This window comes from Notolepis coatsorum, assembly GCF_963971535.1.
Source record: "Notolepis coatsorum genome assembly, chromosome: 16".
NCBI classification, from domain to species: domain Eukaryota; kingdom Metazoa; phylum Chordata; class Actinopteri; order Aulopiformes; family Paralepididae; genus Notolepis; species Notolepis coatsorum.
Genome location: NC_140180.1, coordinates 31800965 through 31873053, shown reverse-complemented (window position 1 = coordinate 31873053; position 72089 = coordinate 31800965). Strand labels below are relative to the sequence as shown.

The window sequence follows — 72089 nt, the reverse complement described above, 5'->3', positions numbered from 1 at the left end:
TCGTGGGTGGTGTCAGGGTCAGGTGTTCCGACACGGAACGCGCTCCTCGCACGGTTCCAGGTTTGGCTACGCACAGCGGGGGGACCGGGCCAACTATCTACGGTTCCTAGCGGACCTGCGCCACGTGACGGCGGGTGCGTTGGGAGTGTCGTCACATATGACTACGGCAGTATCATATGTCGAGGTGGATGGAGAGAACGCTGAGGCGGGGACTTGTGTTTACACAACCCCACCCGTTTTCAGGTTTGGTACAGACCCTATTGTCGGGGTCTCCAGCTGTGACAGCTCTGGTCAACGAGATCCAATCTCTGTGGACGAAGCAAGCCATCGTCGTGGCGTTCTCCTCCCGGTGTTCTCTGCCCGAGAAGTCGGGAGGGAGGGGTGTAAGACCCAGGCTGGACCTGTCCCATGGGAAGGTTCAGCATTTTTTGGATCGTCTCCTACCTGTTGAACACTGTCAGGTGGGGGTCTGGTTCTCCTCCATAGACCTGTAGGATGCGTACGCGCATCCCCGATCTTCCATCCTAGGGCTTACCTACGCTTCCTTTTTCAGGGTTAGCGTATGAGTACCAGAGGCTGCCGTTCGGTTTTCTCTGGCTCCCCGCATCTTCACCAAGTGCGTGGAGGCCGCACTGGGGCCTCTGCGTCGTCCGGGGTTACGGAGTGTTCTGCCCTGATGACGTTCTGGTCCTTCGCGGTCAAGGTGGATCGTCAGGTCTCGTTCCAGGCAGGTCTCTACCAGCCTGGGGTTGCTGTAGACTGGATGTAGAGTATTCCTCTTCCCAGTCAACGGTTGGAGGGCTATGGGCATCCATCTCAGAGCGTGTTGTCAACACGCTCGGGAGGTTCCGTCCTAGGACGGTTACGGCGCTGTCTCACGTCGCGTTTTCACCGACGCCTCCCTCGCTGGTGATGCGTCGGGCCAACGCAGTAGGGGGCAGCTGGCAAACCATGCTGCCCGGTCTGCGCTACGTTCAATGTGTTGGTGTTGAAAGCGGTCCTTCTGGTCCACAAATGGTGTTGATCAGGACGGACGATACGACGTCAGTGTCGTGTATCGACAGACAGGGAGGAGTACGCTCCCCCTGTCTGCACCAGGCGGCGGGCGGCTGGCTATGGGTGTCCTCCATCTGCGCGGCCTGAGGGCTCCCCACATCCCCGGCAGGAAGAATGTGGGTGCAGGTGTACTGTCGCGGGGCGGCCCTCATCCTGACGGGTGAGGATTGCGTCTGGACATGGCCAGGCGGGTCTGGGACCGATGCCGTGCCGCCAGGGATTCTTCCCCATACATCTGTTAGGTCAGTTGTTGGGACGGGTACGTTGAGGGGCGCAGGTTCTTGATCCTGATGGTGTTACCATCTGGAATGCGCATGCTCCCTCCACTGTCGCGCTTACGCGGGCAGATGACGTATGTTCCAAGTGTGGTGTAAGGCGGGGGGCCGGGACTCAGTCTCCTGCCCCCTGGATGCTGTCCTTAGTTACCTCCAGTCTCTCCTTGATAGACTGTCGGCTTCGACGGTGAGGGTATATGCAGCAGCTATATCCTCCTATCATGAGGGGTTTGAGGGGATGTCTTGTTCAGCCACCCTCTTGTGAAGCGTTTCCTGCTTGGCGCTCAACGCGTTAAGCCGGTGCAACGCTCCTTGGCTCCGACTTGGGATCTTCGATTGGTCCTTGGTCGGTTGTCCTTGGTCCCGTTTGAGCCGCTCGAGCAGGCGCCGTTGGGACAGCTGTCCTTCAAGACCGCGTTCCTTCTGGCTGTCACTTCCGCTAAACGCGTAGGTGAGCTCTGTGCTCTCTCGGTACGTCCAGAGTGCCTGTCTTTTCGGACCGATTGCGGTGTCACTCTGCGACCTAATCCTGCTTTCGTGCCTAGGAATATCCGGAGTTCCTTCCGCTCCCGGGATATTGTGGTTCAGGCGTTTCGTCCTCCTCCTCACACTAGTGAGTTAGATGCGGGCCTTCACCTGTCATGTCCAGTCCGTGCTTGGGGATTTACCTCAGCCGTACTCAGGATTTCAGGGTTACCGACCAGCTTTTTGTCTGTTACGGTGGGGCTCGTGCTGGTAAGGCACTGTCGGAGCAGCGCCTGTCCCATTGGTTGTGCGAGGGTGTTACCCTCTGCTACACGTTGGCTGGGCAGGATCCCCCTGGGGGTGTCAGGGCGCACTCCACTCGTGGGGTGGCTGCCTCTGCCGCTCTCCTGGGTGGGGCCTCGGTGGAGGCCATCTGTGCTGCAGCTTCATGGTCCTCCCCGGGCTCCTTTGTAAGGTTTTTCCTCATGGACATGACCGGGGGTTCTGTCTCCCAGGCGGTTCTGGGGTCTGTGGCCTTTCCTGCTTCCCGTCCTTTGGTCGGGTAGCAGGAGTGTATGGGTATGGGCCACAGTGTGTTGAGTCACACGTGGTTCCGCCTGTACGGTGTGTTCAAGGGGTTCTAGTTTCCCTCTTGTTCGCATTCAGGTGGAGTTGACTGCGCCCCCCTTCATTAGGGAGGATGGGGTGACAGGGCTCCCCGCACCCCTTGATGTGGGCTTACGGGTCCTCAGGGGGTACATTTGTCGGGCTTCGCGTCCGCTCTTCCCCATATCTCATACGGCTCAGAGCGGAACGCGATAGCAAATACGGCATATAACGGTAGGTTATGTAGATAACCTAGTTATATTAGTATTGGCTGAGCGTTCCGCTCTGCGCGGCCCTGAGTTCCCTCTTGAGGAATCTTTTCCTGGGACGGGTTTTTGGCGAGGAAGGGTGTGTGGTGACTACCGTCACTGCTATATGGGCGGTGCCACCATGGGGGCGGAGCCCCATACAGGTGTGGTGCATGTATTTTTTTGTTCGTAGGGAGATACAATAGGTATCCTAGGAGATAGAATATCTCATACGGCTCAGAGCGGAACGCTCAGCCAATACTAATATAACTAGGCTATCTACATAACCTACCGTTAACCAACTGTTAATGTAAAATGTATATAGCACCTTTATCTAAAGCGCTTTACAAAGTGTTTTGCTCAAGGACACTGTGACACGCTGCTCGGGAATTGAGCCGGCAACCTCCGGATTACAAGATGACTGCTCTACCTCCCTCCCCGTCGCCCCTCTAACTGTCATGGCTAGTACAGGGAACCCGCAGGTGCAGAACACAAGAGACAGGCAGAAAGTAAAAAACAATAATGGGTGAATTTATGGAGTCCAGGCTGAGGGGGGTTTGGAGTGAGGTGAGGACTGGGCTAGAGGGGAGCAGGGCAGAGCATATGGCTACAAAAAACAGAGTTTATGATCTGGCGATGAGTGGGTAGATAACCAGAGTAGATGTACTGTTGGGTTGATGGACTGATGAACTGACGGAAGGCAGCTGTGCAGACTGGGCACTGGGCAGGTGACTTGGATGAACCATGATGAGTTGGGGACAGGAGGATGACCTTAAATGGAAACAGAGAGAGAGAGAGAGAGAGAGAGAGAGAGAGAGAGAGAGAGAGAGAGAGAGAGAGAGAGAGAGAGAGAGAGAGAGAGAGAGAGAGAGAGAGAGAGAGGAGGAGGAGTTGAGGGCTAGACAGGAGGTGGGATCATGACACCAACTGGATATTGGTTACGTTGCTACATAATACATAACGTAGCGATATCTAACATTGGTAAGGTTACATAACAATTGCGATACAAGAACATTGAACTCACTACTTAAATCTGCACAACAGGACAAATCTCCTTTACCAATGAATCATCAGTGCAGATGGCTTTTAATGTTGAGACTTAGAGGCTACTTCGTCTCACCCCTCCCCTCCCCTTCCCTCGCTATGTTAAATTGTCCAATTCATGAAGGCAAAATGGAAAAAGTAATCTTGCAGTAGAGGAGCGTTTACTATTTTACCTTGAGCCAAATTTTTTTTTTTACTTTCAGACGCTTTTCTGTTTTACCGGTTTAAGATGAGAAAGTGATTGAGACGAAGGTACACATGGATTCTCTGCCCATAATAATACAACTATAATCTGTTCAATCCTTTTCGAATGAATGGATGTTTTTAAAACATTGGTTTTAATAAGGAATAAAGAGCAATTTAATTGATTTACTCGAGATTTATGAATGACATAAAATGACATCTACCCTAGCTAAAAGGCAAATCATATTAAGAATATCACCAAAAAAAGTTTTCCTTTTGCTGAGACACTGACATATCGGTAGCTAAAGATAAAAGACGATATATCTCCAGAATGATTTCAAGAAACAACAATTATAAAATGGCTAATATTGTGTTTCGTTTTCACAGAAGGAAGGCTTTCTGTAGCCTTATCCATTTTGAAAAATATCCTCCAGGAACCCTTTCAAAAAGGTTCCTCCAGGAACCCCTTTTGAGTTATTAAAAGTTCCTCCATTAACTCCAGTAGCTGTCAAAGGTTCCTTCAAGAACCTCCAAGCAAGCATGGTTCCTTGAATATCCCTAGAGTTCCTTGAGGTTCCTTGAGTGTAGGCTTCGCAGGTATAGTTGCTCTGCGCTAATAAGGACATTACCCTCTGCGAAGCATCTGCGCCACTTTCAAGCATACATTTAGCTTTAGTCAAGCCAAAGAGGCTACTCATAGGCTATTGTATACGTACAAACATGAATGATAGCCAGACATGTTGTTTAATGAGCTTGGCTAATGGTCCATGGCTCAGCTCGCCAGTCTTGCATAATGATGGGAAAAGAGGAAATGTACTTACACAGAACGAGAGATAAAAGGATTTGTAAGGGTATGTAAGTACAGAGGAAGAGTAGGGAGTGTGATCAATAATTAATTTACTTTCAACAGTCAGGGGCAATTAACATGCCTTTTTGCCCATTACCCGCTTAAAAGGGCAGGTGTTGGGGCTCCAGCCCTAATCTCGGTGGCCACTGTCACAATCAGGGATTACAGAACTAACAAATCGATGCACACACAGAGAGATAAAACACACACACATACACACGTCCTAAACACTGGGGAGTTGGATTAGAGGTGGGGTTTTATATAGCTACAATGTCGAACATGTAGGGCTTTGTTGCATTAACCTTCGTCCAGGGGAGCAGGATGGGAGCAGAAAATGTGTCTCTTTCTGTTCATGTAACCAACAACTCTCCATTATCAACCATAAGAACATAAAGGCAAAAAAAAAGTCAATATACGATGGAGTCCACATATTCAGAGCCAAGACAAGACAAGTCAATGAGCTTTTTTGCATCAAATGCGTCACAGTTCAGACGCAGTCTTCATCAGTGAAGCTCTTGGGGGATGGGGATTAAAATGTGTTAGACCTGTGAGATGCATCATACTTTGAGCTTTTGCTACCAGTGAAACGTTATCCAGAAAGAGATCTCCACCGCTCTGGCTCCAATGCTCTCATCGACGTTTCACATATGGGATATATTTTGCTAGGGAAACGTCATCTGTGCATGATCTGACCTCAGAGTCAAGGTCACACTGCACACGAGAGGTATTCTCAGCGGCTCATCCCGTCCTCATATTACCACATGTAAATACGTTGCGGATATTTTTAAAAGTGGGTCAGGAGCAGTGATTTGTCTCTGCCCGCTCAGAGATGTATGACACCTGGGGCTTAGGGGGAAATGCATGCCACGTACGATGGATTCTGGCGCTGTGACCTCAGCGATTACTATCCAACTGACAGGAGAGGAAGCTCATTTAACTAAGTAACGTGACTGCCAGAGGATATTATTAATTTGTCTGATGTCACATCTGCACTAAATGTGACAAAGTAGGAGGGAGAGAAAGACCTGCAAAAGTCTGTTCTGTAAAATGGCCTCTTTTTATTGGTGGAAATTCCAGAAGAGGTATTTATAAGTGGCAAACAAACACAACAACACCATCGTAAATAAATAGGACAAATAAAAACAGAAAACATATTAAGTGAAAAAATAAATAAATGTTACTCAACGAAACAAAAACAATAATGTTACTCAACCAAATTTCATGATTTATGTATCTCGACTGAATGAGTGGTTTCATTTACATATATTTTGTGTGTATACTATAGAAATCCATGTAACTAGAGAAATAAACATTAACTAATTGGCCCCGAAGGCGTCATGGTCACCAGGGGTTCTCAAACTTTTGTATACCACAACCCCATTTTATTTAGATTCTTTTTTGGCAACCCCACACTTAATGTATCGCCTAATTTCAACATGGAAATAAGGAATATCAAAATAAAAGCACACGTTGTTGAACTTGATCATGCATATTTATTAGAAAATGAAATTACATATGTTATCAATGAAATTAATTAATATTATCAACAAAAGCAACGGAATTGTTTCTGTATACACGTTTATAAAACTAGGCATATTTAGCCCAAATATGTTGCCAGAACATAAAAGAAATTAAAGAAAATGCGTTCACAATCACATGCACTTTTCAAGAATAAAAAAAAGACGAGATTTAATGGGAAGGGTGTGCTTGTACATTTGAACAGTTCCATGATACGTGGCTGCGTTGTGCTGAGAAAGAGGCGCAGATCTGCTTCTACTCTGAGGTGAGATCTGTATTTATTTTTTAATGTCAGTGCCGAAAATCCGGCCTCACAGATGTTGATGCAAAGGGGACAAGCTTTCTCAGCGCAGCATTACACAACACTGCATGGTACTCATTCCGGTGTTAATAATAATAATAATAATAATAATAATAATAATAATAATAATAATAATAATAATAATAATAATAATAATAATAATAATAATAATAATAATAATAATAATAATAATAATAACTTTATTTGTATAGCACTTTTCATACAGAGGTTGCAGTTCAAAGTGCTTCGCAACAGTAAAAAATACAGGCATAAGTGAGCATAAAAAAGATAGACAGGTATGGTAAATCAGTGTTTCACATTAGGATCTAGCATCCCAATAGGCTCTCTGCTTACAGTTTTCAGTAATACAAATAATAAAAATAGTTTAAAATGATTCAGTTTAAAAATAGTCTAAAAATTATAAAATAGAACGGACATACAACAGGGTATTTAACATACAACAGCAGTGCATCAGTAAGAAGTAAAAAGTGTGATAAAATAGTTCTCTTAAAATGACAGTGCATACAGTAGGATGTAGTCAGATAAAATTAGCATAGAACCGACACATGAATTTGATAGGCAGTGGATAAAAGTAGGCAGGGTAAGAATAGTGCAGGTAAGTACAATTTGTGTCAGGATATCCCTGATGTTTCATTGAAATGCCTGAGCAAAGAGATTTTTTTTAAGCTGTCTTTTGAAGATGTCTAGTGAGTTGGCTTCCCTGATGTTTTGGGGTAGTTTGTTCAGGCGTGCGTTCCTGAAATCAACTGGGGTTGCACGCACCTAATGGCGCCACGTGCATGCGCGCTCCCGGCGCGTGCGCGCGCTCCCGCGAATGCGCGCGCTCCCGCGAATGCGCATAAATGTCCCCTCGCTTGAGCACAGACTACAGACTACGAATGGAATGTAACACTTATCATTCACAACAAGTTAGGTGTGAATGTATCTAAGAACGTATTTAACACACCTGATGACCGGCGCTATTGATATGCAAAGTAGCCCAGGTGGGTAGGCTACTTATAGTGAGTACTTATCTTACCCTGGGCCTGCACGGAGTGCAACCCCGTCCCATGACGAACGCATGCCTGAGTTTGTTCCACAGTTTTGGGGCATTGTTGATAAAGGCTGCATTACCAATCCTCTTTTGACTGTTTCTGGGAGCCTCTAGTAGTCCAGCAGCTGATGATCGCAGTGTTCTTGCTGGTGTGTAATTTATTAGAGTGTTGGTGATGTAGCGTTCCGGTGTTGTGCCGAGAAAGGACTGCCTGCCGAAATCTTACTGCCCCCATGTATAAACGTTATACGATATGCAAAGAGACAATGATAAATGTGAGAAAGGACTGCCTGCCGAAATCTTACTGCCCCCACGTATAAACGTTATACGATATGTTCAAGTTTCAAGTTTCAAGTTTCTTTAATAGTTGTCATACAGAAGTACAGAATACTTTTATACAAAATGCTTCTTACTGTTACGCTCCAGAGACTGTGCAAGACAAGATAAGTATGAAATAAAATAACATAGTATAGCATGTAAATTAGAAGTAAAAAAAAATGAGGTCACAGTGTTCAGTATAGACATATGTACAATGTTCGATGCAGAATAGACGTAACTGAGTTACCATATAATATACAATACTATGCAGTGTACTAATATACAATACTATATAGTGCAAGGCAGAAATGGGATGAGGTACAATTTAGGTACAATTTACAGTAGGTGTACGAGTTGTAGTGCAAATCCTTTATCAATAAATATAAAGTGTGTTTGTGTGATCTAAAGTGTGGAGAGTGGGTGCTGCAGTGTGTTGTTTGTTTAAGTGAGTGTGTGCGTGTGGGTGTGTGTGCTGTGTGCATTTGATGGTTGTTGCATAGTGTTTATTGTTCGTTTAGCAGCCTGATGGCCTGGGGATAGAAGCTTCTTCTGAGTCTTTCTGTGCTCGCTTTAAGACTCCGGTATCGCTTGCCTGACCGCAGCAGTTCAAAGAGGCAGTTGTTCGGGTGGCTCGAGTCCTTAATAATTCTCTTAGCCTTCCCCCTGCACTGCTTGTTGTAAATGTTCTGGAGGGTGGGAAGCCCCCCTCCAATTGTGCGTTCGGCTGAACGTGTCACTCTTTGTAGTCTGCTACGGTCTTGTGCAGTGCTATTCCCAAACCAGGAGGTGATGTTGCCAGTCAGGATGCTCTCTATTGTACATGAGTAGAAGTTCCTAAGGATCTTCTGACTGACTTGGAACTTCCTTAGGCGCCTGAGGAAGTAGAGGCGTTGTCGTGCCTTCTTCACAACACTGTCAATGTGTGTGGTCCATGTCAAGTCCTCGGATATGTGGGCTCCGAGGTACTTGAAACTGTTCACTCTCTCAACCGGTGCCCCTTCGATGCTGTAGTCCTTGACCCCCGACCTCCTGAAGTCCACAATCATCTCTTTTGTTTTGCTGACGTTCAGGGAGAGGCAGTTCTCCTGACACCACTGTGACAGATTCTCTACCTCTTCCAGGTAGGCCCTCTCGTCGTTGGCAGAGATCAGGCCCACCACTACTGTGTCATCAGCAAATTTGATGATTGTGTTGTTGTTCCGCTGTGCCACGCAGTCATGTGTGTACAGGGAGTAGAGGAGGGGGCTCAGAACACAGCCCTGGGGGGCCCCTACAGTATGTAGAGCGTGATGGATGAGGAGGTGCAGTTGCCTGCTCTTACCACCTGGGGTCTGCCCGTCAGGAAGTCCAAGACCCACTGGCAGAGGTCATAGTTCAAGCCCAGGTCCCTGAGCTTGGCTATGAGTTTGGAGGGGACTATGGTATTGAATGCTGAGCTGTAGTCGATGAACAGCATTCTCACATAGTTCCCCTGCCTCTTGTCCAGGTGTGATGCTGCTGTGTGCAGCACATGGGCTATGGCGTCCTCCGTGGACCTGTTGGGGCGATATGCAAATTGCAGGGGGTCCAGGTTGATTGGGAGGGAGGAACAGATGTAGCCCTTCACTAGCTTCTCAAAGCACTTCATGGCTATGGAGGTGAGGGCTACAGGGCGGTAGTCGTTGAGGCAAGCGGGCGTAGATTTTTTGGGTACAGGGATGATGGTGGACTTCTTCAGACAGGTGGGGATGACAGCCTGTTCCAAGGACAGGTTGAAGATGTCAGTGAATACCGGGGCCAGTTGGTCGGCACAGACTTTTAGGACGCAGCCGGGGATGCCGTCCGGTCCTGCTGCCTTCCTGATATTCACTTTTTTAAAGATCCGTCTCACCTCATGCTCTGTTACCCTGAACACTGAGTCTCCACCAGCAGACCCCCCAGCAGAGACAATGATAAATGTGGTGTGTATATGTATTGTGTAATAAATAAATTAGTTGACCTTGCATTGTGCCAATATCTCTCTGAACTCATCCGCTTTGTTTACATTACCTGTATATAAATACCTATATATAAGTACATTAATATGAAACGGTACATTAATATGAAACAATATGAAACGGTACATTAATAGGAAACGCTCCGTTGATGAAGGGGCGAGACATGGCAAATACAAACAGCTTCCAGGTGGAAAAATGTATCTGAGTTGTGCAGCCAAAGATTTGAGCAGAAGCGCGTGCACACACATGCACGGATGTGCACGGCACGCGCGTGCACACAGGAATGTGCTGAGCTCGCCAACTCGCTATAAGTACCCGCCTGGGCTACTTTGCATATCAATAGCGCCGGTCGTCAGGTGTGTTAAATACGTTCTCAGATACATTCACACCTAACTTGTGAATGAAATGTGTTACATTCCATTCGTAGAGGCAATTAGGCACTGTCTTTAGTCTGTGCCAGAGTCATAGAATACATGACTCTGGTCTGTGCTTAAGCGAGGGAACATTTATGCGCGGGAGCGCGCGCAGATTAGCGTGCGTGCAATCAGAGTTGATATGATGAACGCACCGCTGGGTGTGTGTGTGTGTATGTGTGATTTACAGTAAGTAAGGACTGGAGTGACTTAGCAACTCATCATCTTGCTGTATTAGATAGGGACACTGTTCACCACATCACAAAAACGTGTTTGGTGTTATCAAATGTGTCTCTCATACTGCTCTATTTGCAGTATTAGTGTAAACACAAACATATAAGCCTAAACATGAGAATTAATGCATATTTTGTTATTTTTAAGCCCCCCCCCCTCCCACACACACGCACCTACACAAGCCCCCCCCCCCTCCCACACACACGCACGCACTTACACACAGATACACACTATAGATGATTATGTGCCAACTGCCAACTGACTGAGTGTATAGCCACTTCAACAGAGTTGGTAGTGTAAACCAGGAAGGGGGGGTCACTGGCACCTCCGTATGGTACTCTCATGCCAGGGGGAGTGCCATCAAGTCACTGTGGTGTATACCTTGTGCCCTACACAAGAGCGGTAGCGAGACATCACTCAAGGAGTGGGCGCATGGCTTGACTCTCTGTCCCCTTTGTGCGCCATACAGGAGCTGGTGAGCAGGAAGCTGACAGGAGCCTGAGGCGTCGGAGGGGGGGGGGGGGGGGTTGTAATGCGGAATTTAAAAAAGAAGAGGAAGAGGAAGAGAAAAAACACCCAGCTGCTATTCACAGATATCTTTCTTCCCTAGTGTGCGTGCAAGAAAGCCACGCTCAGTGCAATCCCAATTTCCTCTCCTCTACAGCACTTGAGCACCAAGAGAGGTGGAGAGCGGTCAACAGTGTAGCCACACTGCCTCCTGGTGGAGGATATATTACACTGCACTGATTCAGAAAGACATAGGCTACTGTAATTATAGTCCTCAATCTTCTCGGTGTGTATGATGTGCACTGCTCCATGAGGCACCTCAGAATAACAAACAAGGATGATCTTTTGAATTTAGTAGACGAGGGTGGAAAGTAAACAAGTCCTCACTTTAGGGATATGAGTAGAGATGGAGCTGACAGCTGAGATGGTTAAAGGTATACTGTGTGGGGGGGGGGGGGGTACATTTGCAGATATCTATCTATCCATCTATTTCATGTCATCGTAAATCAAACGGAGATCCTCCTGAAGCACTCTGAACCAGAAGATACTTCTTTGAATAGTAAATGTGTTTGTAAACAAAGTTGCAAAACACCTTTTCTGGCAGCTTTCCATCCTCAAACAGTGTTCCCAGGATCCAGTTTTCTTCTGAGGACCAATACAAGATACAAGAGTTTTATTTGTCACGGCATACAGGTATACAGTGAAATGCGGGGGGTCTCGCCCGCAACGATGTGCATAATACAAGTAATAATATAATATAAGAGTCCAACCAATAGAGCGACATAAAGTGCAATAAACAAGTAAACAAAGTAGGCATATCGGTATCTGTGCATTCTTAAAGTGATCTTTCCTTCTGTAAAGTGTCCGTAGTGTGAGCGTGTGCAGCATGAGTGTGTGTGTGGTCATGTTAAAGTGGCTGCTAGTGTGTGAGCGTGCACAGTGTGTGTGTTGTGTGTGCTCATGTGTGCTTGTGCGTGGAGAGTTCAGTGTTCAAGGCTCTGATGGCCTGTGGGAAGAAGCTGAGCCTAAGTCTCTCTGTCCTCGTTACTGGTGCTCGCAGGCGTTTGCCTGACCGCAGCAGCATGAACAGGCTGTTGTTGGGGTGGTGGTGCACAATCGTTGCTGAGCTAAACCAATGGCGACTAACCTGGGTCGCGCCATTTTTATGGAAATAATTCATGATTTGGCTCTCTGTTCAAATTAATTAAATTCATTCTTCTATGTGACTACTAGAGTTCAAAATATGTGAAGTAAAGTAGCGTAAGGCTAAAGGACAACCTGACTATTACAAACAAAAGTACATATTTTTGTCCTTTTCAACAAGCTAATAAACAGTAGGTCTTCAAGATCCCCTAAACATGTCTGATGTTTTTAACTGAAAACAAAAACACAAAAAGGTATGGATTCTAGCAGCCTATATACGAGAGGGAGTTAAATCATTTTGTGTACGCTCTATACCTCAATTTTCAATGGGCTATTTCTGTGTGTGTAAAAAGAGCCTACACTGTCAAATGAAAATCAGATCCAATTTTCAGAATAAACGTTGCAGATCAAATATGACTCAAGATTCAGCAATAGCATAGCAAAGTTGTAAAAAAATTTGTCAGAAACATTTAAACTTTAGGTAGAAAAGACATTTACGCACAAGCCGGCAAAGCCGCCATCTTCTACACGCACATTTTATCAGGATATCTTTGTCAGCAAGGGGCGAATCCTTCTCATGTTGCTCAGGAATAATCTGCAGGTTCTGGTTGTTGAGGTGATGTGAGCAGAGAAGTTCAGCCGGTTGTCAAGGATTACACCTAGGCAGTGGTGCGTTATTGAAATCATCTGGGGTGACACGCACCACGTGCGCGCGCTCCCGCGAATGCGCATTTAATGTCCCCTCGCTTGGGCACAGACTAAAGACAGTGCCTAATTGCCTCTACGAATGGAATGTAACACGTCTTCACAACAAGGTTAGGTGTGAATGTGTCTGAGAACGTATTTAACACACCTGACGACCGGAGCTATTGATATGCAAATAGCGAGTGAGGTTACACACCGTGGTACCCCGTCCCATGAACAACGCATGCCTGCACCTAGGTTATTGGCAGACGGGGATGGAGCCACAAATACGTTCTCCACTGTGAGGTTGGTCAGTGGGGAGGGTTCAGCCGGCAAGTGAAGTAGTTTTTTTTGCCCAGGTTTAGTTTGAGGTGGTTGGTTGTCATCCTGGCAGAAATTTACGAGATCCGTTCAGAGACTTGGGTATCTGAAGGAAGAAAGGAGAGGAAGAGTTCAGGCTCATCGGCATAGCAGTGGTATAAGAAGGCATGAGAAGTGATAATGTTACCCAGAGATTTGGTATAGAGAAAAAAGAGGAGGGGTCCAAGGACCAAGCTCTGGGGGACACCCATCTGTAGGGGGCTGACAGGGTAGGATGACAGCCATGCCAGCACAGAACCGACAACTCCCATTCCTGCAAGGGATGTGAGGAGGATCTGCTGGTTAACTTTGTTGAAGTCTGCCGACAGGTCCAGAATCAATACACTTCACTAAGTGAAGAGCCTCTGTGACTGCTGTGAAATAAAATCATTTGTCAAATCGACGTTTTTAAAGAGCATGAAAGCCATAAAACTACTGCTCCAGTGAATCACAGTTGTCAAAATCAAAGTGAGGCAGAGCTACACTTGACACTGAAAAGTGGGCAGCAATCTAGGCTGGTGTGACCTACTCAAAGACACAGCCAGACCACGCCGACATTTCGCAACGATACTGTGACAGTGCTTATGGCTGACTATGTGAAACTGTATGTTTGCCTGCACAAGGGGGTTGTGGTAGGCTGAGTTTGAGGCATTTTAGGTGGGAATGCTTTCTTTACAGGACCAAGTACCCAACAAGCGTTTTACTCTTTATTTGAATATATATGTTTTTACATGGTTCACAACATAATATATTGGTGGGAGCGCGGGTGTTACTCAGCTCCCTCCACCTGTCACTTGTGCTTCTTGGGTGCAGAGGCATGCTGGTTGCCTGGCAGCAGAGAGGTGGGGCACGTTCTGACCTCCTCCTGGGGTGGTAGAAACGGTAGCAGATGGTACGTTGCATTTCCCCTTGTAGTCACGGCAGCAGGAGGGTTTGCTAGGCGGGGGCCTTGGGATGGATGCAGAAAAGGATGGGAGAGGCTGCACCTTTCTGATGCCATAGACTGACATGCTGCTGTCACTTCTTCAATGGAGGTTCCAAAGAGAGTGTCCTCAGAGCAGGGGCCAAAGAGAATGGATCTCTTCCTTTTCTTATCCTTATTCATCTTTTTTGACTTGCTGGTGGAAGGACGTGTTTTCGGAAGGCTCTCCACATCTCTCCACATCCACAACATTGACGGTGTCTACGACCTACATTTTTCTACCCTGCTTCCCCTTCTTCGTCTCAACTACCCTTCTGTTAGTCAGGTTTGCTCTGTGGGTTATACATTTCCCAGATAGATTTGCAATCAAATATTTGCTTGTTAGATTGTTTGTAGCCAGTTAGCTTGCCGATTAGGTTCCCGGCACTAGCAGAGGCTTACTCCGGCTGGTGCGGTCCTTGATTTGTAGCTCATAAACTAATCTTTGGTTGGTTACATACAGTAGTCTATAAATTCAGTTTAGTTTGGCCTCATTGTTCGCCTCTCTAAGCTTGTTAGTTTACCTCCTCCAATAGGCCATTCTATTCTATTTTGTGGTCTTGCCTTGTTAGCTTGGCTTGTTGGCTAATTATCTCCCGGTCCGCTAGCGGCTAGATTGTAGGCTTTTCCTGGCTAGCCCAACCCACTGGTTTTAGCTCTTTAGCTAAACCTCCGGTAGGCTTCATACACGTAGCCTATAGCAGGCTATAACTTAGTATAGCTTAACCCTTAGCTCCCATCTCCATTTATATAATTTCAATCTGTGGTTTTCTCCCCTCCTATTAGGCTATTCTATTGTGTAGCTTGCTTGTTAGGCTAAATCGAATCTGTGGTATTGCCTGTTAGCCTCTCCAGTCTCTTAGCCTGCCAGCCTGATAGCCCCCCCCCCCCCCCCCTCTAATTAAATTTCAACCTGTGATTAGCCTGTTAGCCCAGACTAGCTTGTGCTCTCCACCTCCACCTTGGTAAGCATGTCTTCCTGTTCTCTCTGTGACTCTCTGCTTAATAGGTTAACTCTACTAGAGAGATGTGTCCATGAACTTGAGTCAGGAAAACCGCCAGCTTTACATTTGCCCTTGTCTATCATCACGCTGTGTCATTGTCTGTCAACCAACACATCGGTTGAAAGCTACTGACACCCTACTTGGCCTATTACGTGCTTCCAATTTCGGGTTATAAGACCAAACAGCCAACGAGTGTCAGTTTTGAAAAAGTTTTTTTTTTGTACCTCCCGGTGACCAGACCAGTCACCTCTAGTGGTGAAAATGATTGACCATTTTTGTAGCCAATGAAATTCTGGAAATGACGATATTATGACAATGTTTACCAGGGAGTATGTGTTTTTTTTTCTGGCGAAAGAAGAAAACTCGAGAAGACTATCCTGTGCATGGGAATGCATTGGTGCTAATGGCCATTTTGGATAAACATACCGATACATACCATTAGAAAAACATGTGTAAAACACACATTTCCTGTGGTATTGTTATCAACTTTGGACATGTAGCCTACTAGATAAGACTTCAGGCTATGGACCCATTGGGTTTTCCAGCTCATACCTCTCAGCTGGAACTCTTTTGCAGGCATCTGTTTGCAAAATAATTCAGATGTAAGTAATAAATACTTTTATTTCAGTTTGTTCAAACCTCTGTAACTCTATTACATTAGCACTCAGAGTGATTATTCCTGTTATGGAGGACAATCCTGAATGTTTCCTTTCAAAAGAGGCCAGACTATAAATGGTTCAAGAATAACTTTCAAATTACTTTGGGTATGCAATCGACAAGATTATATCAATGTGGTCTGTGTCGTTAATTATCATATTGACTCATCAGTCTAGTCTCGAGTTCACGAGATCTTCCCTCACTCAACTAAGCCATTCTGATTTGACTGTTTTGCTGATGTGAATATGGCACTGATTTGCATAACTAACGCCCCCTCAACAGCAGAGCGAGTGGAAATACCTTCACTTCCTCAAACAGAGGGTGCCGACAGAGCGAGGCAGAGAACAAGCGAGCGAGAGAGAAGGAGAGATAGAGAGGGAGAGAGAGAGAAGGAGAGGGAGAGGAGCTTCTGTCGGGGAAACAAACGCATTTTACACACAACCTGACCGCGCGCATGGAGGGACTTCTCCCGGAGCACGCTCATAACACACACGCATTTTACTAGGGATGGGTATCGTTAGGATTTTATTGATACTACTACTCTTATCGATACTGCTTAACGGTTCGGTACTTTATCGATACTATTATCGGTTCTTTTAGATTATTATTATTAAAAATGTTTATACATTTATTATTTGAACGGCTTAAGGCCATATCTGTACTTGATGTTTGTTTGTTGTGTTGCATATTTGAAATAAACTTCAATCAAATCAAATCAATCCCCCCCTCTTAAAAACAAAAACCTGTGTTTAACATAGCCATCTATAAAACATCATGCTAAAACTGTGAAACAAATGTCCTACTCCCCTAAAGAAATACATAGCAAACATTACTCAGTTATCCAATAGTGCTGCTGCATTTAAAATCTTTTAGTTAATAAGACTAAAAGACTACAATATGACTACAATGATTTCATGCCGGCTTCCTGTCCTCGCGTTTCCGGTGCTATGCACGGAGATCTTTAACGTTACATTTTCAACAACAGATTGCTGCTAATTAAACACTTCATGGAAACGGAGTAACGTTAGCGTTATGTCGAGTTCATACGTGTAGTGTAGTATGAACTCGACATAACGTTAACGTTACTCCATTTCCAGTGTTGCTGCCACCTTTGCGTCGCAGATGGATGGTACACTCTGTTAGCGCCGTAGCTAATCCGCTCCTAGACTACTGATAGCAGTACCGATAACGTCGGAGCTTATCAATACTCAGTTTTTTTAGAATTTAGTACCGGTTCCCGTTTAGAACCGGGTTTCGGGGGGCATCCCTACATTTTACACACAACCTCACCGCGCGCGTGGAGGGACTTCTCCCGGAGCACGCTCATAACACACACGCATTTTACACACAACCTGACCTCTATCTCTCTCTCTGTGCCAGTGCAGACTGTGGGTGACTGTCACTCAAAGCGCTTATGGGCGGAGCCCATCCAAGAACAGCCTGAAATCCTGAACTAGAAAAATTATGTTTTTGAGTACTTCATTAGAAATACAAAACAATGATTTAATTATTTAATTTTTTACAGATGTGTTCCATAGACTCACAGGAATTGTGTAAAGTTGCCCAAATAGTGCAAGGAATAGCAATGCATGGGACCTTTAAAGTGTTGCTCCTCACTTAATTTCTTTTTAAATGGGCTCACACCGCTCTATCTATCCGATCTCATTATACGATACTCGCCGGCTCGTGCTCTTCATTCACAAAATGCGGGGCTCCTATAGATTCCTATGGTAAAAAGAAATCCGCCGGCCTACCGCGCTCCCTATCTGTGGAATAAATTACCCGCCGTTGTCAGGGCGCCTGCTCTGTCGAAGTTTTTAAATCCACGCTCAAGACCCATCTTTTCTCTCTCCTTCAGCCTACCCTGATCTCACCTGGCCAGGGATAGACCCTTAGCTTAGTCTGGTTAGTTCAGTTAGGATGTCTGTTTATTGCTCCCATGTCTGCTTATTGCGGACATTGGAGCTTTTCTAACCCGTGTCCCTGTCTCTCTGTGAGTGGATGTCTCGAGTGATAGTGTGTTGATATACAAGAGAGAAATAGAATCCTGCTTCATTCTGACAGTTTATGACCCCCTATTGTTTGCTCAAGGGTTCATCATCTAGGGTGCTGTTCATTTAGCCGTCTGTAATAAAAATGTATGATCTATAGGGAGATAGTGTTGAAAGATGTAGGAGACAGTGTCGTGGGAACAGAGAAAGCTGATCAATGTAGTATTAATTCACAAGGCAATGAATGGTTGAGAAGCTGAATCAGGTGATGCAGGCGACCACAGGACAGGGGGGGGTGACGAAGGGGGAGACAGTGATTCAGGCATGTAGGTTGGTGATGCAGGACTCCATACGATGTCCGGTGGCGATGAGGGGGGTGACAATGTGTCCACTACGTAAACTGGTTCTTGAGAGTTTGCAGCGTCAAACTCAAAACCCAGAATACCGTCAGTGAGAGACCAATTTTTTGTAAAGATGTCATTAGAAGTAGGAGACGCCATGACCCTGGTTAGAGGACCAGGTCTACGTATGTTGTACGTAAGAGCGATGGACTGCTCTGTTGTATGTTAGAGCGATGCTCTGTTGTATGTTAGAACTTTGTAAAGAAACTCAAAGTACTAAGAACGATACACTGCTCTGTTGTTCCGTTCTATTTGATTATTTTTTGCCTATTTTAAACTGAATCAAACCGCACTTTTTTACTCTAATCTAATCTATTCTATTTTATTATTTGTATTACTGGAAAAACTGTGATTTACCTTACCTTGCTACCTCTCTATCTTTTTGTATTTCATTTTTTATGCTCGCTTATGCCTGTATTTTTTTTACTGTTGTGAAGCACTTTGAACTGCAACTTCTGTATGAAAAGTGCTATACAAATAAAGTTATTATTATTATTATTATTACATGGTGCCCACATCAAAGAGGTTGGAGGTTGGAGTTTTCATATTGAATCTTCCAGTCATATCACTTCCCATCAATTCTACTGAAGCATGGATATGAGGTGAGAGCTTTTCCATTTCCAAGTCTTTTTAGAGAGAGGATACCATTTAATTCTCTTGAGTTTGACGCTGCAAACTCTTTTCACAAACTCTCAAGAACCAGTTTACGTAGTGGACACATTGTCACCCCCCTCATCGCCACCGGATATCGTATGGAGTCCTGCATCACCAACCTACATGCCTGAATCGCTGTCTCCCCCTTCGTCACCCCCCCCTGTCCTGTGGTCGCCTGCATCACCTGATTCAGCTTCTCAACCATTCAAATAGACTAATTAAAATAGTTGGACCTGTGAGATTTGTACTTTGTAGGTCTGCATTTTTATTTTAAATTTTTTTGTATTGATCTTTTTCCCCCTCCTTTTTCCTCCGATTTTCTCCCATCCCAATGTTAGTCGTTATGCCAATTCCCAATCCCCTTCCTGGTCGCTGCGCACTTACCCCCCACAGTCGGTCTGGGAGAGTGGAGGCTATCACGCGCTTCCTCCGACACACGTCCAGCCAATCAACCGCTTCTTTTCACCTGGCAGCGCGGATTCTCACTGAGAGGGCGTAGCGTGTGGAAGGATCACACTATCCCACTTAGATCCTATCCATGCTTAGCAGGCGCCCCGACCGAACTGTAGGAGTCGCTGTTTACAACGACCCGGACCCACCCCGCCAGCTTCTCCCACCCTCTAATACTGCCAATTGTATTAGTGTGAACGGCCAGCCGGAGGCCTAAATATTAAAGGCAACCAACTTGTGTCTAACCACGCCCAACTTGCGTCTAGCCACGCCCCCGCGGCGACGCGGCAGCAGCAGAGCGGAGCGTAGCGGCAGAGTTATGTAGCAGTAATCCGCCCTTTTTTACTATCCAGAACTAGCTCAATTGGCAGCGCTGCATTGCTGTGGATCCTCCTGCTGGCAAGTTCGATTACCTTCAATTTTTTTTTTCTTTTTTTTTTAACGTGCATTCGCATTCTTTCGCCGTTAAGTTTAGGCATAACTTTAAGCATTGTTTCGGAGTTGGTTAAGGTTAGGCATTGTTTCGGAGTTGCTTAAGGTTAGAAGGGTTAAGTTTAGGCGCTGTTAAGGAGCTGGTTAACCGGAGCTGTGAGCTGGATTCGAACAGGCAAATCCAGCCGCTCCGGGGTTGGTGACGAACACAATCTCCGTTACGCCACCTGACCGCCCTGTAGGTCTGCATTTTAAATGTAAGGAGTAAAAAGTATGTTTTTTTTCTCTGAAATGTAATTGAGTAAACGTACAAGTATACAAACCTAATAATACTTGAGTAAAGTACAAATCCCCCAAAACAGTACTTGTAACGAAGTACAATTACTCAAGTACTTTACACCCCTGCAAGAGAGAATGCCGCTTCGACGGCAGACCATGGAAATACTCTGAGGTAAAAGTTGCATTAATTCCGATATGACTCTTCAGACAAAAAAATCTGACCTGTATCTGATTTAGCGCCACATATTGTGAAAGTTGGTCCAAATCAGAATTGAAAAGATCAGATTCCATGTGATTTGTGCTGTTCACACTGAGGCACCTCCAGGCTGAACGTAGCCTAAGTGCTCCTCAGATGCACAATGCCTATGGTAGCCACTACCACAACTACCAACGGTATAGGCTAATGGTAAAAGATTATGGGGAAAAAAATACAACTTAATTTTTGTATCAAGGTGACTGGTATGTTCATTTAAATCCTGTTATATCTAAGCCTTATACCTGATGACATCATACATTTGAGTTTTAGCGCTCTAGTTTTGGGATTTGGGAGTCATTAATTGTCACTAATATTTGAAAATGGGGCGTAGTTCCCCATTAAATCTTGGACTCTGACTAAATGTATTATCTTTGAAGAGAAGATTTACTGAAGTCAATGAAGGATACACACTTGTATCCGCTCCGAGATAAATAAAATGTTTGTCCAATCAAGCTTCTCTGTTGTGTTGTGTGAGATGACTGGACCATAATAAATTAGGTGAATTTATAATAAAACACAGGATACCTGTGCCCTAATGACAAGGTGCTCAATGAAGAAACCCAAATCCCTTTAATTTGTCCAAGGTGCTCAATAAAGAAACCCCAATCCCTTTCATTTGTCCAAGGTGCTCAATGAAGAAACCCAATCCCTTTCATTTGTTCAAGGCCATTTAACTCTGTTTTTTTGCCCACAGCTCTTTTCTCTGATCAACAGGCTGGTCTCAGTACCCACCTGCATCCCCTCCTACAGCGCTTCCCCCCTCCTCCTCAGTGACAGGGTTACTGATATCCTGCAAACTGTGGTTTTCTACTTCGTCACTGGACTTCTCAAGAAGTACTGATCAATGTGGCAAACCTGCCCTCCCTTATACTGAGTGTGTCTTCCTTCCCTGATGCATTCCAAGGTCTTGTACTGTTGTTACTTTCTGCGAGCTACAAGGACAGATCCAATTCATTGAATTGGTGGTCTGTAACCGTGTAATCTGCCTGTGGGTTATATTTCGTTATAGCTTTGTGCTCTGCTCTATTGGAACTGTCCCTTTAATCATATGCTATCATGAAAACTTTCAACCACATGCACGCTCCTCACCTGCCTGGCCACGCCCACATCCGCTCACACATAAGCGGGGCCATGGCCATACTACCAGCTCCTTCCCTACTTTCACCACGTGAAATCCGTGTATAGCACCTCTTCAAGTTCAGTGCTTAAAAGTAGTTAGTTTAGTTATAGGAGCTGTGTTGGCATTGTCTTTTGTTTTTCCCTCTCTCACTAATTTACGGGAGAAAGAAAGGATAATGTCGTCACCACCGGAGAGTCTAGAGGATTATTCTGACCTCCAACGGCGCTTCACATTCGGGCTTCCTCGGGGCGTAGTGGGGCTTGCCTGCTCCACGTTTGTGGCAGGCAGGTGAGCCTCAGCGGCGCCCGGAGGAGAGTGCACGTTGCTGGGCAGTTCCCCCGCCAGCGTTGCTCTCCGGCTGTGCATCTGGATACTATTGCCGCAAGAGGCTCTTACTCTACAGGTAAGTATGTGCTTTCATGTAGCGCGCTATGCAACTGGTGTCACGGCTCTGCTTTTTTATGGCGTCGTATCAGGGGTGAGGTGTTGAGGGGGGTGGACAGAATAAACCTCCCCCTCCGGATATAATTATATCCTTTACGAAACTGATTGGCCGAGAGGTTGTGCCTTTCTACCTATCAGTCTCCCTGACGAGGGTGTTCTCTCTCGTCACAGGGAGGGGGGGATTTCCCTGTCTCCCACACCAAATTAGGATAGGTGGGACACGGGATTCCCCCGGCCATTTGAAGACGTCACAGGTGCGTTTTCTTATTGGCCAAGAGACATGTCCGTGAGTTACAGGGCTGTCATTGTAAAGGATAGGTGATGCAATGCAGTCGAGACTATTGGTTCTTCTGCTCTGTGTGTATTGGGCCGTTTTGAGTGTGTATTGGGAGTGTGTATTGGGTGTGTATTGGGCCGTTTTGAGTTTTCAGAGCCTCCTCAGTTTCAGAGTCTCCTCAGAGAGTTTCAGTCTCCTCAGAGAGTTTCAGAGCCTCCTCCTCAGAGTTTCAGAGCCTCCTCCTCAGGGAGTTTCAGAGCCTCCCTCTCAGTGAGAGAGCCTCCTCAGAGGAGCCTTCTCCTCAGAGAGTCTTAGTCTACTTATTCCAATTGTTACATGAACCTTTTTCAATTGTTTTACTCACGTTGAGGTCTCTCTGGGAAAACCGCTGTCTTCCCCTCTTACATAAAGAGCAGAATTGACACAGTTGTTATTCCCAGACTCGTCATATAAGAGCCTGTGTCTGTGTCTCTAGTACCGGCTTCCTGCTGCTCATCCCAGACAGCGAGGGGAAACATTGTGGGGCTCTTTCTTGTTAGAAATTCGCTGTCACTGTTCTCGGGTTCTTTACGAGCATACACACTGTTTCATAAATCAGCGTTTGGTATTACGAGGCCGATCAGCACTGGCCCAGGGTGTTTTTCAATGATTGAATCCGCTTTTTGGGACCGGCGCGCCTTGCTTGCCCAACATCATAAAAATGGCGTTTTTTATGCTGTCAGCTGGGAATAATTTTTTTGTCCCTACCGAGCGCCAGTGCACTAGGTTAGACTCGAGGACTCGCGTACATCTCCGGGGGGAGATGATGGAGTAGATCAAACATTGGCAGGGTGGTTTCACGCCCGTTAGGTGGGCCACTGGGAGCGGTGCGTTTGCGTACTGACCGTCTTGGTGGCGCCCTCTGTGATGTTTTGGATCGACACGCGTACCTACCCCTCTTAGGACTGGGGGCGGCGGCGTGACAAGGGCGCCAGACCGGATCAGTTTAACCCGTTGTCCGCCGGGGCGCAGACAAGTTCTGGTACCCCGAAGGACCCTGAGCTTTTCGGGGAGAAAATGCCTGGGCGGGCCGGACGTCACAGGGGTGATGTCAATTGTCATGAATGTGTGTGTCATATAGATGCCACTATTGGTCTATACTATGTTGTACCTTTTTGCACAATGTTAGGTGGGTTGGTCCTTCTCCATTCATTTCACCCCTCCCTCCCTGCTAAACCGGGGATGGGAGGAGTCTGTCGGGGAGGCTGCTTCTGTCAACTCCTCTATGCATCCCTGTGTAGGTCCCTCGTTGAGCTGTTGGCCTGGGTTAACCCTTTTTAAACCTGAAACGCCTTGAACTGCATTGTATAAGCCTGTGTATACGCACAGTTATGTTTCCGGGGTTTCTTAATGGGTTAAGGGAGCAACCATTTTCTGTTAATAAACATAGGGGGGTGGTTGTCTCCCCGGTGTGTTGGTAGCAGAGCCGACTCTCTGGTTGAGCCCGGGTCTGACCCCGGCTGCCCGAGAGTATGCCCCTGCATGTTTCGTGATGTCTGCCAATTGTGTCAAACTCTCTCTGAACATCGACCCTGCAGGATTAATAAATTGGCAGGGTCAGGGTTCGTGGTGGAATCTGTTCGCTGGCGGAGTTGGCTAAAGACTGGGGAAGGAGCTGGTAGTATGGCCATGGCCCCGCTTATGTGGGCGTGGCCAGGCAGGTGAGGAGCATGCATGTGGTTGAAAGTTTTCATGATAGCATGATTAAAGGGACAGTTCCAATAGAGCAGAGCGCTCGCTATACTCATAACTAGGGTTATAGGATAACCTTCGTCATGCTATGCTCTCGCAGACCATAGGGGTGTTTTTCCTGTATTGGTTGTAGCTATTTTGGGTGCAGCTCCAAATCTGTAATGGGGTGCTAACCCATGCAAGCCCGATGGGGTCTATTCCTGCTCTATTCACAGCAGTCAGTCACTAGGGCTAGGTTTGAATTTAGATTAAATGTATAGTAAAAACTACTTTTATGAGATATTTTGAAACTTAGAAAATGTATATATTGATGTATACATTTCCTTACTCTCCAACCCCCCCCCCCCCCCCCCCAAGAAGGTTTTGTAATATCACTAACTGGGCAACTGCATGGGGCTTTCACAACTTAAGTGTATCATAGTGAGTTTTAATTTTTTTTGTATCTATTTTTCTCCCATCCCAATTTCGTATTGTCCAATTCTACCCTCCCCTGTCTCGAACGTTGTTAGGCCATGCCTCCCACAAGCCGGCTGCAATGTGGACTAAGCCTTACATCACACGTCCCCTCCGGTACTCGAGGAAGCAGCAGTCGCATCTTTTCACCTGCACAGCGCAATCTCTCAGCGTCGGGGGTCTGCGTTTGGCGGGCACGCTGCCCCCGTCGCATCCTGATTCTGCTGCGCAGGCGCACCAACCGACCTGTAGGAGTCGCTGTCCACAACGTCCGATCCCCACCCATCAGCTTCCCACCCCCTAATACTGCCAATTGTATTAGTATGAACGACCAGCCAAGCTGATAGCAATGCGGAGAGCTGGGCTCGAACCCAGCGTATCCTGCATTGGTGGTGAGCGCCTTGCCCACTGCACCACCTAGGCGCCGAGTTTTAACTTCTTAAACCCAGCTCCAATACAGTGGCCTACTAGTGATGTTCTCTAGGCCATCAAACAATAAATCTAAAACAGTCAATGAGTTCATGATCAATAAACAAATCATTGGATGTTTTGAATAAAGACAATCCACTGTACATCTTTATTTACAGCCATCTTTTGTACATGGAAAGGTAATAGAAATATGGCAGGGAGTTACATTCAAGTCAACAGTTGCAATACACTTCAATGAAACCTGTGTGCTCTGCAAGGGAATACAACAAAAGGTTATATGGTTGGGGTCTAACAGAAAACAATTTACAGTCTCTTTGGCAAATATTCACCCCACTAAACAAAACTTTGAGGGACATTTACTCTCTCCAAGTGGAAAATAAACCAAATATCTACGAGAATACAATTGGACAGAATTATATTTACGAAAAAGTCAAGTTATAAAAACGATATACAAAATGTATGTTCTCTAGAGCCAGACATCATTTACAATAACTTGCATATACCCACTGAGTGTATCTGACATGAGTTACAGAACACAAATATCTTGGTGAGAAATCTACATTTAATCATGGATTATGGAGATGCGATTTATAGACATGCTACTACTTGAGACTCGCCACTGTATTCTGTGGTTGGACAGTCCTCTCTAGCAGAGAGACGTGATTTGCAACAGCATGTTTCTATACAAAGCCATTATTGGAGAGCTTTCCCTTTCGATCACTTCATTATTGGACTGGACCTCTGGACCTCATCATACTCTCTCCAATTAGTGGCTTACATTTCAGACGCCCAGAGTTAGCACTGAAATGAGAAAATCTGCTTCTAGCTTCTGTGGCCCCGACACACGGAACATCCTGCAATGTACCTTAAAACTTGCTTTTATATTCCTGGTTTATTTTTTAATTTATTATGTGCTCCATTTTCTTGACACCATTGAAAGTGAGAGCTCGCCACTGTACAAATGGAGACGAAGGGACATTTATGCACATGTATTGGGACTGCCCACCAGTTAAGACATTCTGGAAAGATGTGACCCATCAATTATCAAAACTCGTATCTTGGAATATACCAGTACACCCCTCTGTATTGCTTTTGAATGATGTTTTTGAGTTTGCAGTAAATCCACAGCTAAAGAGATTGGTTTTATCGGGTATCACAGTAGCTAAAAAGCTGATCGCATCACGCTGGTTTCAACCGGAAAAAATGTGCCGGAAAGTTTGGTCTCTTACATATCTCGATGTGATTTATCAAGAAATATCTACAGCAAGAATTCTGGGTCTCAACGAATCCAAAATGTCAATGTGGTTAGAAGTGGTGGAGAGAATAAAAGCTAGCTTATAATGGTAGTGTCTGGTTAGGAGTGAGGGATAATGGAGGTACTATCCAAGGAGGGGTCCGGGAGGGGGGGGGTTCGAGCTGGAGCATATGTGTGTAGGGTTTTAGAAAATAGGTATTAGGGGTATATCTGTATAAGGCATTTGTATAATTGTTAATTTCGTTGGATATACACTGTATACGGTAAAATATTATTATAGACTTTTTTTTGTCTTGTTTCTGTACTTGCATGTAATTTTAGCCACCTTGACTGTTAGTTTCATTATGCATTGTGTGTCGAGTACTGACTTTTAATAACTTCCGTTTTGCAATAATAAAAAAAAAAAAAAAAAAGTGAGAGCTCACTCTCCATAAAGGATTGACTGAATGAATACAGGATTTTAAGTGCTTGCGCAGTAGGTAGTTCTGCAGCACTAAGGGCCCGCGTCCACCTGGCGCATATTTCTAGCTGAAACATGCTGGGAGTGCGCCCGGTAGAATGGGGCGGGGCGCATGCGGTGAGAAAAAGTTCAGAACGTTTCAACTCTCTAGGCTGTATGCGGCCGCATAGAAAAGCTGAAAGGCGGTGGGAAAAAAAAGCCGACCGCAGCGCACTTCCCATAGGCGGCCGCATACGCTCCCTCCCCATTGGAATACATTGAAAAAAAGACGCGTGCGGTCATAAATGTGAGGCAGGTGGACGCGAGCCCTAAGAAGCAGACTCTGGAATGTGGTTTAAGAAAGAAGCACCAAAAAACACCCATCTGCAAGTTGGTGATGATTTTTAGGATAGACCCGTACGTAAATCACATAATGAGTGCTGTGAAGCTGAGGGAGAGCTTTCAAAATCACAAACGGAATGCACGTGATGTCAGATTTGGTAGTTAAGAAAAGGCACAATATATATTTGATCATATGGTAAATTTTGCAGACCGCTGAAAAGTCCTCGACACAGCTTAATCCCAACAATTTCCAATGAGTCATCCTTGAGGCAATGAATTCCTCCTGGGAAAAAAGGCACAAAATAAATCCTCCAAAAAAGCAGTTTTATTTATTATTCACAAAGATCTGTCTGATAAAAAATAAATAACGTTTCAATTGTGTGACAAAATGTGCTAAAAGGTTTGGGGTGGGGCACTAAATATTGGTGGAGACTGTAGGTTACAAATATAATACTGCAACATTAGGACAGAATTGAACAAGGAATTCCAATGTAGAACAATGATGTAAACCAGCTTTTCTTTGTGTGGTTATGGGGAGGGGTAATGACAGGAGCAAATCAAAGGCAAGTACAGCCCCTTTGGCATGATATGATGAACTAAGCAAAATGACAAATGAACAGCTACAGATATACAGCTGTTGAAAATAATTGAAAGGCCTTTAAAACCAAGCCCTCACATGTCCTTAAGACAAAACGGTTGGCCTTTTACAACTTGGGGGAGCATTTTAGTGTCCTTCACTCAAATAAACATTGGCCTTCCAATTACAAAAGATAATTTTATTCAAACGTTAAGTGTTGCAACTTAATTAACCCATCATCCCTCATCTACACTTCGCAAAAATGGCACCTATTTTGCAAACAGAACAAAGAAACACCATGGAAGGAAAACAAGCAAGAACAAAACAAACATTGGAAGCCAATGTAAAGAAAGGAGAAGGAAAGGTCCATGGTTTTGAGTTATCAGGCCAGAAACTTGTTCTTGGTGGTGGAGCCACTCTTGGTGGCCGTGTCTGCGTGAGACTGATATCCGATGACCACCTTCGGCGGAACACCCAATCTGTCTTTATACACACGTCTAGAGAAAAGGGAAGACGCAGGGATGCATCGTTAGAAGTAACTGCTCGTCAGAATAGACAAAAGGGACTTTTTCTCTTCAAAAAGCCGCTACTCTACCAGCTCGGCACTCTCTACTCTTTGATACCAAACTGTATTAAGTTAGAACTATAAGTCAATGCACAGTTACTGTATATAATACATTGTTGGAGCTTTTGTTCCAACAGCCTGCACGGCTATCTAAATAACCAAATTCACGTTACAGATAATGATGTAAATTTGTGAAATTCTAATGATTTTTATTCATTCTTAATTGAAACAGGATGACAATGAACCAAAGACAGTTACTCAAAATGAAAGAACAGGGCTACGGAAGCGTCAGCAAGCCTCGCTCGGTAAAAACCACTTTAATGTAAAACAGATGGTCACAATTAACATTTAATTAATTGCCATTGTCCACCCGACTCACCCTATGTGTGTGATGGCCTCCTTGTTTTCAGAGTTTGTGGTCCATACTGCTATTTTATCCCCCTTGGCTCGGATGTTGATGACCGCCCCGCAGACGTCATCACTGTGGTCATCGAAGGCTTCGCCAACGAGGCACAAGAGCTGTGAACAACAGCCACAACATTGTCTAAAGACTACAGACGATCGCCAATAATTGACTAATGGTATATAATTAATAAGAACAATGTGTTGCCAGTAGGGGTGTAACGGTACACAGAAGCCACGGTTCTGTACGTACCTCGGTATTGGTGTCACGGTTCGGTACAACAGGACAAAGATATTTATTATTATATATTTATAATTATTATTATAATTATTATTATTAATACATTGTCTGCCCATCTTTGTGCCCAGTCTGCCAGCGCTGTAAGCCTATGGAGATGTTTACCTTCTTTGCAGGGCTATAACCTTTTAAATATTATAGCTATATCGACATTACTATGGCCCATTCAACATCGGGTATCTAACGTTCCGGATGTGGGAACGTTATATTTTTTCAATCATACATTGTTGTGTTAATACCGTCGTGAATATAAGTGTTTTTCAGGTTTTCTGCAGCAATTCCTAAAACGAGAGTTATAGGCCCTGACGCATATGATAGATTATAGATTTCTTTCCTATACACGCTATATTAAAAAATTCAAATGTATATTATCGGTATACATTATGCTTCATCATGCGTGAACGAAAGGGGGGGGGGGGGGGGGGGGTCATTTATAATTCCTTGATAGTCAGTGACGGCTTTATTTAGTATGGGTTGATACGTTGATGCAAACAAAGAAATGGACAATCAAGCTGAAAATAACGTTAGATTCCTCTTACCGTTCGCCGATGACTGGAGGAAAGATATTCCAATTATTTGACGTCGAACTGCTAGATCCATTTCCCGCTTGTATGACGCAATAAACGCCGAAATCATATTGATTATTGCGTTTCGAAAGCAATCCCAATGCACTCGATTGTGTATCTAGACCCACGTTACAATATATCTCTGGCGGAGGAATTTCCCTGATGCACCGAGCGCCACTTCCGGTTTGGCGTAGAGTGTAACTCGCCCGAAATCCACCAGGCGGCAGTATTGAGGCGTTGCAATATCAGAACAGGGTCCAGCTGCGTCCTGGAGGGAGGCTGGATGAATTATTACAATTATATAAAATTATTATAAAAAATTAAATATTGATCCGAAAAACGAGTGTTAAATATAATAATATTAGGTTTGCCGTGGTAGTCAGTGATACTGGTGTCATTCTGTGTTCAGCAGGCATCCACAGTAAACTTAATTGCCTACTGCCCCCTTAACAGCCACACACGAGATATCTCAGGTTTATTAATATGTGGTTGAAAGCCACTCACGAGATTTCAGATTTTTTTTTTTTTTAGCGATCTGAAATCATATTGCATCACGCGAGCCTACCCGAGTATACACGAGCGCCGCCGGCGATCATATGTGGAAAAAAGCGCCCCCTATCGTCTCCCAGATGACATAAGGGATTTTGGAATGGACTCAATGAAAATGGATGGGGAAAAAAATCCGGTACTCCACATTTTCCAGTCCACTGATCAAGCCGGGGTTACCACAGTTCATTCTGGAGCCTCTGAGCCCCGCTGATCATGGAGTTCTACTGTATCGCGTTGGAACTCCTGTATCGCGTTGGATCTATACACTTATCGATTTTTTCGAATGGTGATCAGGAATTGGAATATACCAGTTGGATACCATCTGATGTCAGGTAAGTAATCTATGTTATCAGTGTTAGGATAATCAGACAAATTTTGATGAAGTTATAAGCCGTTTTGTGAAATGGGCTCTTTCGGTTTCACTGTAAAAGTCCAAGAGGAAATCAACGCGGCGATTATCCGTGCGCGGCCCGAATGTGCTTGCACGTATAATATTGATCATCTAGCGTTTATTTGAAAACTATTCATAAATAGGCAGACGAATATCAACGTTGTGGAATATTCCAGTAAAAGACGATTTTCATAGACTAGAATTTTTCCAGAATGAATGTTTTTTTTATCTCAAAACGGGTGCTTTTCTAAAGCGGGAGAGTGTTTTTGTGCTCGTTTTTATACGTTTTTGAATACGTTTCATGTCCCTTTTACACAGAAATGCGTTTGGCGTTTTTTGGTGGATACGGCTGAAACGCTAAATTGTGTTTGCATTTTGGAGAACCCCTAAAAAACGCACCGACAACAGCCGTGTAGTCTGCACGGAGCCGTTGTTGCGAAAACGCCCATGCGCAGTAGATACCATCTGCGTGCCCTTCCGGTGACAACAGTGTGTGTGTGTGTGTGTGTGTGTGTGTGTGTGTGTGTTTGGGACATAGCTCCGTGTCCCAAAATAGCTGCAGCTACCATGTGTTGTCAAGTTATTGTTATAAGGACCCCAGTCCAAGCTACAACAGTCTGCATTCCCTTAACAATTGTTTGTATTGAGCCGTATTGTACCCATATGCAATATGTTAAATAAAGTTTACATCCATTCATTCTGCTAGCATTACCGATTGCATGAGCAGCTGGCTAACGTGAGCTATCAGACCATGTTAGCTCAAAGCTCCTCTTTCAACTTAACAAGCATTAAACAAAATGGCCCAATCTATTTCTAACTACTGACAGCTCCCGATATCATCAGTTTGGTGCTGGCTAACTAGCGTGAGCTAACGTTAGCTTCTAGCCACAATGCTATACTGTTATAATGGCAAATTCCATTGACGTTAGCATGCAGCTAACAATGTAGCTACCGATCTTTTTTTAGACTAAACTATCCGCTCTTGGTGGTCACTTGTGTTGATGTTAGTTTTGTTTCATCAACAAATGACAGGCAGAACACAGTGAATGTATCCGTTTTGTTTATTGCACTTTTATTAGACTTTGCTGAAAAAGAAGTACTGCATTGGGTAACTAGGCAAAAGATGGTGGCCCGCCTTGTTGACATTTGCTTTGCAGGCACATTCAAGTTCTGATTGGTTGAAATTGCCTTCATGTTTTCCACCTACTGCTTTGGCAGTGTACTACATCAGTGTGCTCAGGTGACAAAAACGAAAGTGTGACTCGAGGCTGCGACGAAACGCATATGACAATGAAACGAAAGGTGTAACCGCCGCCTAAATGCTCTGAAACTGAAATGACGCGATAAAAAACCAATCTGCCTTGACAGCACTGACTGGAAAATAGTCTTTGATAAGCGACGGGCAGATTAGACACATAGCCATAATTTAAAACATAGATTAGGCGATATTAACGTTAACATTGAAGTGGATGGTGGCATCAAGGGGGTAAAAAGGAAAACCCGGCGTGGCACTCAAAGTGTTAACAATTTATGCAACATTTAGTTTCAGTTTCACTTGTAGAGAGGATTTAACTAGGGATGCACAGATATGAAAATTTGCCACCGATACCGATTGTTCAACTAACACAATCGGCCGATACCGATATTTGTGGCAAACATTTTTTTTTTGTAATATATATATATTTTTTTATGAAACTACTGTATATTTGTCTTACAAATTGTGCTCACCGATTAAAAAAAGGAAACATCAATAAATAGCACTATCTCTCTCCCAGTATGTTCTGCAGGGCTGCAGCTAGATACTAGTTCTCCCAGCATGGTCTACCTGCTGGGCTGCAGCTAGATACTATTGTCTCAACCAATGAAATTTTGATTGACAGTCGAGTCTGCCAATTGGATTTAAACACAGTAGCAGCAACTGGAGCTCAGATGATCTGGTGGTATGTAGTGCTTTTCTTTTTTCTCCGATCATCAGCTGTGAGAAAATCCGCAGTCCGCGGGAGAAAGTTGATGTGCGTGTGTGTCTTTCCATTGGTTACCATTATTGGGCGAACAAGAAACTGCAAAATTCAAATGACCCTGCTGTGTTAACAAACATTTAATTAATTCATCATGGTTTGGTTTTAGGGACACATAGGCTATAGTAAACGGAGCGTCAGTGCGCATTAATTCTGTCCGCTCGTGCCTAAGCTTCAACGTTTTATTAATCATCTACATTTGATAATACAAGCTTAATATTCAACATTAAAGATCAATGTAAGCCAGTGTAAAGTAAAGATATTGAGCATAGATTTGTAAAATGTGCAACCCTACTTTCACCTAGTGTGTATGAGACGTATTCTTCGTATGGCTGCGCGTAGCGCACCGTGACGGCCGTACCGTAAATTCGCGGGACGAATACATGTACCGTTACACCCCTAGTTGCCAGCATGCAAAAAAAAGTAACTGGACATATTACTGTTATATGGTAGAGTGTAAAAAACATGGATGCACTTGTACAAGGTGTGTGTATACAAGAGTGAGCTTGGGCAAGAGAGAGTACCCGTTTAAGATGAGATAAGATATTCCTTTATCGATCGCCCTTAAAATTCAGGTGCCATAGCAGCATGGGGAGGAGAAGTACAGGTATGGGCAGGGTAATAGTAGAAAGACATGAATATAGGCAATAACATTTGATCTGAATATAAAAAATATTAGTCAAGTAAACAGTGTAAACAATATAATTAACTCAGAATATGAAGAAAGTAAACTGTAATCAAGGTGCAGATGAGGGTCTGTATGCCCCATCAGTTAAATTGTAGGTTACAGTAAATATGGGCAATAAAGAGTTTAATAGGTTCTGTACAACTGTATTGAAAGTAAGGTTGGTAGGATATAAGAGTGAGGGGCACACCTACCGTTTCCAGCCAGAAGCGGTCCAGTTCGGCCTTCCGCTGTTGTTTTGAGAGAGTAATCAGCCATCGGCCCCCCCGTCTGTTTTGCTCATCCTCCCACATGGGCTCAATGCCGTCCTGCTCCCCCCCAAAAAAGAAAATCGGTCAGAGGTCAAAGAGCAACGGCACTCGAAATACCCACGACAAATCTAGGCTGCTACATCACGTAAAATAGAGTTTAGCTACACTTTAAGCAACGTGCCAAATGAAAGTCTGTGCTCTTGGCCCTTAAAAAATGCTGCCAAACGTGTGTGCACGAGACAAAATCATCAGTATTTCATAACAGAGTTGTGTTGTCGGCCACAGAACTCTCCAGACCAACATAATAGAACCCAGTCAACGTCCAACCAGAATGTAAAAAATGTGTTCAAACTAGAGATGTTGCAAAAAAAAATAAAAAAAAATAACACATTAAAAGAAAATATCACGATTCCAAAAAAACTGATCTCACATCACATGTTCCAAATGTTCCAAAAAACTGTTTACATTAGACTGAGTGCGATGTATTACTTTGATGCCTACAGTACAAGTCTGCCGCAGTCAAAAAGAAAAGTAACTCAAAACGGCAATCCAGAATCAAATAAATGAATGTATTGAATTGAAAATAAATATTTAAAATAGAATCGTGAGATTGCTGAATCACTGCACCTCTACTTCAAAGCCATAGCCAACATCCATTTTAAGAGTGAAAAGCTTAGACAGTTCCCAGTGCAGGGCATTCTTGTACTGTAGTCAAGACGGACGTATAGTGAGCAAAGCTCCCCTACCTTAAAAAGAGAGTAGTCACAGCCAGCCATCAAGTTACTGGATCGCTGAATATGATTATATAAACTGTAAAAAATAAAGCAGAAAGGTTAATGCATTCCAAAAAGCATCATCACAGGCATCGTCTGACTGTTGGCACATAGTGGGTGATGACGAGTTTTTGAACCCACTAAATGACAGCACTTTGTCCATTTTAAGTACAAGAGACATTAAAAACACTTCCATCTGAAAATGGGGACAAAGTATCTGCACCTCTTGAAATGACACAGCTCGTTTGTTGATAATGGATTTTAGTTATTTATTTATCTTCACCTGCACAGATTGGTGTATGGATTACAGCAGGCACTTGGCCAATCAAGTATACATGCAGCCAGTGGCAAAGAACCCAATTACAAGCCTCATGTCTTTGGTTCTGCAGATATAATTGGATGGAATTGCAGAATTATGTGGTATTGTGAGTCATGGAGGCAAAATGTCCAATACAAGGGGCTGGTTGACAAAAGCAGGGAAAGGTTATGTTGGCTAACTTTGTTGTTGCCAACAGTCCTGTGAAGTAAAGCTGAAGATGCTCTTGAAAACAAAGCATCCCTTCCACAGATAGCTGCACAGTCCATTCAGGATTCCCTCTCACTCAAGTTGTGACATTAATGAGACGACTATGTTAGCAATGTATTCAGTTCGTTTTTTAAGATTAGGGCTGCGCCTGATTACCCCCTCTATTTTGCAACAACAGTCTCTCTAGTCATGTTGTGGACTATTAATTTCTTCCTTTAGGTGAGCAGAGTAATCATTTCACCTCCGTTTTAATTTTGAGCTATTTTATTCTTTTTAAAAGATTTTTTTTTTTTTTTGTGTATTTTAAAATGTGCTCTCAATTATTCTGATTGTCTGATGTCTTTATATTTATGAACACACTGTGACACTTGTGTATGTAACATCTCGACGGCACTGTAAATGAGTTTAATTACTCAGTGTATTATCGAGTATAAATAAAGATTGAATGAATTTCAGTTTGAGCACAATCCGTTTTTTTATGGCCAACTTAAGCAATGTACAGCCATACAATATTATTAAGGAGAATTCCACTCTGGGTCATTCCATTTATATAGACAGGTTGCTTTTCTAGACTAAAATCAGCCCACAGGCAGCTACATACCATCAGGCCAGAGATGTAGCCCTACACTACTGCACCTGCTGCAGCCTTCTGCTTTACAAAAGCACTACACTGAGGCGAAGAGTCAAGACAATGCCAAGGTTGCCACATTTACAGAAACACGCCTTGTGAGAGAGAGAGAGAGAGAGAGAGAGAGAGAAGGAAGCCGATTTAGATATTAGGAAACTCCATTGTAGTTCTTCCAAATTGTTACACGTCATGATGATCTATATCTCTACCACAGTAGCGCCTTCCACTGACAATATTTCTGAGCAGAGATTGGCCAGCCAGATCGAGAATTAATTAGTTATGCCTCAATCTGGTCAACAAGGAATTTCCCTTTAAAAGCTTAGTAGATGTTTATGAGGAGAATTATATTTATATATATATATATAATATCAAGCCAACCCTAGACTCTAGATTATATTTAGGCTATATTGTGTGCAACCAGGTTGGATCCACCGGAGCCCTACTGAACTGCATTACGGCACAAAGGAAGCCTTTCCAAAACAAAAAACATATTTTACCAACAAAAACTTAGCAAGGACCGTTAACACATTATTGCTATGTGTCCATTGTCAATTGACAGTATAAACCTTCCCTTCAATATGCCATAAAGAAATATTTCTCTCATCAATACGTTCCCGTTTTATAGCGTTGTGAATATGAATGTTATATCGGAATGGTCTGGGATCATTCCTGCAAGGCTAGTTATAGGGCACTAAGCTAATAACGTTAAATCGATTTCGGCCCTACACAAGCTAGAGTTAAAAATCTAAATGCCTATGATCGGTATCATGTTCCACCATGAATGCATGAAAAAAGGGGGGGGGGGGGTCGTTTCTGATTACCAATAACGGCATTCATTATTACAACAACATACGCTGACCGGGTGGATGGCTATGAGAACAAGGCCCGATCAGGCTGAAATTGACGTCAAATCGCGCTTACCTGTGGCCGGTTGGATTCCAAAAAGAATTTCCCAGTTATTTGATCGGCATCTGGTAGATCGATATCCATTGGCTGATGCTATATTCCTTTACTGCATTCGGCGTCGCAAAAAGTATTCCAGGCGATCTGGTGAAGCCATAGCTTTACGCTAACAGAAAAGTCCACCCGGAGCGAAAAAAAGTTACACCCGGTCTGCAACAGGGGAAACTGCATTCTCGAGACAGCGCCAATACCAGGATCTGGCCGGTATTAGAGTCCCAATATGCCTTTTACAGCCAAAATACAGCTCTGTGACAACATCCGGGATATTAACACTTTGGTCGCCAAAAACGCCTTACCACGTCATTCCCCGCCATGCTCATTCTGCCAAAGACGCCGTACCACGTCTTTGATATCAATATTTCAAAAATCTGTGATCGCAATCATATTTCTCCCCCGGAGACTTGAGATCTACTGTTGATCCCCTCTCAACTCTCCAACGGTTCAAGAGCGCCATCTGGTGGCCCGCCCCCGTGTAGAGTTTGTAAACAAAGAGGACTGAGATGCGGCTCCTCTGCTCGAGTCTGTAGTGCATTCGACCTGCGCTAACGTTAGCTACCTAGCTATCGTTACTGTTTATACAAAATTACCCAGTCAACTATTCACGTTTAGTAGGCATTGTCTAACGGTATTTAGCCGGCTAGCTACCGATAGCTCCCGATATCAACAAATGATCCAGAAAGTCTAGTAGTCCATGTTCATACCTCCGTTAGCTTGCGTTAGCTGACGTTAGTTTACTGTTCAAAACGAAATGTCCCATTGAACTAAAGTTCTGTCTTAACGTCATCTAGCCGGCTAGCAGTAGCTACAGATAGCTCTTGATATCAATGTCTTATAACATTGATTTAATGCATATTCGAGCTGAGGGCTTGCTGAATGTGAAATGACCAACGCACACGCACAGTAACGTTACCAATAGGGTCCCGCTGCAGCGCCGGAGAATCCTTTTTGGAGCTGGAGGCTACTAGAGTACACACAGACAGTGGAGCTGTTGCAGATAGCGAGCATTTTGACTTGTTGCGTGGTGGCGATGTCTCGCAGATAATACAAGTACAAGTCTAATTATATAATATATATATTTTATATAAAAAAAAAAAAAAAAACGTATATAAAATTATGTTTAATTTCTTTTTAATCAAAAACAATCGTATCGGATCGGTATCGGCCGATATGGCTCACGACGATCGGTGATCGGTATCGGTGGCAAAAAACGTGATCAGGGCATCCCTAACTATTATACAACCTGGAGATGGATCGTATATTTCTACATCCCATAATAGGAATATTTCTGCTCCACGCTCATCGCCCAACGCTACGAGGAAGCTACGGTGAGATTCAGCGTTTTTTTTAACATGTTCGATATAAACTGCTCCGATGATCATATCACCCACACTAGATGAATCATCTAACGTTGGCCACGGAATTATAAACAGCCCCCCCCCCCCCCCCCCCATCCGGTCAACATCAGATGATAAGTAGTAACTTCTAGAAGCACGTCCATTTGAATTTTTTTATCTCTCGCAGATTGCTATCAAACTGTATTTGATCATCAATATAATGCATTTAGGGCTATAAATCACGTTCTGGAGAATGCTGCAGAAAACGATAAAAACATACTTATACTTTAGACCGTATTTTAGTATGAATATGTGAATGAAAAAGTCTAACGTTGCTACACCCTGAACAATAGATACTTGACGTTGAATGGGCCATAGTAATGTCAATTTAGCAATACAATTTAAAAAGTTATAGCCCTGCAAAGAAGGGGAATTTCTCCATAGACAAATAGAGCTGGCGTGGGATGGTTTATTGTGAATATAAGCCTGGCGACCAAAGTGTTAAAATGGAATAAAAGCAAAAACTAGTTTAATATACACACATGGTTGGCCTTCAAGCGTCGGCTCCCAAACACGTATATATATATATACACGTGGTTGGCCCCGAACCAGTTAACCCCAGTGTTTTCCTTGCCATTAGCGAGTGCCCCACCCACTAATCGGCATCCAGTCAGGTTGTTGCCCATAGGCGGCAGGTGAGCTGGACATTAGGGTTGGGAGTCGCGTGCAAAATGTTTCCTTTTTGCTTGCGCACGCTGCGTGCACCTGTAAACGGTGCTGTCCAGGTTCTGATTATTTCATACAATACACACCCACTAGGGCTAGGATACTACAGCGAGCCCCACTAATTTCATATAGTGCAAATTAAGTGTTCAAATTAAGGCATCAAATATGATTAACCATTGTCTTACCTTAAATGCAGCTAAATCAAAATGAGACGTTTCGTCTTGGCATCAATGATCTTTTCTGCTTTAAGTTTGTCTGTGAGATCACTTTCAATGTGAAGCAGACTCAGTTGACAGTCTCTCCTTCCTGTCACATATTGTTGTTCTTCTTAGCCAGTTTCGGATGCGCCTCATTGCTGAGAAAGACCGTTCACAAGTTGCGGTGCCGACGGCAATGAAGGAAACGTTTTCCGTAATTTGGATCTTATCTCTCATCATGCATTGAAAACAATGTACATACAGTAGCTCTAAAAAGTTTCCACGATTTGATTAACTCCGACTCTCATCATGCCCTCGTAGAGCAAGCCCTTGTTTGCAAAGATAAAACATACAATAGCCTCAGGTGATCCGGTGTTATGCCCAGGGGCAGCCCAGGCAGGGTTCTGAATTACTTTTTTTATAAATTGCTTTGAAAAATACCGTATAACCATTTAGCTTTTTGAAATTTGACTCAAAATAGCGCGCTTGTGGTGTTCACTACAAAGCCAGCGGAAATTCGGAATGCAGACGTTTACAAAAAATGTATTATGCTTTGCTGCAGGATCAGGATGTGATTGGCTACATTATTTAACCCGAGCCTACCCATAATCACCAGATAGTCACCAGGGGGCTGCAGCGACAACACGCACACGATATAGTAGCCTATATAATGATGCGCGCATATATTGTATATCATTTTCAAGATTCCCAGCATAACATTTGGGTAGGCTTAGCCTACCCTAGTCTTCATTACCAAGTTTCAAGTTTCTTTAATATATGTCATACAGAAGTACAGAATACTTTTATACAAAATGCTTCTTACTGTTACGCTCCAGAGACTGTGCAAGACAAGATAAGTATGAAATAAAATAACATAGTAAAATTAGAAGTAAAAAAATTAGGTCACAGTGTTCAGTTTAGACATATGTACAATGTTCGATGCAGAATAGACGTAGTTACCATACAATATACAATACTGTGCAGTGTACTAATATACAATACTATATAGTGCAAGGCAGAAATGGGACGAGGTGCAATTTAGGTACAATTCACAGTAGGTGTACGAGTTGTAGTGCAAATCCTTTATCAATAAATATAAAGTGTAAAGTGTGTTTGTGTGATCTAAAGTGTGGAGAGTGGGTGCTGCAGTGTGTTGTTTGTTTGAGTGAGTGTGTGCGTGTGGGTGTGTGTGCTGTGTGCATTTGATGGTTGTTGCATAGTGTTTATTGTTCGTTTAGCAGCCTGATGGCCTGGGGATAGAAGCTTCTTCTGAGTCTTTCTGTGCTCGCCTTAAGACTCCGGTATCGCTTGCCTGACCGCAGCAGTTCAAAGAGGCAGTTGTTCGGGTGGCTCGAGTCCTTAATAATTCTCTTAGCCTTCCCCTTGCACCGCTTATTGTAAATGTTCTGGAGGGTGGGAAGCCCCCCTCCAATTGTGCGTTCGGCTGAACGTGTCACTCTTTGTAGTCTGCTATGGTCTTGTGCAGTGCTATTCCCAAACCAGGAGGTGATGTTGCCGGTCAGGATGCTCTCTATTGTACATGAGTAGAAGTTCCTAAGGATCTTCTGACTGACTTGGAACTTCCTTAGGCGCCTGAGGAAGTAGAGGCGTTGTCGTGCCTTCTTCAACCGCTGTTGCCCGTTCCAAAAAAGCTAACATTAGCAGCTACGACGTGCCTCTGCCAGTTCCCACCGCATACAGTGAAGCCGCTTCCCGTCTCGCTCCCATTCGCCTCCCCACCTTGCTCTGCTCAGAGGTGTTGTGTACTTCGTCATCTGTTCTAACTGAGGGTTTTCCCCCCATTGATCCGACACTTGGGCGTCATCGTGTCCCCGCATGGATCACTGCCGTACGATCCGCCCAGTTACAAGAGACAATGAACACACGACCCATAGACGCAACGTACACATTCACAGCATCCCAGTAACGCAGCTCAGGGCTACGATTCTTGTTGCCTTATGTAGAATTATGTTTGCGTTCATCTTTTTTTTTTGTATCTACTTTTTCTCCCCATTTTTCTAATTTTTCTCCCATGCCCAATTTCGAATTGTCCAATTCTACCCCTCCCCTGTCTCGAACGAGGCCATGCCTCCCACAGGTCGGCTGCAATGTGGACAAAGCCTTGCATCACGTGTCCCCTCCGGTACTCGAGGAGGCAGCCGTCGCATCTTTTCACCAGCACAGCGCAACCTCTCAGCGGCGAGGGTCTGCGTGGGAGGGACACAGCGCCCTCGTCGCTTCCTGATTCTACTGCGCAGGCGCACCAACCGACCTGTAGGTGTCGCTGTCCACAACGTCCAATCCCCACCCACCAGCTTCCCACCCCCTAATACTGCCAATTGTATTAGTATGAACGACCAGCCAAGCTGGTAGCAACGCCGAGAGCTGGGATCGAACCCAGCATCTCCTGCATTGATGGCGAGCGCCTTGCCCACTGCACTACCTAGCCGCCCTATTTGCGTTAATCTTAATAATTCCTCATGAAGAATGTAATATTTCTGCAATAATCCCCAAAAGCTAAATTATGTGGCCTTGTGCGTTTATTCTTCAGTTCTACCTTTAACGCAATGCCCGCCAACAACGATTATATACGTTTGGCCGACAACCGTTGAATGCCAACCACGTATATAGGGATGCCCCCCGGACCCCGGTTCTAAATGGAAACCGGTACTAAATTAGAAAAAAACGGAGTATTGATAAGCTCAGACGTTATCGGTACTGCCATCGATACTAGAAATTATTATTACTATGAGTTTTTTTTCCGAGGAATTTAAACGTTGCGAACTATCTCTCCTCTCTCCATCGCTGCACGAGAAGCAGCGAGCCATTATTACTCACACATACACACACAGGTACTTAAGGGAGGTGCCAGTCAGTGGCTCCGTGCTGCTGAAGCAAAGCACACAGACAGAGCTCTGCGCTCGTCATGGCGGAGAGAGCAAAGCGCTCGAAAGTCTGGGTACACTTTACGAAAGTCGATGCCGACGACGCACGTTGCCACAAGTGCAATAAAACATTTGCCAGTAAGGGTGGCAATACAAGCAATTTGTCAAAACATCTGTTGTCAAAACATATTAGTCTGCAGAAATGCGCCGTTTTCGACTGCTTTGCTCGCAGTGTTCCATCTCCATCCACTGCAGGTAAGCCAAGATACGGAGTTAGCTAGGCTAATAACGAATTATTATGAATAGGCTAATAAATAAAATATAATTGCTTAGCTAATTGTTTAGCTACAAATATATTAGAAAGATGAAAGATCTTCAGGCTGAGGCTGCAGCCACCATGTCCCAGCCCACCCCTCCTCCCTCTACCACCACCGGTCCCAGCAAGCCCAAAGTCACTTCACCCTAGCAGCTAGAAGAAGGATGACAGAGTGTCACAGCCTCTACTAATAACATGGAGTTTTGAACCGTTTTGAACAGCTGGGTATTGGGTGGGACATTCTGATTTAAGAACTTTCTAAATAAAATAGAAAGTCCCAAAATAGTTAATTTATCTGACTGCTTGTATTAATTGATAAAAAAAAAAGTAGCCATGTGCAGTAATATAGTTATATAAAAGAATAATAAAGCAATGTCGATTCTGTTCTTTAAAAAAAATAAAAAATTGATAAGTAAAAAAGAACCGATAAGAGTATCGATGAAGTACCGAACCGTTAAGCAGCATCGATAAAATCCTAACGATACCCACATATATACGTTATTTGAATGTTCTCTTTTTTTCTATATTTGTATTCATTATTCATCCAGGGACCTTGATGTTACCATAGGGAATGAGCGCGTCAAATATCCCCGATCCATATGTTGTGGTGGGTTATGCCGTATATAGGGATGGGTACCGAATTCGGTACTTTTGAGGTACCGAACCGAAACACGTCGGTACTACCGAGTATCGATTCAAGTGAGATACAAAAAAATATATATAATATTATTATATTATTTTTTTTACCTTTTTTCTTTTCATGTTCACACGCACAATATATGCTTACCTAGGATTTGACTTGATTCAACAACAAAGCAGTCGGAGCAATGGCAAGCCGAAAACTGTCGAAATTGTAGTTATTTGAAGTTTGGATATTTTTTCTCACGACTGAGGTAGGTAAATTACTACAACTACAACTGGCGATACCAGTGCATACATTGTTAAATATATAAATTACACTTTTTTTTTTATATATATATACAGCTACCGTTTTATATATACTGTTTTTTAGTAATAACTAGAAAGTAATGGTATTTATTCAACAGGTGATTGATTAATGATACTAATACAAATCAACTTGCAGCACTGCAGATATACCCTACTCAATGATCCACTCACTTTGCACTCGCTACCCAGTGGCTCTGCAGATATACCCTACTCAGACTACAAGGCTCCGTTGAAGCAGCACAGAGGATTTTTGCACAATAAATATTCAACATTCTCTTTTGAGACTCCGCCTCAGACTCTTATCATTTGGCACTAACCGATATGGCTGTCCGCAACATGTCATTAATTGTGTGCCAAAGGTCGATTAGTGACCACGTTAGCGTGAGCTAGGTTATCCAGTTAGCATGAGCTAACGTTAGATGGAAACAAGACAATCTAACGTTATTGGTGAAAAAGTGATTTACCTTGGAATACTCCTGTGCCAACTTGCTGTACTTTGCTTGCAGGTCTGCAGCCATTATTGCTGGATTATGAATAGCCCCAACTTTAGCCAAGGTAACATTAAAGCTAAAACTAGCTTTTCGGTTAGCTCTTCAGCTAATAACACCAGCAAGCGAACCCATCAGAGCTCCCCGTCAACACCCCTCTCTCGGGACGATGGCATTTAAGAAAGTATCTGCTGTTAAAATGACAAACAGCATTGACACTTTAATTCACGGTCGGTTAAACACACGTTTGTTTTATAATGCTCACAGCAGACCGCAGTGTTGTTGATAAATTACGTGGGGCCGGGGGGATTCAAGTTCCGCAAAAAAAGGTTCCGCACCGTTGCAATCGTACGGTGCACAGCCCGTACTGTACCGGAGGACCACATTGACGCGGTACAGTACGTATCCGCGTACCGTTACACCCCTACTAACCGCAGTAACTCGAAAAAAGTCAAAATTGAGTTATGAGTGAAATTGACCTCGTCAATAAATGTTTTATCTTGTGACCAAGTTTCAGATGTTAATGTCGCTCAGTTTTGGAGATATGGGGTTTTAAAAACTGCAGTAACACAAAATCACTCAAAACCCAGGCAGACCGCAGTAACTTCCAAACAGTGAAAAATGGCTTTAAAGTTTTTTGACTTGCCATCCAAAATGTGTTATAGGTAGATAGATGATAGTACCCAGATTTAACATGTATTAATGAAGTAATCTTTAGGCATACAAAAATATGACGTAATTATTTAAATTAACCCCCAAAAAGCAGATACTGCACGATTTCCTTGAATAAGTATACAGGTAATGTACAGGCAAAGTGCAGTAACTTCAAATACAATGTTGTTTTCCCTGCAGCTTTCATAACTTAACCTAGCCATTTTGAAAATGAAATTTAACACCTGAATATATTGGAATGATGATGATCCAAATAAAATGGCTAGGTTAAGTTATGAAAGCTGCAGGGAAAACAACATTGTATTTGAAGTTACTGCACTTTGCCTGTACATTACCTGTATAATTATTTAAGGGAACTGTGCAGCATCTGCTTTTTGGGGGTTAATTAAAATAATTATGTCATATTTTTGTATGCCTAAAGATTACTTCATTAATACATGTTAAATCTGGGTACTATCATCTATCTACCTATAACACATTTTGGATGGCAAGTCAAAAAACTTAAAAGCCATTTTTCTCAGTTTCACTGTTTGGAAGTTACTGCGGTCTGCCTTGACAGGGCAGTATAGTGGAAGATTGCTATGTGAGAATGTTAGTTATGTTCTCAATGCCCCTTGCATTGTATGAGTTGTGTGGAAGCGTTTGCTAGTTCTAGTGCTAACCCTTTGTACATTGTGGCTGTGTCTGACAAAAGTTAACAATAAATAATGGTATTAGGAATACATTTGCCTCCTGCGTGAACTGTGCATAGCTGAATAGACTGTATTTTAACACCAGTTATATGGTGATACTTGGAGAGCCAGCTACGTTCTCAGGTGGTACTTGGTGTAAACGGTTTGAGAACCACTGCCCTAGACCGCTCTAAAACCATACTTATATTCACCACGGTATAACACTGGAACGTATGGATGGAAAAATTTATTATTTTTCACATATTGAACGATAGGTGATGTCAAATGGACCATAGTATTGTATCCATAGCTATAATATAGAATATAGTTATAGCTCTACAAACAAGGTGACACACTCCTATCTTTTAAAGCGTGGCAGTGCTATGACAGGCTCTGTCTAATTCACGGCGGTCAATGAGTTAAGGCCAGATCCCTTGATTTACGCAAAACGGAAAATATGTGTTGACAATTAGTGTTGCTTTTACATTTTGCCCTTCAGCTGGCCATCATCATTACAACATTTCTATGCTGAAGCTCCCGAATCCCTCATCTTCATGCAGGGTTAAGGTCAGGGGGGTTTGTTACACTGTGGGCCTGTGAAGCCCTTTGATACATGCAACTGGTGATAACGGGCTATGCAAATAGACATTATTTGTATTGTTAAATTCTTTGCTCATCTTTACTAAAAGAGTATTGGCAATTCTGAAGGTCACCGTTTATTAATGGCAATGGCCTATTTAGCTGTTCAAATCTGATCAGTCAGGGAAAACCTTATGGTAAAAGAGGTTAAAGGAAAACTCCAACATTTTGGGAAATTAGCTCATTTGCCATCTACCCTGGAGTTAGACAATAAGATACATACCCTTTTCTTCTCTGTGCATGCAGTAGGAGTAGGAAGACGTTGGGAACTAGGCTAATGGAGGAACCTACTTCCAGTGACTGACGCTAAGCTAGGCTAACGGTGCACGTCTTCCTACTCCATGCAGAGAAGAAAAACATATGTATCTTAACACAACATTTTGGGGACCCTGGAGTTAGACAAGAAGATGCATACCTTTTTCTTCTCTGTGCATGCAGTAGGAAGACATTTGGAACTAGGTTAATGGAGGAACCTACTTCCAGTAGGCTAACGGTGAGTGTCTTCCTACTCCTACTGCATGCACAGAGAAGAAAAAGGGTATGTATCTGCTTGTCTAACTCCAGGGTAGATGCCAAATAAGCCAATTTCCAAAAATGTTGGGAGTTTTCCTTTAAATGAGTAATAACATGGGCAACATGTGTGCAGCCTACACCTACCTACACTTATTTAGAACAGGCATTTCATTCAACAATAATATACTGTACTTACGCCCAAAAGTCTTCCACCGTGTCAAATCTGGAGATGAGACGGAGGTTGGCTTGCCAGGTTTTACTTTTGTCATTCTTGAAAAACCAAAGTGCCCACCTGCAGTTCAAACACATGTGAGGCTATTAATATTAAATATTACCAGAAATCTAGGCATAGTCCACACAATCATACATGTTTTTATTTAACCTCTTAAGCCCTAGCCATATTTTCATAAGATTTGCCTAAAAGTACATACCCAAGTAAATGGAAGATTGCTTCACTTCTATAAGGCCGTTTGCATTAATCTTCATTTCTATAAGGGCCATTTGCATGTTCTGCAATGTATTCCCATTGTCAGAAATATTGTGTCTATGCTCGAGTAAATTGTAATGAACCAAAAGGAGAATATAAATAAAAAATGATTCATCTTTGATGATGAATAACACCATGGTAACATTGACCAAAAGTGAAAAATTGCCACAGAGCATATTCAGCACCTTGAGATCAAGTGTACAAAAGAATCTAAGCAAATGAACAAAGGGCCGATGATTTACAGGGTTTTTTGTAGATACAGTACTGATTTTGCCATCTGGACACATGCCATTTGAAATATGAATATCAGGCCTATAAATTACCTTATTATGGCCAAGTCATTGGCAGAGTTAAATCTGGATTTAGTACCACCAGGCGTCCGTTAAAGGGCAGTAAAGACCATGAATGAAATCTACTGTCTGTAAGTACAGTTACTTTTGTATAATGTCCATAGCTCCGCCATTTTTTACCGGATTGCGACGCAGTTTTTTCCTAGATGTTCAGAGAAAGGTAAAGAAACAATAACGTTGAGGTTTGTTCGACCCGCGAGATATTCACATCAATATTTGCAAAAGAAAAATGGTTGGACTACATTTGTATGCGGCTGGTGTAAGCTGGGTCGTGTAGTTTTATGAAATTTAGACATCCATCGAAAGCCCTGGGTCTCCTCTTTCTTAGGACTACAACGATTTCATGACAGTGTCACGTCCTTGCGTCTAAATCATCCGGTTTTCAGTGCAATGCAAAAAAAAACAAAAAAAAATATTGGGATATCGATGTCATACTGTGACACTGAAATGAAAAAATATTTCATCAACTAAGATATTTAGTCAACAAAAGGCTTACCTGTATGCCTGATATGTGTTGCGAAATTTGCGAACAACGAAAAATGTACTTTTTATTTTATAGATTTTCCACAAATAAGGGAAGGACTCTAATAGAGCTGCATAGTTCTGCGTTTTATTTCAAAGTAGGTTTACAGATGCAAGTGTTTTCTCCTTTTGTGTTTTATTTCAAAGTAGGTCTACAGTACACGTGGTAGTCTTTTTTCAAAGTGGACTACTTTTATTTTATAAATGTTCCACAAATAAGGGAAGGACTCAAAATATACCTGAATAGTTCAGGGTTTTATTTCAAAGTCGGTCTACAGACACCAGTGTTTTGTCTCCTCTTCTGTTTTTTATTAAAAAATAGGTCTACACAGCCAGTATTTTTTCTCCACTTCATAAGAGTTTGAGGTTTTCCTTTGTTCTAACAGGTAAAAACAGCAATTAAAAAATCAAATTTTTTCTTTTTGTTGCTTTATAATCCGATTAATGCAACAAACTGTGTGCTATAAGTATAAAGTATAATAAATCGCAAATTACTTTGGGTATGCAATTGTCAGGCGTTTTATGCTAAATGTGGGGTATGCTTGGGGATATATAAAATGTTATACACCGTGTTATCTTCATTTTAAGGGTAAATAGGTTGTGCAGCTCCCTGAGCATTTTATTTTGTGGGACGGGGGAAAAGTGGCTCTTTTGATAGTAAAGGTTGCTGACCCCTGGGTTAGGGTTACTCTTGGCTACATTTGCATAACTTAATACAGACTGTATTGATCCATTTGTGATGTGAAATAAATCTCTTCCTGGTTAACTCCTGCCAGGGTGGAGATGTCTTTGTTTTTTTTGAAGACCACTGTGTATTGGAGTGGATGGTGAAACCAGAGCTTATGGAAAAATGTGAGCATGTTTGCATTGTTTTGTGGACCGAGAGATTTTATAAAACACTGTTGGTGTGGATGGAATTTCTTTTGAAAACAGGAGGAAAACCCCGGTTTTCAGAAATACCTGTGTACACGTGGACTAGGCCTTATTGTGACTCCCAAGGTCTGAAGATAGATGAAAACTAATACACTATATTTGTAAGTTAGTGTATTATAAGTATTCAGCACCTTTCATACAAGAATTGCAACTTAAAGTGCTTCACAGCAGTGATGTAGACACAAAATAGACATGTTATAATTACATTTTAAAAACATTGTAATAGATTTGACATTAAAATCTATAAAATAATGTTGTATGTAAATACAAGGTTTCATTTCCAGGGACAAAAATGAAGCTGCTCTTCCGATTAGGGATTGTTCCTACAGGCCAGGCCACATATAACATCAAGGACCAACAAGGGGTTCCAACCATAAACAATGCATGACTTTGGTAGTTTGGTCTCACCTGTTCTGTAATGGATGTTTGATGTAATCTGCAGGAATCACATCCTTTTGAACAGTTGTTTCACTTTTGACTTCCTCAGAATGGGAAGGATAAGATGACACCTGTATGAATAAGATGTGCAATGTTTTAAAGAAATAAACACATATGCATGGCCATGTGAAACTCTCAAAGGCTCAGTTTTACTGGTGCTTGGCTTTATAGTAAATCAACTGTAAGGTTTAAAAAGATCAGCTCCACTTCGGGAACACCACATGGAAAGACTGGGCTCCACAATAGGTTTATAATAGGGATGCTCGATATTGGCTTTTTTACAGATACCGATATAGTCCAACTCTTAATTTCTGATACCGATATCAACCGATACGGATATATGTGGGGTTTCCCCCCCCAAAAAATTTATAATTTCAGGTAATTAACATTACATATCTATTGTTGTGGAATTAACACAACATTATGCATACTTTTGACAATAAATAAAATCAGAATTTGTTCTTACTTGCTTGGGTAAATTAAAAAAAAAAAAATTTTATTCCGATACCGATATTTTCCGATATCACATTTTTATGCCGATATCGGCCGATAATATCGGACATCCCTAGTTTATAGCCTTATTGATTACACACTTATCACTAGTGAATTTCAGAAATCATTCATGCATGTTATTCCTCTGGTCTAAGACAGCACTGAGCAGCATATTTAGTGAAAATTAGCAACTCTTCCAAATTCAAAAACTAGAGTACTAAAACTCAAACCTGTGATGTCATCAAGTATAAAGTCTGAAGCTGCTCCATAGACAATGAATCGGGAAAGATTTTTAGAGATTGAGAATTCCCATCAAAAATAAATTGGCTCAGAGTCAGAACCCAAACAGTTGATTCCCAGCTGGGACCTTGAATCACTCCTTTTCTCCCTCTACGCCAAATGTCTGGCTAACGTCACCACTTCTCATACCACTGCTATGCCGATGACAAACTCTTCCTCTCATTTCCTCCCTCAGCGACCCAATTCTCTGAACGGATCTCAGCCTGCCTGTTCCGACATTTCCACCTGGAGTGGACCGACCACCTCAAACTGAACCGGAGCAAAACTGAGCTATTTCACTTGCCGCCTGAACCTCCCCACTGACCGACCTTTCAAATCACTGTGTAGAATAGCCGTGGCTCTGTCCCCGACCGCCAATAATCTAGTTGTAGTCACATTGGCTCAACAACGAGGACCTGCAGATTGTTCCGGGGGGAATGGCTCCCTCCTACCTCTGGTCAATGGTCTCTTAACTACTAGGGTTGAATTATTTTGTATATGTTTAAATATCAACATTATCTATCTGGCAATCCCATCAGTAAATACTATCAAACTCCTGACCTCATCTGGTGATAGGACAGTAATATACATATCACACACACACTGTGGCTTATAGCAGACTTAATGATGTTAGCTATTCAGAAATATGATGTTAGAATATTTCAGCTAATGAAGTTAAATAAAAATCTAGTTAGTTTTTATAGTGTAACGTTTGGCTACTTGAACTTCCAGAGACAAGCACACAGAGAGACCCCTTCCCATTCCTCACATTTAGAGCCATATGAAATCCACGTTATCGCGGAATTCACCAATAAAAATGGAATCAAGTGCAAAACGTGGAATATTGCAGAATTTGGCCCAATCTGTACTGAAATTCCGTTTTTGGGTGGAACGTTCGGTGCAAAGCAAACATGACCGGGGACTGGAGGCGGGGACACTAGAGCGGGTTACACACAGTGCTCAAGCGTCTTGCTGCTTCAGTGTTAACACTTTAAATCGCCAAAAACGCTGGGCAGCGTCTTTCCCCGCCATGCTCATTCTGCCAAAGACGCTGGGCAGCGTCTTTGATATCAATATTTCAAAAATCTGTGATCGAAATCATATTTCTCCCCCGGAGACATGATATGTACCGTTGAGCCCCTCTCAACTCTCCAACGGTTCAAGAGCGCCATCTGGTGGCCGATCGCCCAAACAGGAAGTGATGCGGATGAAGTGGTGCTCACCCATATTTCGTCCGGGCACTCGCTATCGTTAGCGGGACTTCATCTTGACACACTGGACATCGATCGGTTGCAAATAACTCGATAAACAACATGATTTGGACGTATATTTAAGCATTACATCACACGCAGGAGTGGTTTGTGACCAATAAACCATGCCTAGGGGTGGTTGTTAGGCCCGAGGCGCAGCCGAGGGTCGTTAGACCCCCCTAGGCATGGTTTATTGGTCACAAATCACGACTGCACGTGGTGTAAAGCTTTTATACAACTGCCAGATTCATCCAACCTTATTTCTATACAATAAACACACATTAATCGAAGATTTATTGAAAAAACCATCCGGCAGAAAAAGTAGTTCCCACAACTCCATGTGGAAGCAGCTTGAAGTGCATCCAACCAAACTAACACATCCAACTGTGTATTATTGGAATGATTGAGAGAAGTTGCCTCATGTGGAAGCAGCTTGAAGTGCATCCAACCAACTAACACATCCAACTGTGTATTATTGGAATGATTGATTGAAAATTTATTAAAACGTTTTCTTTGCCCTATAGGAAAAAAACGTTTTCTTCGCCCTATTTTTTTATTTATTTCTTTTAGCCTAAACTTAACCAGTTGGAAACCAGGGGTACAGTAATAAAATTAGCAATCAACCAATCAATCAATTCAATAGACCATGCTCACTTAAAACAGCGCTGCTTCTCTCTCAGTCTGACTCCCCCGCTGTTGCAGACAGGAGTGTGTGTGTGTGTGTGTGCGTGTGTGTGTGTGTGTGTGTGTGTGTGTGTCACAGTGTGTGTGTGCGTGTGTGTGTGTATGTGTGTGTGTGTGTGTGTGTGTGTGTGTGTGTGTGTGTGTGTGTGTGTGTGTGTGTTTGTGGGTACGCCAGCGTCGGACAGTGTGAGAGAGAACGCTGCAGTCGGAAAGTAGGAAGGAAGAAATTTAAATCAATCAATTAATCTATCAATCAATCCGCGATTTTTCTTTTGTTCTAGATTGAGTCAAGACCCATCAATTACATCATCCAACATTGTTTAAAATACTAACACGTTCCCCTTGACAGAATCGCTTTATATTTAGTCGTTATGACGCTATCAACATATCCATTTGTTAAAGATTATTGTCCGCCATCTTGTTTTTTCCGACGGAGTGATCCGGCGGAGTGATGTGATTCGGTGGTGGGCGGGTCCTGGGACCAGGAGCGTGGATTATGAAGGATACATACGTGTAAATGGACTGTTTCAGCCAATCAGAATAGAGAAATTTGCATGCCGTTGTATAAACTATTATACAACCTGGAAATGGATCGGATATTTCTACATCCCATAATAGGAATATTTCAGTTCCACGCTCATCGTCCAACGGCGCGAGGAAGATACGGTAAGATCCAGCGTTATTTTTCAACGTGTTCGATACTAACTGCTCTAATGATCATATCACCCACACTAGATGAATGATATAACGTTGGCCACGGAATTATAAACGACCCCACGCCCATCCGGTCAACATCAGATCATACTTAGTAACTCCTAGAAGCACGTCCAGTTGAAATTTTTTATCTTGCACAGATTCCTATCAAACTGTATTTCATCATCAATATAATGCATTTGGGGCTATAAATCAAGTTCTGGAGAAAGCTGCAGAAAACGATAAAAACATACTTATACTTTAGACCGTATTTTAGCAATACAATTAAAAAAGTTATAGCCCTGCAAAGAAGGGGAACTTCTCCATGTTAAATAGGGCTGGCGAGGGATGGTAAATTATGAATTTAACCCTGGCGATCAAAGTGTTAATGTCGTCAAGAAGCTAAGAAATTCCACAATAAGCCCTCAATTCAGAGCAGAACAGTATCCTAATGACTTTTATGCCTTCGGCGATAAGCTGTTTAGCTAATTCTGTCAACGTTCCGTGGACTGGACCCGCAAAAACATGTGCGACACTATTGTGATTAAATAGCTATGTAACGTTAGGACATAGGATGGAAATGATAGCTTCTTGCTAAATCTGGTGCACCCATCCATTTGTTTAATGCAAACGATTGTCATTACACACAGTCCTTTATAAACTAAGGTGCCTAAATTATGCATTACTATATTGCATCACAATATAATAGATATAGCTAGGCTACTGACATTGTCATTGTGATATATTGTTTACACTTTGAAATGTGTATTTTTATTTTGTCACAATATTTAAAAAAAAAATTGTAAAATTGAACTGTATTTCTGAGTTGCAGCACTTAAAAAACATTAAATGGACTGTTATATCTTATTCAATTGTGGACATGTATTCATTCCCACTTATTAGTAAAATGAGGATAAAAAGCAAAATACAGAATTCTGAAATATTAAAACTGAAAAAACTGAATTTGGGAAAAAATAAAATGGATTTCATATGGCTCTACGTCACATTCACTGTCATAGAAAGGACCATCAGTTCAGTTAACATTAGCAATATGTGCAGACTGCACTTAAAATCCAAAACCGAGGGGGAACTTTCAGTCGTTTGCTCAGGGAGTTGAGTGCAGCCATCAGTCATTTTGTGTGGGGAATGGCCATTACTGACGAGTTGACAAGACAATCTAAATCATGTAATATTCCCCAGCATCATTTAACTCTGCTATTTGGGCACATTACAGATTTAGTTTAGTCTATATTATAGAGATTGCATAAACAGCAACTGTGTGTGAGAATTGCACACCTCGACTCGAGGCGTATAAGAGCATCAATACATGAAACATAATGGGCCAGTAGGAATTGCCCCAGTTACCAGGAAGGCAAAAGCTCCTTCTCCATTTACGCTAAACAACCTCTCCACTTTGTACCCATGTACATGTCAAAATACTTCCCAAAGGTCAGTGAATACCACGATCACAACACCAGAGGGAGCTCCACAAATAATGTTAAACCCAGATTCGGCTCAAACAAGGGACTATACACGTTTGGCAATTATGCCACATCAATGTGGAATGCCCTACCCAAAGCTGTAAAGGAATGTGAATCACTACCCACTTTCAAAACCACTCTCAAAGAACACCTACGGGGAGGCTGCAATTCGAAACTGGCCCCTGTAAATGTCCTAACCCAACCCCCTCCAATGTACAGTAAATTACCAAGTATGGTTGTCAATATTCCAATGTACAGTTTTGCTTGTACAGTGTGTGTGTGCAGGGAGCGAAATTAACTTTTTGACTCACCGGCCAGTGGCTGGTAGATGAGAAAAATCTATCCGCCAAGCATATTTCTTACCAGCCAATTTTTTTTAAATTTTTTTTTTTTGTATAAAATATATATATTATATAATCATACTTGTAGTTGTATTATCTGCGAGACATCGCCACCACGCAACAAGTCAAAATGCTCGCTATCTGCAAACGTTCACCGTCTGTGTGTATACTCTAGTAGCCTCCAGCTCCAGCAAGGATTCTCCGGCGCTGCAGCTGGACCCTATACTGTAGCCTCCAGCTCCAGCAAGGATTCTCCAGCGCTGCAGCTGGACCCTACTGGAGCTAACGTGTACTAGGTAGCTACCTATCCAACGGAGGTATTATGCACTACTAGACTTGCTGGAGCATTTGTTGATATCGGGAGCTATCAGTAGCTAGCCGGCTAGATAACGGACAATGCCTCAGTATTAAACTAAAAGTGAATAGTTGACTGGGTCATTTTGTAACGGTAGCTAACGTTAGACTCTAGCCTCTCTGTTTACATGGGGTTGGGAGGGGCTGGAGGAGGGAGGAGCAGCGCGTTGCATGTCTGTGTGCTTGACAGCGAGTGAGAACTCCGCTAAGAATTGGATCATGTTATTCAATCGGTTTTCACATGACTGTTTCGTTGCCCGCCACATGGCGGACAGACCTCTCATTCCCACCCGCCAAACGTAAAATCTGCCCGCCAATGGCGCTTGGCGGGCTTTAATTTCGCTCCCTGTGTGTGTGTCCCAGTCATTTATAGTCACTTCAGCAACAAGGTAATCCATAATCTTTAAAACTAAGCATAAGTGTCAATTAATTATCCAACACATCCACTACAGAAGTATAGTTGTCAATATTCCAATGTACAGTTTTGCTTGTACATCTGTATATCGTGTATGTCATATATGTTATGATGAATTGAAAATGGGGGACCCTGATGTAAACAAGACGAAAGTCTCTCTGGTCTGCATCCCCTTAACAATTGTATGTATTTATTGAGCTGTACTGTACCCATTCTGCAATCTGTTAATAAAGTAATCAATCAATCAATGCACTTGCAGAGAAAAGTTACCAGACTACCCACAACTATTGAGTTACAGAGTGAAAGAGAAAATAAAGTAATTCAGACACCAGGTTATGAGAGCCACCAAGAAGATCATAAACAAGTGTTCCTTATGCTTTCGGCAAATACATTGAGCAACGCCCTCTGTTGATGACACATCATTGTACAATGTTTCTGCTCAGAACCGATGGAAACACGACTTGTTCACTAGATTTGACCAAGGTTCCAAGAATAATGAACGGAACCGGTACTTTACAGGTAACGTTACAGAACAAGAACTATTTTGTAGGAAAGGCTATGTATGAGAGCACCCATTCATTGGTAAGTGTTCCGTTTCAGAACGGAGAACACCACAATATATAATTTGGATATATAGCCTATATAAAAATAGCTCTAGACTTTATATTTGATGACATAACAAGCTTGATTCTCTCTGGTTTCTGGCTTTGAGAGAGTAGCACATGTTCACAAATTGATTGAATTTTCCTTGGCCATCGAAACATACTGGAGGAGTTAGTTGTTGTATCCCCCGTAAAAACTTCGCCTGGACACTGTGTCGTGTCTTCAGCGATTGAAACAGAAACGTCCAACGCCTCTGTAAAGGCCCGCCAAGTTACGATGGGAGCGAACTATTTATTAGACGCACATGTTAAATTAAACAAACATTAAAACAGGAACTAAGCTCACTAACTTAATGTTACGCCCGCTAACGTTGATAGTTAACAGCTGTCTAGTTTCTACTCTAGTCACCGACACTGTGGTTACGATTTTCAGAACACTAAAGGCGAGCAATATAGCGTTAGTTTATTTGAGATAGTTGTTTAACTTATTTGATAACGATACAAGCCGACAGGTTAAAGCCTACAGACTCGCCGGTAGTTCACGGCGCACTCACCACTAAAGCCGTCGCCATCTTCGAGCTCTGCTTCACTTCTGGCGTGCGGTGTTTAAATAGCTGATTGGACCGCTGGGTCACAACGTCACGCAGGCGCAGTTAAGTACAAGGCAGGCACATAGATGGCATGGAGACTGATTGATTGATTGATTGATTGAAAACTTTATTAACAGATTGCAGAATGGGTACAGTACAGTACAGCTCAATACATACAATTGTTAAGGGGATGCAGACCAGAGAAAGACTTTCGTCTTGTTTACATCAGGGTCCCCCATTTTCAATTCATCGTAACATAATATGACATACATGACATACAGATAGACAGTACTGCTACATCTATACATTTATGACATACCAGATTTGCAATTACAGTACTGTTTGTGATACAAAAAGAGTCCAGAAAAAAAAGAGTATATACATTTGACGTAGAAACTGTACATTGGATTGGGTAGGTGGGGGTGGGGGGGGACTGTACATTGGAGGTGGTTGGGTGGGTGGGTGGGGGGGGGGGGTTGGGTAGGAGTGGGGGGGGGGGGGGGGGGGGGGTTGGGTAGGAGGGGTGGGTGGGGGACACTGTACAACTGTACAAACAAAACTGTACATTGGATTATTGACAAGACCATACTTGGTAATTTACTGTACATTGGAGGGGGTTGTGTTCGGACATTTACAGGGGCCAGTTTCGAGTTGCAGTCTCCCTTAGGTGTTTTTTGAGAGTGTTTTTGAAAGTGGGTAGTGATTCACATTCCTTTACAGCTTTGGGTAGGGCGTTCCACATTGATGTGGCATAATTGCGAAACGTGTTTAGTCCCTTGTTTGAGCCGAATCTGGGTTTAACATGATTTGTGGAGCTCCCTCTGGTGTTGTGATCGTGGTATTCACTGACCTTTGGGAAGTATTTTGTCATGTACATGGGTACCTTGGTCGTGTAGTGTATCTTGTAGACCAGGCCCATTGCAAGTTGCTGTACTCTGTCGTCTACTCTAAGCCATCCTAGGTTGTCAAAGTGGGCAGGGGTGAGGTGGGTTCTAGGAGTAAGGTCAAGCAGTAGTCTGACCAGTTTGTTTTGAGATGTTTGTAATTTTGTTTTTAGCGCCTTTGAGGTGCTTTGGTACCATGAGGTGCAAGCATAGTCGTAGTACCCTTGAATGAGTGCTCCTGCTAGAGTCTTCAGGGTATTCTTGTTTACCAGTGAGGAGATCCGGTACAAGAATCGAGTTCGTTGGTTGACTTTTTTTATTACATTGGATGCCATTTTGTCACAGGAAAGATTTGCCTCTAGGATGGAACCCAGGTAGGTAATATCTTCTTTCCTTGTGACAATATTGTCACCCACTGTAACTGAGAAGCCGTCGGTCTTGCTGAGTTTGTTATTTGAACCGAAGAGAATGGACTCTGTTTTGCCCATGTGTAATGATAGTTTGTTATCAGCGAGCCATATGCAGATTTTGCCTAGTTCTGAGCTGAGGGTTTTTTCAACCTGTAACTTGTTCTTGTCAGAGACCAGCAGGGCTGAGTCGTCCGCAAACAGGAACAAGTTGCAGTCACAAGCTGACGACATGTCATTTGCATAAATTAGGAACAGTAGCGGACCTAGTATGCTTCCTTGTGGAACACCACAGCTTACTGTGAGGGGGGGGGATAGGGTACCGTTTACCTCCACCATCTGCTCTCTCCCCTCCAGGTAGGATTGCATCCAGCTCACTGATAGACTATCAAAACCAATTGCTTTTAGCTTGTCAATCAGAATGGTGTGATTGACAGTGTCGAAGGCCTTTTGTAGGTCCAGCATGACCATGCCGCAGTATTTGCCCGCGTCCACCTCTTGTTTGATGTGGTCGTTTAAATAGAGAAGGCATGTGTCAGTGGAGTGGGATGTTCTGAAGCCAGATTGGAATTCGTAGATTCGATTTTTTTCCGCAAGGTATTTTTCGACCTGTTCGTATACAATTTTTTCCATGACTTTCGAGATGGAGGTAAGGATAGAAACAGGGCGGTAGTTGCCTGGGTCTAATTTACTGCCTTTTTTGTGCAGAGGGGTCACTCTCGCAATTTTGAAGTCCTTGGGGACGTGTCCCTGTTTTATGGAGAGGTTTATTATGTGTGTGATGACTGGGGTGATGGCGGCTGCTGAGTCTCTGAGGAATTTGGAGGGGATGTTGTCATGGCCAGTGGCCTTGTTGGGTTGGAGGGCGCTCAGTTTTTTGAGTACCTCATCTGTTGTTACCATTTCCAGTTTGAAGTCGTCTTTGTGGACCCCTAGGTTCTTGTAGTATGCTACTATGTGTTCTACCCCATAATGCCCTGAGTGGGAGGGTAGTTTGTTTACCAGTGTTGTGGCTATGTTTGTGAAGAAACTATTTAAGTAATTGGCTACATCCAGACTGTAGGAGCCAAAGCTGTATTTATTATATGAATATTGATTGGATTTAGATAAAGTCATTGAACCGGCGTATTTGTCATAATAGAACATTCTAGAACATTTGTGATGTCACAGTATGAATGAATGAAAACTTTATTTAACAGATTGCAGAATGGGGGCATGCAGACCAGAGAAAGACGTTTGTCTTGTTTACATCAGGGTCCCCCATTTTCAATTCATATCGACATTTATGACATACACAACATACATGACATTTATGGCATAGGGACATACAGGTATTTAGTACTGATACATTTGTGACATAAACGGTATTCAAATATACAGTACCTGGGGGTCCACATCTCAGAGGACCTGACATGGTCAACACACATAGACACAGTAGTAAAGAAGGCGAAACAGCGCCTCTACCACCTGAGACAGTTAAGGAAGTTCAGAGTATCGGGGAAGATACTCCAGTCCTTCTACTCAGGAGCTGTAGAGAGCATCCTGACCGGAAACATCACTGCCTGGTATGGAAACAGCACGGCACAGGACAAGAAGGCCCTACAGAGAGTGGTGCGCTCAGCCGAGCGTACCACGGGTATTGCACTACCCCCCTGCAGGTTCTATACAACAAGAGGTGCAAATCCAGAGCCTGCAGGATAATGAAAGACCCTCACCACCCCAATAACAGCCTGTTTCAGCTGCTGAGGTCAGGCAGACGCCTGCGAACCCCAGCTACTAGGACAGAGCGGCTTAGGCTCAGCTTCTTCCCCCAGGCCATCAGAGCCATGAACAATGAACATTGAGTGCTCAGAACATTGAACTATCCACACACAAGCACACATGAACATACACACGACACGCACGCTGTGCACGCTCACACACGAGCAGCCACTTAACACTTTAACATGAGCGGGCACACACTCATGTCGCACACACGCACACTTATGGCCAAAGGAAAGGACACTTTAAATTAGAATAACAGGAACAGTGTATTGCACTACCAAAGCTAACTAGCATGTCCCATATGCTCTGTAAATAACTATGTACAGATACCGAGATGTCACTCCATGTTACCTACGTGAGACTGCAATTCGAAACTGGCCCCTACAAATGTCCTAACCTAGTTGTACAGTAAATGACCAAGTAAGGCTTTGTCAATATTCCAATGTACAGTGTAAAATGTGTGTGTGTCCCCTTCCCAACCCCCCCCCCCCCCCCCCCCCCACCTCCAATGTACAGCCCTCACCCAACCCACCCAACCCCACCCCACCCAACCAACCTCCTCCAATGTACAGTTTCTATGCCAAATGTATATACACTCCTTTTCTGGACACTGTTGTATCACAAACAGTACTGTATTTGCAAATCTGATATGTCATAAATGTATAGATGTAGCAGTACTGTCTATCTGTATGTCATGTATGTCATATATGTTATGATGAATTGAAAATGGGGGACCCTGATGTAAACAAGACGAAAGTCTTTCTCTGGTCTGCATCCCCTTAACAATTGTATGTATTGAGCTGTACTGTACTGTACCCATTCTGCAATCTGTTAATAAACTTTTCAATCAATCAATCAATCACCTGTTTACTGCACAATGTTGTTTTTTCATTTTTGATTCTATTATATGTTGTACCACTGTATTGCACATCGTTGCGGGCAAGACCACCCGCATTTCATTGTATACCTGTATGCCGTGACAATTAAAACTCTTGACTTGACTTGACTACTGTTACCCATCGATCCTGACAGAGTATATGATGGGGAGGGGACTGTACATTAGGAGGGGGTGGGTGGGTGGGAAAGAAATATACATACAGTGTGGTGGAGACTGTACATTTGGAGGGGGTGGGGGCATTTACGGTGGCCAATTTCGAATTGCAGCCTCCCATAGGTGCTCTTTAAGAGCGGTTTTGAATGTGGGTAGGGATTCACATTCCTTTACAGCTTTGGGTAGGGCGTTCCACATTGATGTGGCATAATTGCGAAACGTGTTTAGTCCCTTGTTTGAGCCGAATCTGTGTTTAACATGATTTGTTGAGCTTCCTCTGGTGTAGTGGTTGTGGTATTCACTGACCTTTGGGAAGTATTTTGACATGTACATGGGTACCTTACGTATAGTGTATCTTGTAGACCAGGCCAATTGTAAGTTGCTGTACTCTGTCGTCTACTCTAAGCCATCCTAGGTTGTCAAAGTGGGCAGGGGTGAGGTGGGTTCTGGGGGTAAGGTCAAGTAGTAGTCTGACCAGTTTGTTTTGTGATGTTTGTAATCTTCTTTTTAGCTTCTTTGAGGTGCTTTGGTACCATCAGAGGGGTACCATGAGGTACAAGCATGATGTCATGGTCGAACATTCTAGAACATTTGTGATGATGTCATAGGCGAACATTCTAGAACATAAAACATTATAGAACGTTTGTGTGATGTCATAGCCGAACATTCTAGAACATTGGTGATGTCACAGTATGACGTCATGATAGAACGTTCTGGAACATTCGTGATGTCACCGTATGATTTCATAACCGAACATTTGTGATGATGTCATAGCCGAATATTCTAGAACATCGAACATTCTAGAACGGTTGTGGTGATGTCATAGCCGAACATTCTAGAACATAGAACATTCTAGAACATTGGTGATGTCACAGTGTGATGTCATGATAGAACGTTCTGGAACATTCATGATGTCACCGTATGATGGAATTGGAATAATCCATTTGGATACCATCTGATCTCAGGTAAGGAATCTATGTTATCAGTCTTAGGATAATCAGACTCGTTTTCACGGATATATAAGCGTTTCCCCTATATGTGATATAGCTGTTTTGACTGTAAAAGCCATCAGGAAATAAGAGCAGCGATTATCAGCGTGCGGCACGAGCGTGCGTGCGCACACATATACTATCGATTATCTAGCGTTTATTTGAAAACGATTCATAAATAGGCCGACAAATGACAACGTTCTAGAATATTACAGTAAAAGGCGATTATCATAGAATGGGTTGTTTTTTCCGCGAAAACGAGTGATTTTCAAAATGCTATCAAACGGAAATGAAGCGATAAAAAAACAATCTGCTTAGACAATGTTGACTGGAAAATGAGTCTTTGATAAGTGACGGGCAGATTAGACACATAGCCATAATTTAAAACATAGATTAGGCGATATTAAGTTAACATTGGAGTGGATTTGGGCATTCAAGGGGGTAAAAAGGAAAACACGGACTGGCTCTCAAAGTGTTAATAGTGTTTCAAGCCCTGTGCTATAGATATCATAAACACTTCCCTTAGAACTGGTATTTTCCCAGATGCCTTTAAAACAGCAGTTGTAAGCCATTACTAAAAAAACCTAACTTGGATAGTAATGTAATGGCAAATTATCATCCAATATCCAACCTACCATTCATTAGCAAAGTACTTGAAAATTTTTTTCAGTTCAAATAAATTCCTTTCTTGAAGAAAACAACATCTTAGAAGAATTTCAGTCGGGATTCAGAAAATATCATAGCACTGAAACTGCCCTCACCAAAATAATCAGTGACCTCAGGCTAAACTCTGACGAGAATAAGATCTCCATCCTTATCCTGCTAGATCTCAGTGCAGCATTTGATACAATCGATCACGATATTCTAATGGATCGTCTTGAAAACCTTGTCGGTTTCTCAGAACATGTGCTAGGCTGGTTTAAAACATACATCAGAGGGAGGAAATTCTATGTTAAACTAGGAGATCACATGTCTGATATATACGACAACAACTATGGAGTTGCACAAGGGAGTTGCTTAGGTCCTTTACTCTTCTCCCTTTACATGTTACCGCTGGGTGATATCATCAGAGAACATAATTTCCATAGCTATGCGGATGATACACAATATCTGCTGAACCAAATTATACAGCGATTAGCTCCATTACAGACTGCTTACTGGCAATAAATAAATTGATGAGTAAGAACTTCCTGAAACTAAACGAGAACAAAACTGAAATTCTAATTATCGGCCCCAAAACTAAAAAATAAATGTTAATAAAGAACCTGGGAGGACTAACCCCTTGGATCAAATCTGAGGTCACTCTCGGGGTTATCATAGATTCAGAACTGAACTTCAATTCTCATATTAGCAAAGTGACGAAAACATTGTTCTTCCATCTCAGAAATATAGCAAAAGTACAACCATTTATTAATCAGAACGATGCTGAGAAGCTAATTCATGCATTCATATCTAGCCGGTTAGACTACTGTAATGCACTTTTCACAGGTCTCCCTAAGAAAACCACAGAGAGGCTTCAGCTAATCCAAAACTCTGCAGCCCGACTGCTAACTAGAACCAAAAGGAGAGAGCACATTAGTCCAGTCTTAGCTGCATTACACTGGCTTCCTGTAACATTTAGAATTTACTTTAAGGTCCTTCTCCTTACATACAAAGCTCTAAATGGACAGGGACCTAGCTACATCGCCAACACTCTAATAAATTACACGCCAGCAAGAACACTGCGATCATCAGCTGCTGGACTACTAGAGGCTCCCAGAAACAGTCAAAACAGGATCGGTAATGCAGCCGTTATCAACTATGCCCCAAAACTGTGGAACAAACTACCCCAAAACATCAGGGAAGCCAACTCGCTAGACATCTTCAAAAGACAGCTTAAAACCTATCTCTTTGCTCAGGCATTTCAATGAAACATCAGGGATATCCTGACAAATTGTACTTACCTGCACTATTCTTACCCTGCCTACTTTTATACACTGCCTATCAAATTCATGTGTCGGTTCTATGCTAATTTTATCTCACTACCTCCTACTGTATGCACTGTCATTTAAGACTTCGTACTGATGCACTGCTCTGTTGTATGTTAAATACCCTGTTGTATGTCCGTTCTATTTTATAATTTTTAGACTATTTTTAAACTGAATAATTTTAAACTATTTTTATTATTTGTATTACTGAATGAAACTGTAAACGGAGCCTATTGGGATGCTAGATCCTAATGTGAAACACTGATTTACCATACCCGTCTATCTTTTTTATGCTCGCTTATGCCTGTATTTTTTACTGTTGTGAAGCACTTTGAACTGCAACCCCTGTATGAAAAGTGCTATACAAATAGTTATTATTATTATATTGAGTTACTTCAGACTTTAATGTATTTTCTTTTAGTTACATTACATTTGCTATCCCCCCCACCCCCATAAATCATCATTATGGGGTAAACCAATTAACTACTATAAGGTTTACCTAATTACACCATTTCAAAAAAGAATAAAAGGTTGTTGTAGTTGTGGCAAAAAAGAATGACAGTTGCACTGTTAGCTCATCTGTACTAAAATGTACAACTGAGATATTTCAAACTATTATAGACACAGGTCCCCCATTGGCTTGAATTCTCATAGGTTTAGAACTGGACCCAGGTAATATCATAGCTGCCATATAGTTAATCTCTATTATTTGATCCCTATATACCTATGTTCAGGATTTTTCTTTACATGCCGTAATTGGTAGTCACTGGTAGTTTTATTTAAACAACTTTTTTGGTGGAAAATTACAAGGGGTCCGGCCTTGCAGCTTGACAATGTGATGTGACTGAACAGGTGAAATATGCTACCTCTAGTAAAGCAGTAGTGTAGTTGAGGGCATATGACTGATGGTTTGTTCTCAACCAAGGCAGCCAATTCTAGCAGAGCGACTGCATTCAATTAATTTTCGATGTAAAGGGGTGTATATGCAGCCACGAGGTACACGTGAGGTAATGCATACACTCCTCTACATTGGAAATGAATGCAGCTGCACTGCCAGACTTGGCTGGAGGGGGTCAGAAGAGCCCTTGAGGGTGACTTTTTTCTGAGTAGCCTATACCCACACCACCAATCAGCCCAATTGCCACTAAAGTGAAGTCCAAGGTGAGATCACAGTGTGCACCTATACCATCAGTAAATAAAGAGTCAAGTAGTATCATTACCTACCATACCTACTCCCCCCCCCCCCCCCCAGCAATACAATTAACTGTGTGCAGTATAGGAACTCTTATAGTTAAGTATATCTTATCTCTTTGCTATCAATGTTATTCTTTACCATAGGATATATATATTGTAAGGTACATAATTCACCCACGGAGTTCCGCCCGAACATTCTGGAACATTTGTGATGATGTCATAGCCGAACATTCTAGAACATCAAACATTCTGGCACATTTGTGGTGATGTCCTAGCCGACCGTTCTAGAACATGGGGGATGTCACTGTATGATGTCATGACCAATGTTCTAGAGTCAGTCGACTGCAAGCAACGTAGCAGTACCATGTTGTATTTCTGTGCTTAATAAATGCTATTCGCTCTGCCTCGAGCCACCGTCTCCGACTCTCATCTCTCGGCACTACAATATATATATATATATATATATATATATATATATATTTTTTTTTTTAATGGTTGAACACTGGCGCTTGCCTGGTAATATGTCAATGTCTCGCTGTATGCAGTATTCCATTAGTCATCATGTGATCAAGAAACGCAAGGACAAACAACAAAATAATAGGAAAAGAATTTAATGACCAAAAACAAACATTTTGACCACCATGGACATTCAAAATTGTTCATGATTTGTATTTATAACTTCTAATACTGAAATGTGCATAACAAATGATTGCAGAGGACTAAGTGCTTAAGATGAGATGATGATTTAAAGGCCCAATGTGATCGACGTAAGCATTTTAGGAACTTCAGAACTTCAGCACAGTGCGGATACTGCAAAGGAAAAAGAGAAAAAACAAACAGTTAAGATAGTGCAGAGCAAAGTCAGGTGTCATGATTAAAACGTCCTATAGATAACATTCAGTCACTAGATGTCACAGAGCACCAGCATTTATCCAATCAGGTGCATTCCACATGGGGAAATGGGAAATAGGGAGGGGATAGACCACTGCACTTCCGCGTTACATTGAGCTCATGGGAGAGAGCGGGGGAGAAAATGAATGAATGTGGATGAGAGCCTTGACATCAAGTGGTTGTATCTATTGCTGTGGGGGTGCTGGAGACATGATCCAATAGACTTTTATACGCCAGAGTCTCCTGAATACGGAGAGACCAGTCCCAAGTAGATCGGCACTTTCTCGGCCGAGCTAGTCACTTTTCCGTACCTACTCCCAAACTGCATTCGCAGATTGCCCACAGAGTCTCTGGATTGTCCAGAGATCTAGGCGTATATCTGCACATGAAGAGTTCGGCCGAGAAAGTGCCGATCGACTTGGGATTGGTCTCTCCGCGTTCAGGAGACTCAGGCGTATGAAAGTCTATTGGATCATGTCTGCCGCACCTCCACAGCCATAGCTACAACCATCCAGGCTCTCATCCACATTCATACATTTTCTTCCCCCGCTCTCTCTCCCATGATTACAGAATACTGGAAGTGTTGCAGTGGTCTATGCATGCCTGCAACATGTAAACATCAATATACATTTTGAACCCGCAAAATCTTTGAAATGATAAATAGAATAATAGAAATGTCATCTATAGCACCTTCAAAATAAATTAATTTAATAAATCAGTTAAAGATGACTGCATCAATGTTTCAAAACATTTCACTGGTAGCAGTTAAATGTTCCAAGGTGTCTAGTCTGACGGAAATACAAAAGAATAAGAAAAAAAGAATTTTCAGAAGCACTAAGATTGTTTAAAAATGTATTAATCAACGCCTAATCAACGAATTTAGTAGCAGTTTTAAAATAATTCATTGCATAGAGAGGCGGAGAGTGTATTTTCTAACCTCTTTCCGGCATGCATGAGGTCAAAGCCCTCGTTGATCTGTTCAAACGGGAGGGTGTGGGTCACAAACTCGTCAACCTTCAGTTTCTTGTTCATGTATTCAGTCACAAGTCTGGGAACGCTCTCCACACTCTTCCAGCCTGGGGGCATAAAAAATGGGTTAATCAACTGTCTTCGCAAACGTGTTCAGTCCTTTTTGATGCGGGCCAAGCAAAGTTCAGATTACATGATTTATAGCCCTGATCTTCCACTTGCAGACAAAAAGGCCCAGATCAGAGGCAAGTCGGTGTTGGCTTGGTGCATTAGAATTAGAAGAATGATCTTTATTGTCATTGTTACAACAAAATTTTAAATGCAGCCCTAGGTGCTAGCCGTGGCCCGTCACACAGTCCTAGATCATAAAAACAGTCCTAAACACAGTATTAAAATAAAACAAGAGTAAGGCATAATAGACATAACATAAACATAAACAGGGGGGGTATAAAAGATAATTGCACTATCCCTTAGTGTTGTGTGTGTGTGTGTGTGGGGGGGGTGCAGGGAGATGAGCGCATGCATGTCAGCGCTCGATTGCCATGTGTGTTATTGTTCAAGAAGAGACCAGAGGCTGACCAATGCATCGGAGACGCCCGGTAGATATCAAGCAGGCTAAACATCTGGAACCTGTCAGGGACGCGTGAATACTTTCCCCAAGGCAGTTGTCCTTCCGCGTTCGGTTTACGCGGCCTGATTGGCCACTGACGCTTCTCTCAGCGCCCAATCGCGTTAGCCCTACTATCGCCTAACTACTCGCTCAATACACTCTCTCAATATACTAAAACTAACTATCACTCAACTCACCATTACTCAACTAGATAAAATATAGCCTATAGAACAGATTTGTACAGCCTAACGTTAACCCTTTAATCGCCAAGGACGCCGTAACACGTCATTCTCCACCATGCGTAATCTGCCAATGACGCCGTAACACGTCATTGAGATCAATATTTCAAAAATCTGTGATGGCCTCCTGTTGATCTCCTCTCAACTCTCCAACGGTTCAAGAGCGCCATCTGGTGGCCGATCGGTGGATCGCCCAAACAGCAAACCGGAAACAGAAAGTGGTGTGTGAATGAATGAAAACTTTATTAACAGATTGCAGAATGGGTACAGTACAGTACAGCTCAATACATACAATTGTTAAGGGGATGCAGACCAGAGAAAGACTTTCGTCTTGTTTACATCAGGGTCCCCCATTTTCAATTCATCGTAGGTGCTCATCCAAATTCGGTCCGACCACTCGCTATAGCTCCCGGGGCTCCATCTCGACACACTGGATAATCAATCGCTCGCCCTAACTCAATAAACAACGTTATTTGGACGTATATAGTATTATACAACCTGGAAATGGTTCATCTAGATCAACATCCCATAATAGCAAAATTTCTACTCCAAGCTGATCGCCCAACGGCCCGAGGGGACTGGGGTAAGTTTCAGCGTTTATTATTACAGAGTTTGATACAAACTGCTCTGATGATCATATCACCCACACTACATGAATCATCCAACGTTGGCCACGGAATTATAAACGACCCCCCCCCCCCCCCCCCATCCGGTCAACATCAGATGATGAGTAGTAACTTCTAGAAGCACGTACATTTGACATTTTTTATCTGCCGCCGATCGCTATCAAACTGTATTTGATCATCAATATAATGCATTTAGGGCTATAAATCACGTTCTGCAGAATGCTGCAGAAAACGATAAAAACATATTTATACTTTAGACCGTATTTTAGTATGAATATGTGAATGAAAAAGTAGAACGTTGCTACATCCTAAACGATAGATAATTGACGTTGAATGGGCCATAGTAATGTCAATTTAGCAATACAATTTAAAAAGTTATAGCCCTGCAAAGAAGGGGAACTTCTCCATAGACAAATAGAGCTGGCAGAGGATGGTATAAGGATGTACATAAGCGTGGCAGAGAAAGGGTTAATATAGAGATGAAAACAATACGTTATTTATATATTGATGTGATGTCGATTGATATGAATAGCACATTACATTAATATAGAGAGATGAAAACAATACGAGGAAATGGGCTACGTTAATATAGAGAGATGAAAACAATACGAGGAAATGGGCGAGGACTATTGATGTGAGAGATGAAAACAATCCGTTATTTATATATTGATGTGATGCCGATTGATATGAATAGCGCGTTACGTTAATATAGAGAGATGAAAACAATACAATGAAATGGGCTACGTTAATATAGAGAGATGAAAACAATATGAGGAAATGGGCGGGCGAGGACTATTGATGTGAGAGATGAAAACAATACGTTATTTATAGAGCTGGGCCGTTAATGGCGTTAACGTGCTGCGTTAACGCTATACTAGTATCGCGCGATAATATAATTAACGCATTAATCTAAAAAAATAAATAAAAATATATATATATATATTTTTTTTACCTTTATTTACCCAGGGTAGGTTCGCTGAGCACAGATGCTCTTTTTCAGGAACGCCCTGCTTCACATTCACACAGTTCCATTCACACCTGGGAGCTGCCCAGTACAACCACAGTTGACACCATTGGCCACTGAGCAACTCCACTGGAGCAGTTGATTCAAGCCATGTCACATAGTTCAAGTTTGAAATGATTCTTTCTGTTTTGCTCCTGAGAGTGCTAGATACTGTACTGTACTGGTAATATTATTTATTTGTGTTAACTTCTGAATAAAACAACTTATTAAACACAAGTACATCTTATTGAACATTATTTTGATATTTCATTACCAATTATCATAGCAAAACAGCTTTTTCAAACAGTCTGTAATGCATTTTGGAAACGGGAGATGGGCTCATGGTGTAATGGGCCACCTGGCCTGAGAAACATAAGGAGGAAAGAAAAAGTAAGGACTTACTTCTGGTCATTATTTGGGTAGAACACACATATTTTGAATGCCTTCGGCAGGTTTTTTTTTTTTTTTTTTGAGCCATTTTAATCTAGATTAAATCCAGGATTGCAGATAGATTAATCTAGATTAAAAAAAATTATCTATGCCCACCTCTAGTTATTTATATATTGATGTGATGCCGATTGATATGAATAGCGCGTTACGTTAATATAGAGAGATGAAAACAATACGAGGAAATGGGCTATGTTAATATAGAGATGAAAACAATACGAGGAAATGGGTGAGGACTATTGATGTGAGAGATGAAAACAATACGTTATTTATATATTGATGTGATGTCGATTGATATGAATAGCGCGTTACATTAATATAGAGAGATGAAAACAATACGAGGAAATGGGCGAGGACTTGGGCTGTGGAACTGAAAGCTAGGCGCAACGCGTTTGGACGCTGAGAGAAGCGTCAGTGGCCAATCAGGCTGCGTAAACCGAACGCGGAAGGACAACTGCCTTGGGGAAAGGGACGCTTGTATGCTTTCCGCAACGCAGTTGTACGATTTGCGAATCCGATTGGCCAGGTCATTTCTGGCCATGTGACATGTACGCCCAATCGTGGGACCGCAAGTGTCTACACTGGTTAAGCTTACGCGCTCTTTCGAAGTTGGTTAAGGTTAGAGTTTGTCTTAGAGCATGGCGATAGAACGCCTGCCCTTCTTTCGACGGTTAAGCTTAGGCACTCTTTCGAAGTTGGTTAAGGTTAGAGTTAGAGCATGGCGATAGAACGCCAGGTGCTTTGCAGGCTGTTCAACGCGGAAATTGGCAAAGACACAGCTCGTCACGCTATTGGGCGCACATGTCACATGACCAGAAATGTCAGTGGCCAATCAGATTAGCAAATCGCACAACTGTGTTGCGGAAAGCATACACGCATCAGGGACGGGCAATGAGCTACAGCCAATGAGAGTGCACGAGTGACATGAGAGAGAGAGCATTCTGCTGTGGTTTGGTTAAGATAAGATATTCCTTTATTGATCCCCTTGGGGAAATTCAGGCATCATAGCAGCATGGGGGAGGTACAAGTAGTAGAAGACATAAGGTACAGGTATAGGTCACAGAATTATAATACAGCGGAAAAATAAAAATATAATAAAAAGGCAGTGTAAACAATATACAATATAATTGACTTTGAACTAGCGAGGGACCACAAACAGAATGAAGAAACTCTTGTCTTCAAAAAAAGAAAAACAGTTTTAGCTTATTGCAATGTTCAATAATGTAACACCGCTATTAACAGTTTGAGTGCCAGCCATTTAACATTGGAAACCCCATTGAATGCCAGCACCCACTTCAATGATAGCGTTGTGAACGCATATTCTCTCTCCTAAATTATGGCTATGTGTCTAATCTGCCTGTCGTTTATCAATGACTTGTTTGCAGTCAACATTGTCGAAACGGATTGTTTTTTTAACGGTTCATTTTCGTTTTATAGCATTTCGAAAAGCCCTCGTTTTCAAGGAAAATATATAGATTCCATGATAAACGGCATTTACTGGAATATTCTAGAATACACAAATTTTGTCATTTTTCGGCCTATTTATGAATCGTTTTCAAATAAACGCTAGATTATCGATAGTATATGTGTATTTATGCACGCTATAGAGGCGGGCTGAAAAATCTATTCTCTCTTTCAGGTCTGATTATCCTAAGCAGGGCTCTACAGTGCGACCAAATTGCTCGCATATGCCCCTAAAAATATTTGTATGCGAACCATAAAAATCAATTACGCGCACGCTGTGCGAATACAGATTATAGCCTCTCTCGTCTTTTTTTTCCTCCGCTGCGAGATCGTTAAAAAACTACAAGTCCCACATTGCACTCAAGCCAACGGTCCAATCACAGTAGAGTGAAGTGACTGGTTTCATGGGAAATAAAGCAAATGACCAATCGGAAGCTCTCATTTAGCTTGTTTACTTCCTGAAACTCCGCGATCAGGGCTCTCGTTTTCCGAGACACCAACTTATTATAGTCTCTCTCTTACCAATAGCAATAGATTTTAGAACACCTAGATTTATCGATAGCAATAGTAATATAACGTTAATGCAACAAAACAAATGCCTTGCTTTGTTAATGTCGGTGTGTTGGCTGTAACGGACATGACAATAACATAACGTGTACACATTAAAATTGCGATAATCTAATCGATGCAGTTGAATTTCCCCCTTAGGATCGATGCATTGTTACACCCATACACCAAAGTCACTGGCCCACTGTGTATAATAACTTGGCTAGCGTTATCAATAGCAGAGGTGGGCAATGGGTCCAGCTGCAGCGCCGGAGTGCAAGCGATGTTATGTAATTGGCAGACTCGACTGTCAATCAATGGTCTACCTGACACGCAAACTCAAACAATGTTTCTGTACTGGAGGTGTGATTGATTGAAAACTTTATTAACAGATTGCAGAATGGGTACAATACAGTACAGCTCAATACACACAATTGTTAAGGGGATGCAGACCAGAGAAAGACTTTCGTCTTGTTTACATCAGGGTCCCCCATTTTCAATTAATCAGGAAAGTGTACAGTAGGAAAGTGTACAGTATTTCAATAGGCAACCCTGAAAGGATTATTTTTCTAGAAGAGCAACACAGCCAAAACATAAGCATTGTATGCATAAAAGGGGCTAAAGTTAAGTGACTGAACCTTTTGTAGCAGTAGTTTGATTTGATAGTTTATTTGATAGGGACAGCACATGTTAATGAACATCAAGTACAAAATGTAAACATGCAGGGTTGTAGCAAGAGCTAATTTACACACATGCACGCACAGTACAAATATACATTTATATAAAAAAAAAAAAAACTCCGTTACTTGAAATATTTTCACCGTGCTCCTAAATATTTTTGGGTGCTCCTAAATTTCTTTGTGTGCTCCTAAATTTTTTCATTTAGGAGCACCTGTGCCCCTAGTGAAAAAGGTTAGCGTAGAGCCCTGCTAAGACTGGTAAAATAAATTCCTTACCCGAGATCAGATGTTATCCAAAAAGATTATTCCAATTCCTGATCGCCATTCCAAATATCGATCACGCTTATTGATTACAGTGTTGGTACTGTAAATACATAATCATCGCTGTTCTGATGGCGGGCGATCACTTGGTCTCTTCAGATGCCTCGACGGAAAAGTAAAAGTGAGGAAACTGACCACTCCCCCTGCATCAATCTAAAGTAATGGGGTGCAGTTACACAGTGAGAGACGATAGGGGGAGGTATCTTCCCAATTGAGCTCAGAGAGACTCTGCAGCACTAACCCGAGGCTCGATCGCCAATAAAAAAGAAAACGGCAAACAGACGCTATATAGCGTCAGGGGCACTCAAAGGTCGGCATGAACTAACGACAAAAAGCGCCCATGGGAACCAAAGTGTTAAGAGTGTCTCTTATTAGTAGTCATTAATTCATTCATGATTTTAGGGAAATTTTTTGAAAAGGGATGGGCGGAGACCTGTGAAATAGCCTATTATACAGAATGTGGTTGACGAGCTGGATTTGTTCTCTGCTAGCTTATTATGATTGTAATGATTTCACAAACTTCAACGCTGTATGCATCACCTGGATTTGAGTTTCATATTCTGAATACCCACAATGAGAATGAGTAGAATAATGAGTAGAGAGAGAGAGACACTGACAGAGACCAGGCAGTGGGCGTGGCATTGGAAACATTAGGCCCGGACAAGGAAAGAATGACAGCTCATTATCGGAGACAAAGAAACCACTAAAACCTTGCCTTGTGCTTTCTCCAGTGTATTC

At 42.7% G+C, this 72089-nt stretch overlaps 2 protein-coding genes across 2 annotated transcripts in view; both read right to left on the bottom strand.

Annotated features, from left to right (window-relative positions):
- Nucleotides 1-24911: 24911 nt before the first annotated feature.
- LOC311242653 (eukaryotic translation initiation factor 4E-1A-like) lies at nucleotides 24912-55293 on the bottom strand. The gene is made up of 7 exons (XM_084331651.1): nucleotides 55264-55293; nucleotides 48089-48189; nucleotides 45585-45680; nucleotides 33856-33919; nucleotides 33053-33166; nucleotides 28329-28468; nucleotides 24912-27881 (listed from the first exon to the last, which is right to left on the bottom strand). The coding sequence occupies exons 1-7, from the start codon at nucleotides 55279-55281 to the stop codon at nucleotides 27767-27769; spliced, it is 648 nt and encodes a 215-aa protein (XP_084187777.1). The 5' UTR covers nucleotides 55282-55293; the 3' UTR covers nucleotides 24912-27766.
- An 8857-nt stretch (nucleotides 55294-64150) lies between these two features.
- Nucleotides 64151-72089, bottom strand: part of adh5 (alcohol dehydrogenase 5) — a 17436-nt gene continuing 9497 nt past the window's right edge. Inside the window, exons 8-9 of the mRNA XM_084331587.1 lie at nucleotides 65384-65522; nucleotides 64151-64365 (exon numbers count right to left, since the gene is read on the bottom strand). Of these exons, the coding sequence (XP_084187713.1) occupies nucleotides 64341-64365; nucleotides 65384-65522 (164 nt within the window). The 3' untranslated portion in view covers nucleotides 64151-64340. The remainder of the gene's footprint in view (nucleotides 64366-65383; nucleotides 65523-72089) is intronic.

Excerpts from the sequence above, each read along its gene's own strand:
- LOC311242653 (XM_084331651.1), bottom strand. Across the intron at positions 33,167-33,855 it reads GTGACTACTCTCTTTTTAAG|GACGGCATTGAGCCCATGTG; the intron begins GTAGGGGAGCTT and ends GGGGGGGAGCAG. Across the intron at positions 27,882-28,328 it reads GAGGCCATCACACACATAGG|ACGTGTGTATAAAGACAGAT; the intron begins GTGAGTCGGGTG and ends CCTTTTCTCTAG.